Below are 72,089 nucleotides of genomic sequence, written 5' to 3'. Positions count from 1 at the left end.
GGGTGAGGGATGGGGGAAGGGGAGGAACAGTAGACCTAAGGAGAGAGTTAAAGGTCCGGAACAATTGGCGGGGGTGACGGGCATGGGTGTCAATGAGGGAGGAAAAGAAGTTTTGCCTGGCGGAGGAGAGGGCAGAGTTAAGGCAGGAAAGGATAAACTTTAAATGGATAAGGTCGGTTTGGTGCTTGGACCTTCGCCAGCAGCGCTCGGCAGCTCGAGTATAGGAGTGTAGGAGGTGGACAGAGGCAGTGACCCAGGGCTGTGGGTTAGTGGAGCGAGAGCGGTGGAGGAAGAGGGGGGCGAGAGAGTTGAGATGAGTAGAGAGGGTGGAGTTGAGAGCAGTGACCTGATCATCGAGAGTGGGAACAGAGGACAGGAGCAAGGTGGGGAGAGATGCTTTTGGAGAGATGGATGGGATCAAGAGAGTGGAGGTCTCTGCGCGAGAGTAGTATAGATTTGCAGGGGGAGGGAGTGTGAGAGATGAGGCAGGTGAGAAGGTTATTGTCAGAGAGAGGGATTTCAGAGTTGGTGAGGGAGGAGGTAGTGCAGCAGTAGGAGATGACGAGATTGAGGGTGTGACCGAGTCGGTGAGTGGGCTAGGTGTGGTGGAGCAGGAGCTTGGCAGAGTCGAGGAGCGATAGGAGGCGGGCAGCAGAGGAGTCACCGGGTATATACATGTGGATGTTGAAGTCTCCGAGGATCAGAGTGGGCAGAGAGAAGGAGAGAAGTAAGGTGAGAAAGGGGTCTAGGTGGTTGAAGAAGTCAGAGTTGGGACCGGGAGGGTGGTAGATTACAGCTACAAGTATCTGGAGGGCGTGGTAGAGGCGAATGATATGGGCTTCAAAGGAGGGGAAGGAGAGGGAAGCGGGAGGAGAGATAGAGAAGCAGCGTGGCTCAGTGGAAAGAGTACGGGCTTTGGAGTCAGAGGTCATGAGTTTGAATCCCGGCTCTGCCACTTGTCAGCTGTGTGACTGTGGGCAAGTCACTTAACTTCTCTGTGCCTCAGTTACCTCATCTGCAAAATGGGGATTAAGACTGTGAGCCCCACGTGGGACAACCTGATTCCCCTGTGTCTACCCCAGTGCTTAGAACAGTGCTTTGCTCATAGTTCGCGCTTAACAAATACCTACATTATTATTATTATTGTTAGTGCGGAAACAGCAGCGGAGTGAGAGAAGGAAGCCGACAGCGTCTCCTCCCTTTCCGGTGAGTCTTGGGGAGTGGGAGAAGGAGAGGCCTCCGCTGGAGAGAGCAGCGGCGGAGACTGTGTCTTCAGGAGAGAGCCAGGTTTGCGTAAGGGTGAAGAGGAGGAGAGAGCGGGAAAGGAAAAGGTCATGGATGAAAGGCAGTTTACCTGTAATAATAATGGTGGTATTTGTTAAGCACTTACTATGTTAAGCACTGTTCTAAGCGCTGGGGGGATACAAGGTGATAAGGTTGTCCCACATGGGGCTCACAGTTTTCATCCCTATTTTACAGATGAGGTAACTGAGGCACAGAGAAGTTGTGACTTGCCCAAATTCACACAGCTGACAAGTGGCAGAGCTGGGATTCGAACCCATGACCTCTTACTCCCAAGCCCAGGCTCTTTCCACTGAGCCACACTGCTTCTCTTCTGAAATGGAGTGGGGGGTTCCAGAGGCCACATTTGAAAGTAGCTGTGGGTGCAAGGGGAGTGGGGTGGGGGTGCGGGGGGAGGGGAGGGTTCAGTGATGGTCTACCGGGTATAAGGGGAAGGGAATTTCAGTCAATCAATCAATTGCATTTATTGAAGACTTACTGCGTGCAGACCATTGTACTAAGTGCTTGGGACAGTAGGGATAACAGTTGTTAGACACACTCCCTGCCCACAACAAGCTTACAGTGAAGAGGGGGAGACCGACATTAATATCAATAAATAAATTATGCATTTGTACACAAGTGTTGTGGGGCTGAAGGAGTGGTGAATAAAGGGTACAAATCCAAGCGTAAGGATGACACAGATGGGAATGGGAGAAGAGGAAATAAGGGCCTAGTCGGGGAAGGCCTCTTGGAGGAGATGAGCCTTCATTGAGTTTCTGAAGGTGGGGAGAGTGATAATCTGTCGAAAATGAAGAGGAAGGAAGTTCCAGGCCATAGGCAAGACATGGGCAAGAGGTTGGTGATGAGATAAAGGAGATTGAGATATAGTAAGTAGGTTGACATTAGAGGGGTGATGTGTGCAGACTTGGTTATAGTTGGAAATCAGTGAGGTTTACTAAACTAGGAGGGGGCAAGGTGATTGAGTTCTTTAAAGCTGATGGTAAGGAGTTTTGGTATGATGCAGATGGGGATGGGCAGCCATGGGAGGTTCTTGAGTAGTGGGGAAACATGGACTGAATATTTTTGTAGAAAAATGATCCAGGGAACAGAGTGAAGTATGAACTAGAGTAGGGGGAGGCAGGAGGCAGGAAGGTCATCAAGGAGGCTGATAGAGTAGCATGGCTCAGTGGAAAGAGCACGGGCTGGGGAGCCAGAGGTCATGGGTTCAAATCCCAACTCTTCCGCTTGTCAGCTGTGTGATTTTTGGGCAAATCACTTCACTTCTCTGTGCCCCAGTTACCTCATCTGTAAAATGGGGATGAAGACTGTGAGCCCCAAGTGGGACAACCTGATCACCTTGTATCTTCCCCAGCGCTTAGAACAATGTTTTGCACATAGTAAGCGCTTAACAAATATTATTATTATTATTATAGGTAGAATAGGATAAGTGCTTGGATTAACGTGGTGGCAGTTTGGATGGAGAGGAAAGGAGTTCCAGGCCAGAGGCAGGATGTGAGTGAAGCGTTGGTGGCAAGATGGCCAAGATCAAGGTACAGTGAGTAGGCTGGCATTTAAGGGATGAAGTATGTGGGCTGTGTCATACTAGGAAATCCATGAGGTAAGATAGGAAGGGGTAGGTGATTGAATACTTTCAAGCAACCAGTGGAGGTTCTCAAGGAGTGGGGAAATATGGACTGAACAGTTGTGTAGAAAAATGATCCAGGCAGCAGAGTGAAGTATGGACTGGAGTGGGGAGAGACAGGAGGCAGAGTTGATATTTTTTCCATCTCTCATCAAACTTGGTTGTGGGAGGCATGGGGTGGTCAGATGGAAACCATGATTTTCCATATTTATTTTATCAATTTTGAGTTGCAGCCTGGGATTCTTTTCTAAATTTAGCTTACCAGAGATTTTCCTTACAGGGATGCTGTTCTGCAGGGGAAATACCTGAGAAGAAATATTAAATTGGAAAGAAAATGTGGAAAGCAGCATACTGTTCAAGTTCATCATCACCTACAGAGAGAGTCCAGCCTACTGGTCTCAGGTGTTGATTTATTACCAGTCGTTCACTGCTCCTGGCTCTGGTCCTGGCCCTGGCCCTCATCTTGGTCTTGCTCCCAGAATCACTCAGGGCCTCTTCCCCTGGGTGCAACAGCCAAGCCCGCAATGCCTAGGCAGCTCAGTGTGTCTAGAGAAGCCAAATAAAATGGAAAATCGAAGTGGTTAACTAGAAAGGGTAGGTAAAAGAGATCTTGCTTTTGAGGATAAAATGGTTTTCTGCCTTTAATTCAAGAGCGGTTGTAGGTGTTGTTGAGCTGAGTTTCTCCTAGTTCATTCAATTATATTTATTGAGTGCTTAACTCTAATAATAACTCTAATAATAATGGTATTTAAATGCTTACTATGTGTCAAGCACTGTTCTAAGTGCTGGAGTAGATACAAGATAATCAGGTTGGACACAGTCCTGTCCAAACATAAGACTCACAGTCTTAATCTCCATTTTACAGATGAGGTAACTGAGGCACAGAGAAGTGAAGAGACTTGCCCGAGGTCACACACCAGACAATTGGTGGAGTCGGGATTAGAACCCAGGTCCTTCTGACTCCCAGGCCCGTGCTCTATCCACTAGGCCAAGCTGCTTACTCTGTGAAGATCACTGTATTAAGTGCTTGGGAGAGTACAGTATAACAATCAACAGACACATTCCCTGCTCACAACAAAGCTTACAGTCTAGAGGGGAAGACGGGCATTAATATAAATAAAAAAATCACAGATATGTACATAAATTTTGTGCTGTGCATAAGTTTATAAATCCTAGTGCAGTTCAGCAAATAGTGTCTTTTCTCTGGCACTTAATTTACCAGGAGGAAGAGTGAGTTTCAGCCCTTTTCACCACTCATTTCCTTAACGTGGTACTATTCATGGGTCAAAACTCACCATAACCCATAAACACTTGGTAGTCACTCCACCCTCAGCCACATAGCACTTAAATCCATATCCTTCTACTGTGGCAATGACCCTTATCTGTCTGTAATTGATTTATTCATTCAATAGTATTTATCGAGCGCTTACTATGTGCAGAGCACTGTACTAAGCTCTTGGAATGAACAAGTCGGCAACAGATAGAGACAGTAATTGATTTTAATGTCTGTCTCACACTCCAGTCTGTAATCTCCTTGGGACAGGGATAATGTCTCCCAACTCTATTGTGTTGAACTGTTCTGAGGACTTAGTACTAAGGTAAGTGCTCAGTAATTACCACTGAATGATTGGTTGATCGATCAGATTAGCAAATACCTGATGACCGAATCAGATCGCTCATATCCTGAGAGGTCGGGGACAGGGAAGGGAATGGAGGAGAAGTAGGGGTTACCACTTAGGTCTTGCTCTGGCTTGGCCTTTCTAATAATGTCACAAGAGGAAAGGAAAGCATTGGTAGATCAAGGGATCCACCTTCATATCTGTAATTTATTTATATTAATGTCCATCTCCCCCTCTAGACCATAAACTCATTGCAGATAGGGAGCGTGTCTACTATCGCTGTTATATTATACTCTACCAAGTGCTTACTACAGTGCTTTGCACACAATAAGCGCTCAATAAATAGGATTGATTGAAGGGAAGGAAGAGGAGGAGTCCCCCTCACACTCTCAACCCACAGGTAGTCATCTAGCCAACTCCGGGAGGTGGACTGAAGGAGCTATAACCTTTAGAGTGGGGGATAATCCTTTGGAAGCCCTACTCCCAGATACCTCCCCGTGCTAATCCAACCTTGAGAGGTGACCTATCTTTTCAAAATTTTACTTGACCTACTCTGTGGGAGTAGCCCTACCATGATCACTGTGCCTGGGAACTACAGTTCAGTGGAAAAAGTCAGAGAGCTCCAGGCCACATTAAAATCACTGGGATACTGCATACATGCCTACTTTATTGGGGTTCAGTGAACACTGCCCATGGCTAACAACTCTACAGGAGGTTAGGGAAGCCAGAGAAACTAAGGTTAAGATCTCTTCATTCCCTCCCCAAACTGACTGTGGTCCAGATCCCAAGGGGACGAGGCAATGGGCCCTTGTAGGGGGAAGGAAGAGAGTTGGAGTCTTCCTACAGGTTCTTTAAGGCTCACTCCCTGCTCCAGAGGGGAAAATTTGCCTGAATGAGCTAAAGCTGGAGCAGCCATCTTTTTTCATCTGAAAGCATGGAGCTGGATGTAGTCCAAGTAATTTAATGAGGTCAGAATTGCATTTAAAAGCTACTGGAAAGACAAGTGGACTCCCGAGAATAAACCTATGAGAACTATTGTGTGGGAAAGCATGGAAATGACCGACCTTGAGGAGACCTAAGCAGGAGGAATCACTGACAGTTTGGCGATGAGGCTTGATAGGGGAGCAGCATGGCCTAGTGGCAGGAGGCCAGGCGTGGGAGACAGAGGTCGTAGGTTCTAATCCCGCCTCTGCCACTTGTCTGCTCTGTGACTTTGCAGATCACTTCACTTCTCTATGCCTCAGTTACCTCATCTGTAAAATGGGGATTAAGACTGTGAGCCCCATTTAGGCCAGGGACTCCATCTAACCTGATTAGATTGTGTCTACCCCAGCACTTAAACCAGTGCTTGACACATAGAAAACACTTAATAATTGCCATCATTATCATCATATACATATATATTTATGTATATACCATAACAACGATAATGGAAGAACCATTAGAAACGTTTATGGCAGATTATGCCAGATTATGGCAGAGGATAGGATGTTCTGGAGAAAGTATATAAATGGGGTCAATATGAATTGATGGCACTTAATGGTAAATATACATATATATGTATCAGTGAGAGAGAGAGAGAGAGAATATATAGTCCTTTACCAGTGATGGTGAAATTCACCTAGGAATGCATGCATGGTTGAAAAGACCGGTATAGGATCCACAGCCCTGGAAATAACCATACACCATAATTACAGTAATGTCTGGAGAGTAAGTGCCATCCATTTGGAACAGATTGAACTCCTTATGGATGAACAGGAGGCAAGAAATGAAGTGGAACTGTGATACCAACATGGAAATCAAAAGGTCATGATGTGAACAGATATATCATTGAAGAGAAGCAGCATGACCTAATGGGTAGAGCATGGGCCTAGGAGTCAGCAGGACCTGGTTTCTGATCCCAGTTCTGCCATTTGTCTGCTGTGTGATCTGTAAATTGGGGAATAAGACTGTGAGCCCCATATGAGACATGGACTGTGTCCAAGCTGATTAGCTTGTATCTATTCCAGTACTTTAAAATACCATAAAAAAATTGTGTACTAACTCAGGGTCAGGAGTTGCCAAGTGACAGGACAAACACAGTGAAATAGTCTAATCTAAATATACAGTCAGCACAAGATTGTGGAAGATCATTACTTACCATCTAAACCCTCATTTCCTCTTCTTCCACTCCCTTCTATACCACCCTTGCACTTAGATTTGCTCCCTTAATTCAACCCTCCCTCATCTCCACCACACTCATGTACATATCTGTAATTTATTTGTCTGCCTCCCCCTCTGAACTGAATGCTCCTTGTGGGCAGGGAACATGTCTACCTCCTCTGTTATATTCTCATGTTGTACTCTCCCAAATGCTTAGAACAGTGCTGTGCACACAGTAAGCATTCACTGATTGATTGATGCATTGATTGATTGAGCATCACAGATAAGAGAATGGAGTGGGTAAAGTGGAATATCTGGGCATTTGGGATATTCAAAAATTTCAGAGGTCGAGGGGTTCTAATCCTGACTCTTCCACTTCTCTGCTGTGTGACTTTGGGCAAGTCACTTCACTTCTCTGTGCCTCAGTTCCCGCATCTGTATAACAGGGATTAAGACTGTGAGCCTCTCGTGGGGCAACCTGATTACCTTGTATCACCCCCAGTGCTTAGAATAGTGCTTGGCACATAGTAAGCACTTAACGAATACCATCATTATTATTATTAATGAATGAAAGCCATAATGACATTATCCTCTATTTCTCTAGGACTTTATCAAAGCAGCTGACTTTTGGAGCAGAGATGAACATAGACGCTTACACCTCAGGGCCACCCAAACTCAATGGTAGGCAGAGCAGACTCTTTGGAACTCTTCTTAGTCCCCAACCTGGGAAGAAAAACCTGAGTCCAAAACTGAACAGCCTCTTTCTTAGTCCCTTTCTGACTCTTGGGCTCATGCTTCTGTTAAACAGTCAATCAAACAATGGTATTTATTAAGCACTTATTCTGTGCTGAGCATTGGATAGTGAAATAGTGAATATAATCCCTGCCCTCTCTAAGTTTATAGTATAATGGGAAATGTTCACAAGACTGTGCTTCTTCCAATAATGGGAGACAATGCTACTTTCTCTTCCTGCCCTTGGGGCTAGGTCCAGGGTTTCTTGACAAGTACTGATCTAAGCACTTGAGAGAGTACAGTAGATTAGTAAACGCAATCTATCCCATTGAAGAGCTTACAATCTATCAGGGAACGGTCACTAAACCATGCTTCTTCCAATCCTGGGGGTTGGTGGTGGGGGCACGGGGAACAATACCACCTTTCTCTTCCTTCAGTTGAGTTTCTGGGTAAATAATCCGGATCTCAGAGACTGGAGGTGGTGGTCCTGAAGTTGTTTTCCGCTAGCTGCAGAATTTCAGCTGCTGGCCAGTCCTCTAGATTTCTGTTTCCAGTTGGTGGCCCAGATAGTGGGCTTTCAAAACCACAGCATAGAGGCAAATTTCTGGCACCACCCAGTGAAGCACAATCTCAGATTTTACGATATTGATGTTGGTAGATGGGGTGGTGATAACAGAAGTGTGTTTGACCTTAGCATGCAGCAGTGAGCCATGGGGTGGCCTCCTGTGGGCTAGATTGTGAGTGACAACAAACCCTAGATACAGAAAGTGCAAATAACAGCTGGAACAACACAGTAGAGCACACATCATAATATGTGCATGGTTTGGAAAGGATCTTTGGGAGCTTAGGTCTTTTTCTGTACTTGAAGAAAAAACACAAAAAACATGCATAATAATAATTATTATTACGGTATTTGTTACAGGAAAATAAATGAGGCTTAGTGGATAGAGCATGGGCCTGGGAGTCAGACGGATGTAGTTTCTAATCCTAGCTCCACCACATGTCAACTGTGTAACCTTAGGCAAATCACTTGGCTTCAGTGCCTCAGTTACCTCATCTATAAAATGGGGATAAGAGTGTGAGCCTCATGTAGGACAGGGACTGTGTCCAACCTGATTAACTTGTATTTATCCCAGGCTTAGAACACTGCTTGACACTTATTAAGCACTTCACAAGTATTATTATTATCTTTCTTCAATGCAAAGGACAACTAATAAAGTGTGAGGTGCAGATGTGTGGACAGAAACTGTAGGGGAAGAAGGGGACAGAAGGGGACAGTGACTGTGTTCAACCTGACTAACTTGCATTTACCTCAAGCTTAGAACAGTGCTTAGAACTTAGTAAGCACTTAGCAAGTACTATTATTATTATTATTAAGACTCTTCTTTAAATGCAAAAGACAACTAATAAAGTGTGAGGTGTAGATGCATGGAGAGAAATCACAGGGGAAGAAGGTGACAAAATGCAGGGTGGAAAACCACAAAATTGCCAGCTGGGCCTAGATGCCATGCTAACAACACACATCTATCTTCCTCCCAGAAACTGATTTCTTAGTTCCCAGTCATAAGCAGGGTAGTTGGGTGGGAGGCAGGGAGGGGAGATGAAACAGTAAAAGGAGAGTTCAGATTTCCATAGTTTTCTCTTCCTCTATTTCACAGTGAACAGAAACCAAGGACTTGAAGTAAGAGGCAAAGAAAGGAACAAAGAGTGTTGGTACTTAAGGACAAAATTCTCCTGGAAGCAAAGGAACAGGGATTCTGGCAGTCTCTCTTGTGGCTCCCTCTGTTTCTTTCTCTATGCCTGCCCAAGCTTGGGGTATGGAAGAGGAAAGAGATCAATCCATTTTTAGTAGTAGCTAATTTTTCCTGATTTTCACCCCCAGCCTCTAGGTCCTGGAGGATTTACCCGGCAATATCAGGCAGGGTCTCTTTCTATACCAGGCTTGTCTCCAGACATTTTGAAGGAGAGATTAGCTTCTGCTCTCCATTTTGGAAGAAGTAGGGTCTATTGGAAAGAGCAGGGGTGAGAAAGTCAGGACATGTGGAATCCAGTCTCCACTCTGTCACTGACCGGCTTTGTGACACTGGACGAGTCACACAAGTCACGATGCCCATAACCTTGGCTTTATCCTTGACTCCTCTCATTCAACCCACATATTCAATCCATCACTAAATTCTGTTGATTCCACCTTCACAACATCACTAAAATCTGCCCTTTTCTCTCCATCCAAACTGCCACCACATTAATCCAATCACCCTCTCCCACTTTGCTTACTGCATCAGCCTCCTTGCTGACCTCCCTGCCTCCTGTCTCTCCCATTCATTCAATAGTATTTATTGAGTGCTTACTATGTGCCAAGCACTGTACTAAGCACTTGGAATGTACAAATCGGTAACAGGTATAGACAGTCCCCACCCTTTAACGGGTTTACAATCTAATCGGGGGAGACAGACAGACAAAAACAATAGCAATTAAATAGAATCAAGGTGATGCACATCTCATTAACAAAATAAATAGGGTAATGAAAATATATACAGTTGAGCAGACGAGTACAGTGCTGAGGGGAGGGGAAGGGAGAGGGGGAGGAGCAGAGGGAAAGCGGGGAAAAGAGGGCTTAGCTGAGGAGAGGTGAAGGGGGGTGTAGAGGGGAAGCAGAGGGAGCAAAGGGAAAAGGGGGAGCTCTGTCTGGGAAGGCATCTTGGAGGAGGTGAGCTTTAAGTAGGGTTTTGAAGAGGGGAAGAGAATTAGTTTGGCAGAGGTGAGGAGGGAGGGCATTCCAGGACGCGGGAGGACGTGGCCCAGGGGTCGACGGCGGGATAGGTGAGAACAGGGGACGGTGAGGAGGTGGGCGGCAGAGGAATGGAGCGTGCGGGGTGGGTAGTAGAAAGAGAGAAGGGAGGAGAGGTAGGAGGGGGCAAGGTGATGGAGAGCCTTGAAGCCTAGACTGAGAAGTTTTTGTTTTGTGCGGAGTTTGATAGGCAACCACTGGAGGTTAAGAAGGAGAGTGACATGCCCAGAGCGCTTCTGCAGGAAGATGAGCTGGGCAGCAGAGTGAAGAATAGACTGGAGTGGGGAGAGACAAGAGGAAGGGAGATCAGTGAGAAGGCTGACACAATAATCCAGCCGGATATTATGAGATCCTGTACCAGTAAGATGGCCATTTGTATGGAGAGGAAATGGCGGATCTTGGTGATATTATAAAGGTGAGACTGGCAGGTCTTGGTGACGGATTGGATGTGTGGGGTGAACGAGAGAGCCGAGTCAAAGATGATACCAAGGTTGCAGGCCTGAGAGACAGGAAGGATCCATCCACAGTGATAGGGAAGTCAGGAAGAGGACAGGGCTTGGGAGGTAAGATGAGGAGCTCAGTTTTGGCCATGTTGAGTTTTAGGTGGCGGGCAGACATCCAGGTAGAGAAGTCTTGGAGGCAGGAGGAGATACGAGCCTGAAGGGACGGGGAGAGGACAGGGCAGAGATGTAGATTTGTGTGTCATCTGCATAGAGATGATAGTTGAAGTCGTGAGAGCGAATGAGTTCACCGAGAGAGTGAGTGTATATGGAGAACAGAAGAGGGCCAAGAGCTGACCCTTGAGGAACCCCGATAGTTAGAGGATGGAAGGAGGAGGAAGAGCCTGTGAAGGAGGCTCCCCACTCCAGTCCACACTTCATTCTGCTGTCTGGATCTTTTTACTACAAAAACCTACAGTCATTGTTTCCCCAATTCTCGAGGACCTCAAGTGGTTACCCATCTACCTCTGCATCAAACAGAAACTCCTCTTGTTGGCAGGGAAATCTGTCTCATATTGTTATAGCAGACTCTCACAAGTGCTTAGAACAGTGATCTGCACACAGTAAGTGCTCAATAAATATCACTGAATAACTGACTGATTGATTCACATTGCCCCCTCCTACATCACCTGGCTGTTCTCCTATTACAACCCAATCTGCACACTTCACTACTCTAATGCCAACCTTCTCACTGTACCTCCATCTTGTCTATCTTGCTGCTGACCTCTTGCCCACATCCTGCCTCTGGGCTGGAATTCCAACCCTCTTCTTATCTGACAATTGCTCTCCCCCCTCCTTCAAAGCTGCTCCAAAAGGTCTTTCCTGACTAAGTCCGCCTTACCTCTTCTCCCACTCCTTTCTGTGTCACCCTGACTTGTTCTCATCCCCCCTTCCAGCCCCACAGCACTTTAGTACATTTCTGTCATTTTTTAAATATATATTTACATCTCTCTCCCTCTATAGACTGTAAGAAATGTGTCTATTTATTGTTATATTGTACTCTTCTAAGCGCTTAGTACAGTAAGCACACAATAAGTGCTCAATAAATACAATTGAATGAATGAAGTGCTTACTATGAGTCACACACTGTTCTAAGCTTGGACATCAATTCAAGTTAATCAGGCTGGAATCAGTTCCTGTTCCACAGGGGGCTCACGGTCTAAGTGGGAGGGAGAACAGGCATTGAGTCTTTATTTTACAGCTGAGCGAACTGAGGCACAGAGAATCAATAAATCAATCTATGGTATTTATTGAACACTTACTATGTGCAGAGTGTTGTACTAAGAGCTTGAGAGAGTACCACATAGAGCTGGTAGACACGTTCCCTACCCCCAGCTAAGTGACTTGCCCAAGGTCATACAGCAGGCAATTGGTGCAGCTGGGATTAGAACCCAGATCCTCTGACTTCTAGGCCAGTGCTCTTTACACAAGACCATACTACTTCTTTCTACTTCTTCCTATATATTTTAAGCTTGTTGTGGGAAAGGAAGGTATCTGCTAATTCTACAGTATTGTACTCTCCCAAGCGCTTAGTACAATGCTCTACACATAGTGAGCACTCAGTAAATACCACTGATTGATTAAAATATCTCTCTGCATCTATATATCATGTAGAGGACAGAGGAGATAGATCAGCTTATGGCCACAGACAGAAAGTATTAGAAAAAATAGATACAAAAATGTAAAAAGGTCAACAGGATCGGAGAGTCCTGAAAGTATTTGAAGAGGGAGCTGTAAAACTCTTACAAGAGTGTATAAAATCTTCTTTTCCAAGCACCTACTGTACAACTAGTGGATTGCCAATGAATCACACATCTATAAAATATGTATCAGAGGTGATCCTGGAAATTACAGACTGGTGAATCTCATTTGTATACTAGACACAGCAGTACTTGAGTTTAGAATCAGTAAGTTCCTAGAAAAATACAACTTGGAATGAAAAGACAATATGCTTTCTAAATGAGAAATCTTGTCCGATTCCATGACGGGGTCAACAAGCATGCGGATGCAGAGAGTAAATAGAGGGCATAATCTATTTAGATTTTCAAGAGCAACTCTTAACAGGATTATACATCAAAGGATTTTTAAAAACGGAGAAACCAGGATATTGAAGGGATTGTTCTGACATGGATAAAAAATTGACTGAAATATGATAAACAAAATGTAGAGGTATAAATATCAGGGCCTATAGCAACAAATGTGTAAGAAGAATTTGGTTTGATATCTCCATAAATGATCTGGAAGAAGTTGTGTATGGTGAAATATCTGGGTTTTCAGGTGGTGAAATGTCATGAAGATGACAGTAAGTTCCAGAAAGATTTTTAAAAGTTGAATGAGTGGCCTGAAAGTTTAACAGCAATGGAAATAAGCACAATGTTATGCACCAAGGGGAAAATGATCCAGATTTGAAGTATATCATGATAGGTTTGGGCTACCAATCATGACTCAGGAAAACAATTTTTCATAATAGGTTTCTAGAAGTAAAGTTAAGGATGTATAGGAGAAAAGTTAGGGATTTTAGATAAGCCATTTTTTCAATGGTATTTGTTGAGCATTTATTGTGTGCCAGTGCTGGAGTAGATAAAAAATACTCGTGTTGGGCACAGTCCATATTCTATATGGGGCTCACAGTCTTAATCCCCATATTACAGATGAGGTAAGTGAGGCTAAAATAAATTAAGTGACTTGCCCAAGGTGAGACTAGAAAAAGGGGCGGAGTCAGGTTAGAACCCAGGTCCTCTAACTCCCAGGCACACTCTTTTCACTAGAACACGCTCTTTCCTGAACATTAAAATCAACATTAAGGAGGACAAACAAAATATATTTCCTCAAAACCTGCAGTTGCCACTGTTAGAAGCAGAATACTGGCTGAAGGATGGATAATTGTTAACTTGATAATAACTCTTCTACTTGAATCCCACTTAGACTGTGAGCCCAAACTGTGTCTGACCTTACTAGCTTTTATCTGCCCTATTGTTTAGTACAGTCCTTGGTAATTGTAATACTTAAGTGCTGATCATACACCAAACACTTTACTAATCACTGGAGTAGACAAGGTATTCAGGTCAGACCCAATCCCTGCTCTAACCAGGGTTCACATTCTAAATATGAGGGAGAACAGGTATTTTGAATCTCTATTTTTAAGATGAGGAAACTGGGACATAGAGAAATGATATGACTTTTCCTGGGTTACACAGGAGGTAAATGGAAGAACTGGGAATAAATCCCAGGCCTTCTGACTCCCTGTCCCGTGCTGTTTCCACTGGGCCATGCTGCTTACTACATAGTAAGTGCTTCACAAATATCACAAAATAAACACTATAATTAGACATCGATAACTTATGCTCTTTCAAGAAAAGAAAATGTGGACACCTTAATATGAAAGGAGATTGTGGATTGAAGAAAGATTTCTGGAAGTTGAAGAAATTAATATACTAGGAATTCTTGAGGAGGATGTGTACACTACCCCATTGAAGTATTTGAACATATTGTCTCTTTTAAATGTGAAAATTGAAACTATCTGATGATTTCAGATCTGTGTTTTTGCTGAGGAGAAATCAGGCCACCACATGTGATGAGAAACATTTAGTTTAACTGTTAGTTCACAAGTGATCTTATCTCAAGAACCAGTACATTGAAAAACATGTGTAAAACATGATTTTTTTTTTCTAACACTCCAGCCTGATTGGGGAGCTAAATAAAGCTGGCATATGAATTATTGCCAAAGAATGTTGATTCCTTGCACTGAGACTAAGACTCATTTTGAAAATTGAAAATGTGAGGATTTTTGGAGCTGCATTTGAGCAGGCATGAGAATTCCGTATCAGCAGGTGTCCAGTTGAGAAGCCCCTGACTTCTGCCTGAGAGATGACTGAGAACGACCCAGGAATCTGGACAATTTCTTCAACAAACACAGGTTCCTTGACAGATGGATCTGTTCAATGACGTCTGCTGTGTGACCCTGGGCAAATCATTTATCTTCTTTGGGCCTCAGTTACCTCATCTGTAAAATGGGGATTAAGACGGTGAGCTCCATGTGGGACAGGGACTGTATGGCCAGATTAATTTGTAGTCATAAAAATAATAGTGATATTTGTTAAGCGTTTACTACGCTTATCATGAGAAGCAGCATGGCTTAGTGGAAAGAGCACAGGCTTGGGAGTCAGAGGTTGTGGGTTCTAATCCTGACTGTGCCACTTGTCAGCTGTGTGACTTTGGGCAAGTCACTTAACTTCTCTGTGCCTCAGTTACCTCATCTGTAAAATGGGGATTAAGACTGTGAGCCCCACGTGGGACAACCTGATTACCTTGTGTCTACACCAGTGCTTAGAGCAGTGCTTGGCCCATAGTAAGCACTTAACAAATTCTATCATCATTATTATTATTATTACATGCTAAACACTGTATTAAGTAGCAGGGTAGGTACAAGATAATCAGGTCCCACAGTCTAAGTAGGAGGAAGAACCATTATTGAATCCCCATTTTGCAGATGAATGAACAAAGCAACAGATAAGTTAAGTGACTTGCCAAAGGTCACACAACAGACAAGGGGCAAAAACAAAATTAGAACTCAAGTCCTCTGTCTCCCAGGCCTGTGCTCCTTCCACTCCTTCATAATAATAATAATGTTGGTATTTGTTAAACGCTTACTATGTGCAGAGCACTGTTCTAAGCACTGGGGTAGGTACAGGGAAATCAGGTTGTCCCACGTGAGGCTCATAGTCTTCATCCTCATTTTACAGATGAGGTAACTGAGGCACAGAGAAGTTAAGTGACGTCCACAGTTACACAGCTGACGAGTGGCAGAGCTGGGATTCGAACCCATGACCTCTGACTCCCAAGCCTGGGCTGCTTGACACAGAGTAAGCATTTAACAAATGCCTTAATATGATGATATCTATCACTCTGAGGTTGCACATATGAATAATGTACTAGTCAGAGATTGGGCAGGATTGTCTCTATCTGTTGCCAAATTGTACATTCCATGTGCTTAGTACAGTGCTCTGCACCTAGTAAGAACTCAATGAATACTATTGAGTGAATGAATATCTCATTCATTTAAATCCTTGCTTGGAAGTTAAGTTTTTAAAAGAAGGATTATTGCGGAGGGAAGCAAGAAGTACCACACCAGAGAGCAGAGGTTAGACACTACAAGCTATGAATTCTAATCCTGGATCTTCTCTTTGTCTCTTGTGTGAGCTTGGACAAGTCACTTCACCTTTTTATGCCTCAGTTATCTCATCTGTAAAATGGGGATTGAGACTGTGAACATCATGTGAGACAAGGACTGTGTCCAATCCGATTAGCATGTAACCACCCAGCACTTAGTACAGTACCTGACACAAAGAAAGCGTTTAACAAATACCAAAATTAGTATTACAGCACAAACAGTTGAACAACAGAGTTCAAGACAGGCATACTTAGCTCAGGTGAATAGTTTATCTCCATTCATATTAAGTGTTAGCCTCCATGCTCCAGACTGTAAACCCTCTGTGATCAGGGAATGTGCTTGAGAAGCAGGCACATTCAACTCTGGAGAAGCTGCATGGCCTAGTGGATCAAGTATGGACCTGGCAGACAGAAGGTCATTGGTTCTAATCCCAGCTCCAAAACCTGTCTGCTGTAGGTAACCTTAGGTAAGTCACTTCACTTCTCTGTGCTTCAGGTACCTCATCTGTAAAGATGGGATTCAGACTATGAGTCCCATGTGGGATAGGGACTGTGGTAAACCCGATTTGCTTGTATGCATCCCAGTGCTTAGTATAGTGCTTGGCACATAGTAAGTGTTTAAAAAATACCAAAATTATTATTAGTAGTAGAATTGTAGACTCCCAAGTGTTTACTGCAGTGCTCTGCATTTATTAATATTTACTGAATGCTTACTGTGTACAGAGAACTGTGCTAAGCACTTAGTACAATTCAGCAATAAAGAGAGACATCCCTGCCCACAACAGGTTTACAGACTAGAACACAGTAAGCACTCAAATACAACTGATTCTTTTTTCAATGAAGGCTTTGCTTACAAGTGTGCTTCGAGGTAAAGTAGAAGCAGTGTGTCATAGTGGAGAGAACTTGGCCCTGCAAGTCAGAAAGTCCTAATCCCACCTCTGCCACTTGTCTGCTGTGTGACCTAGGACAATTTACTTAATTTCTCTGTGCCTCATTTATCTCATCTGTAAAATGGGGATTAAGATTATGAGCCCCCATGTGGGACAAGGACTGTATCTAATCTGATTATCTTATATCTACCCCAGCATTTAATACAGTGTGAGGCATATAATAATAATGATAATAATGGTATTTGTTAAGTGTTTATATGTGCAAAGCACTATTCTAAGTGCTGGGGGGATACAAACTGATCAAAATGACCCACGTGGGGCTCACAGTTTTAATCCCCATTTTACAGATGAGGTAACTGAGGCACAGAGAAGTTAAGTGACTTGCCCAAAGACACACAGCTGGCTAACAGTGGAGCCAGGATTAGAACCCATGACCTCTGACTCCCGGGCTCTTTCCACTGAGCCATGCCGCTTCTCTATATAGAGTAAGTGCTTAACAAATACTTTTAAAAATATAAACAAAAGAGTCATTACTTAACCAATTCAAGGAAATCCACTGAAACTTAGTCAGTGATAAACATACTGTTTTGTCTGTGTGTGTATTCTCTGTCCAGGTCCTAATATACTAATCCTGTCCTGCCTGGATTACTGCATCAGCCTCCTTGATGACCACCCAGCCTCCTGTCTCGCCCCACTCCAGTCCATACTTCACTCTGCTGCCCAGATCATTTTTCTATAAATACATTCAGGACATTTCACCCCATTCCTCAAAATCTTCACTGGTTGCCCATCCACCTCTGCATTAAACAAAAACTCCTCACCCCTGGCTTTAAAGCACTCAATCACCTTGACCCCTCCTACCTCACCTCACTCCTTTCCTTCTACAACCCAGCCCACACACTTCACTCCTCTAATGCTAACCTTCTCACTTTACCTTGGCCTCACCGTTGACCCCTGGCCCGTGTCCTGCCTCTGACCTGGAAAACCCTCCCTCCCCAAATCCAATGGACAATTAATCCCCCTTGCCCCTTCATAGCTTATTGAAGGCACATCTCCTCCAAGAGGCCTTACCAGAAGAGGCCTTCCCAAACTAGCCCCCCACCCTTTCCTCTTCTCCTTCTCCCTTCTGGGTCACTGTGACCTGCTCCCTTTATACTTCCCCACTCCCAGTCCCACAGCACTTATGTACATATCTGTAATCTATTTATTTGTACCAATGTCTGTATCTCCCCTCTAAACTGTAAACTCATTATGGGCAGTGAATGTGTCTGTTTATTGATGTATTATACTTTCCCAAGCACTTCAGTGTTTGGACAGTAAGCATTCTATAAATGTGACTGAATTAATGAATGAAGGAATTAATAATAATGTTGGTATTTGTTAAGCGCTTACTATGTGCAGAGCACTGTTCTAAGCGCTGGGGTAGACACAGAGGAATCAGGTTGTCCCACGTGGGGCTCACAGTCTTCATCCCCATTTTACAGATGAGGTAACTGAGGCACAGAGAAGTTAACTGACTTGCCCAAAGTCACGCAGCTGACAAGTGGCAGAGTGGGATTAGAACCCATGACCTCTCACTCCAAAGCCCGTGCTCTTTCCACTGAGCCACGCTGCTTCTCCTTTAATGAATGAAGGAAGGGAGGAAGGGTGAACAGAGGTTTTTTTTTGTGGTTGCTTGCTTGCTTTTTCCCCACTATCCACACAAGTGTGGAGGAAGGAGAATTAATCTTTCAGCTCTGAAAACAGTAGGAAAATCCCTGATGAAAAACATCATCAAATGACGTCAAGTTGTTTCCTATTTATAGCAATTTTATGGACTTTATCCATATAATTTTCTTGGTTAAAAATAAAGAAGTGGCTTACTATTTGCCTTACATGAAGTAAAAACTTAAGTCTTGGCCGTTGTCTTTGATTAACATTTTGATCACTTGATCATCTGTCTTTGACTCTTTTCCATGTTGCTGCTGCCCACAGCAGGTGAATCAACTTTACCTGATGCTTCAGCTTAGACCTTTCCACTATGGGTAACCCTGGTGAGAGAAAAATTTCTCAAAGTCATAGGTCTCAGCTTCATTGGTGTACACAAACTCTCGTACCACAGTAAGGCATTGATTCATAGGAGAACTAAGGGTAGAGAGAGTAAAGATAAACCCTTGTCAATCATTCAGTCAATCAAGCACTGGTATTTATTGAGTATACTGTGTGCTGCACACTGACTAAGCACTTAGCTGAGTACAACAGAGTTGGTAGACACATTCCCTGCCCACAATGAGTTTACAGTCTAGAGGGGGAGATAGACGTTACGGTACATAAACAATCTAAAGGAATGAGCATAAGTTTGAAGGTACTTAAAGTGCTTTAGGATACAGACTCAAGTTCACAGGTGATGCAGAAGGAAAAGGGAGTAGGGGAAATGAGGATTTAGGAACGGCCTCTTAGTGGTGATGTGATTTTAATAAGGCTTTGAAGGTGGGGAGAGTGGTGGTCTGATCCGGCAGGGTAAGGAAAGGAAACCATGTCCCTGCCTGGTTTGATGTTGGGGAATTCCCAAAAACTCCATGGATGGGATGTGGGGAAACTCCCACCCACACAGGATATGAGAAGTTGTCCCTTCCTCTGTGAGCAGTGTGGTAAGGAACGTCTCAGCTATCTGCTGCAATAGGATCTGAGACAATCTCTCACGTCATACTGTCCGTGGGGCTGAGGGGCAGCAATCTGAGAGATTCCCTCCCTGACCCCTCTCTAGGTACGGAATGGAAATTGCGTTGTAACATAACCCCAGAACTAGCACGGTTAATTTAAGGACCCAGGCCTTGCCTGTTAGCGGGACCCACCAAATAGCTGTCGAAAACAATTCTCCCTTAAATACTGCATTTGGCCTAAGAAACCCATATGCCCAAGACAAATTTACAGACAACCCCCTTCCCCCCCCTTTTCCTTCTCCTGCTCTTATCCTGCCACTTCTCCCAATTTCCCCCAGAGTTTTCCTAGAAACACAGATTGTAGTAGAATCAAATGGACCCAGAGTGACGATGGTTTAATTTAGGTCTTCGGTTTGATTTCTTTAAGCCTGCCTTAATTTCACTGTGGGGTGTGCCTGACTGATTTCAAAGCTGCTAAGGTTTTTTTTATGATTGTTTTTGTTGGAAAAACTACTCATACTGAGGTCTGCCCTACTAAATGTGCTTCTGTTACTTTCTGAAATGTTTTGTCATGTGGGTGGAGTAGGATTACTAAATTGCAATATTGCCGTTTCCTATCTCAGAGTTCAAGATTTGCTGACTATAAAATAAACTACACCCTTTTCATTGTGGACTTTGCGCTGTAGAAAATGTGCTTATTTTTCAGCTTAATTTCCTGCTCTTAGACTTTTCTACTGGTTGCCTTGCTGAAGACATCTTTTCCATTTCTCACATTTGTTGCTATCATTGGATTTTGTGCACTCAACTTTCACATGCCAGAGTGAGAGGAAAGTGCCTTATAAATGTAAGTATCCACATATGTCTGTATGTGCATTGTCTGCAAGACGAGTTAGTTTTTCTTTCTCTTCCAGTTTCCACTATCAGTAATATACAGTGTAAGAAAATCTCTGATAAATTCAAGTATCATGGGAGGATACCTCTAAAATATATGTTTTTACACTTGCTTTCAGAGAAGCAGCTTGGCTCCGTGGAAGGAGCACGGGCTTGGGAGTCAGAGGTCATGGGTTCTAATCCTGTCTCTGCCGCTTGTCAGCTGTGTGACTTTGGGCAAGGCACTTAACTTCTCTGTGCCTCAGTTACCTCATCTGTAAAATGGGGATTCAGACTATAAGCCCCACGTGTGACAACCTGATCACCTTGTACCCCCCACAGCACTTAGAATAGTGCTTCACATATAGTAAGAGCTTAACAAACACCATCATTATTATTATTATCATTTTTAGTTAACAATATGAAATAAATCAGGTGTTAAACCTTTTAGGATACACACCCTACTTTCTGTGTTCTCTTAAATTTTTTTTTAACTTCATAGTTAATGTGGATTTAATTTTAGTTATTGTTAGTTAAATGTTCCATTTCACTTTGTGTGACTAGATTTGTGTTTCTTTCCTGACTGCTTTATAAATATTTGTGGGGTTTTTTTTGTTTTATTTTGTTTTTTTGTTCATGAACCCATTAAACTCCTTTTTAAAAATTTGCAAAAAGCAACGAAGAGATAGGATGCGTTTATCAATCCAGACAAAGTTAAGTAGAAAGTTGAGGGAATTTAGACAAAATTGCCAGTGATTCAGTCGATTAAACAGAGATTAAGGAAAACTTCAGAGGTGTGGCTCTTTTTATTTTTCACATCAAATTGTCCAGCTAATTGCCTAGTCCTCCATCTATGGAATCACCACCTCGGGAGTGTTTGACTGGCAGCACAGACACCTCCCTTAGTTTACTTGGTCCCTGAATTTAAGGCAGGATCAGTTCAGGGGGGAAAACCAAGGGGCCTTGGCTAGAAGTAGTTTGGGCTAGTGGATAGAGCTGGAGAAGCAGCGTGGCTCAGTGGAAAGAGCCCGGGCTTGGAGGTCAGAGGTCAGGGGTTTGAATCCCAGCTCCGCCACTTGCCATTCATTCAATAGTATTTATTGAGTGCTTACTATGTGCAGAGCACTGTACTAAGCGCTTGGAATGTACAAATCGGTAACAGATAGAGACAGTCCCTGCCTTTTGACAGGCTTACAGTCTAATCGAGGGAGACAGACAGACAAGAACAATGGCAATAAATAGAATCAGGGGAAGAACATCTCATTAAAACAATAGCAAATAAATAGAATCAAGGTGATGTACATCTCATTAACAAAATAAATAGGGTGATGAAGATATATACAGTTGAGCGGACGAGTACTTGTCATCTGTGTGACTGTGGGCAAGTCACTTAACTTCTCTGAGCCTCAGTTCCCTCGTCTGTAAAATGGGGATTAAAACTGTGAGCCCCACTTCCTCACTCCCCACCAAACTACCAATGGTTGTCCAGTCCTTTTCACATCGGGTAGAAACTCCTGACTTTGGCTTTAAGATTTTCACTCAGCTATCTCCCTCCTACTTAGCCTTGCTCCTTTCTCACTTTAAACCTGCTCATAAGTTTTTTTTCCTCTCCAGCTTCCTTACTTTATCTCATTCTCATCTCTCTCACCACTAGTCTCTTGCCCAGGCCTTCCCTTCTGTGTAGGATCCCTTCTCACTCCCGCTCTGGTGGACTTCGCTCTAAATTCCAAGGCCTGAAATCCTCCACAAGGCCTTCTGTGATTAAAATTGATCAATCAATTGTATTTATTTAGCACTTACTGTGCAAAGAACACTGTACTGAGTGTTTGAGAGAGTTATATTCCCCCCGCCCCAACAGTCATTTCAGCATTACCTCCACATTTGTGTATTCATAACCTCCCAAATAACTTATGCACACAGCCTACCCTATTATTTAAGAATTAACTTATATGTACATACGACCTTGTTCTTGCAAACTCATTGTGGGCAGAGAGCGTGTCTACCAACTCCGTGGTGTTGTACTCTCTCAAGTGTTTAGTACAATGCACTGCACACAGTAAGTGCTCAATAAATGTCATTGATCAATTAATGCAATCGGAGAGATTCACATGGTCCTGCTTGCATTTTTGTATCTATACCAAACTTCGGAAAGCTTGGTTGTGGCTTGGAGAACTGGATACAAAGTTGCAGGAACTGCAGACGTGACTGCACATGATCTCTGGGATGGACCCTGGGGTGCTAGAGATCAGTTTAGAGACTTGTCTGCTTTGTGCCCTTTCCAAACCCACCTCTAGAAGGGGAATCATTGACCTGAGTTTCTGGAGAACTGGCCGACTTAGGGAGGAAACCTAATGAAGGCTAAAATCTGAAATTACTGTCCAGTTGGATTTAGACTTCTCATCTCTCTTGTGTTACCGGGGTAAAAGGATTTCCCAGGGTAGTGTGGGAAGTGTCAGGGAGGTTCTGTGACTTCTGTCCATGGAAACTTTTCTGAATAGAATTCTCACTCAGGCTGTGATCTGGCTGTAAAAATTCAAAAAGTTTCCTGATGAGTGGCAGGGAGCCATGTAAGGAGGAGATCAGAAAGTTTAAAGAGTGGGGACAAGAATATAATAATAATAATAATAATGTTGGTATTTGTTAAGCGCTTACTATGTGCGGAGCACTGTTCTAAGTGCTGGGGTAGATACAGAGTAATCAGGTTGTCCCACGTGAGGCTCACAGACTTAATCCCCATTTTACAGAGGAGGTAACTGAGGCACTGAGAAGTGAAGTGACTTGCCCATAGCCACACAGCTGACAAGTGGCAGAGCTGGGATTTGAACCCATGACCTCTGACTCCCAAACCCGGGTTCTCTCCACTGAGCCATGCTGCTTCTCTAATAGAGGGCCACCTGCTCTCCCCCAGCAGGAAGGCACCAGAGTCCTCCATTTTGGGAAAAACAAAAGGAGTCATGGTAGTAATACTGGCATACATTGAGTTGCTACTCACTACATTGTGCTGTACTGAACATTTGGGAATATATATCTGGATCAACAAAGCAAATTAAAAATTTTCAGATGCCCTTTGATGATCGTAGCCCATGAATCCTCTACAGATAGAAGCTAGGATAGCCTTTAAGTTGTCCGTTTGCTACGGAGGTGGTCAGCTTCACAAATTTCCCTGGGTTTGAAAGTCTATCAATCAATCAATAAGTCTATCTAAAATTTTATTTGTGAGCTAAATCGATTTTGCTAGGGAAAAAAAATCCATCAATCCTTTATGTCCCAGTATCCCTCCCTTAGAGATTAAAATAGGACAGATTTCCCAGAGATAATTTATTTTAGTCCCTCTTCATTTTAAACATCTTTTCACCAAAGCTGAAATGGGAGTTTCCCTTCAATCTGTAAGGCAGGGGTTGAGTAAATTCTCTGACAGATTTTTTAAAAATAGATTTGTCCTGTGTATTCTGCCTGAGCTTTTTTGTGGAGCTGCCATTTGCTTCCCAAGTTTCTCCACTTCTGAGAGACACCAACATGTTCAAGGGTAAGCAGTTGATAGGGAAAAGTAAGCCTTTGCCTGGTGAAATTGAACTGAGGGTAGACCTATCATTGTGGAGACCAGTTTACATTGCTCAAATTTTCCTGATAGTGACTTAACTTTACTCTTTGCTTTGGCTGTGTAGATCTAGGCTAATAATGAACTGAAAAAAATCAAATAAATCATTTACTGACTTCTTTACAAAAGAAGTAATCATATTGCTCAATAAGACAGTTCTCGTAATTTTTTTTCACAATTTCAAGTGTTACTGAATATTTTTAGAATTCAACATTTAATCATTTTTACACTCCCTGAATTTCTCTTAGAAGTTCAAAAATGATATTTCTGCTTTGTTTTCCTATATGTTTTTTTCTTGTTCTTTAGTTCTCACATAGTGCAGAGCTATGATGCTTCCTTGATTTAATACTAACATATTTCATGTTTTCTCTTTTTCCCAGGAAAATACTTTACTAACCAGGGGTCTCACAAAATCCAGGGTGGTGAACAGTTATTCTAAGTAACCAGCAGTCAAGCTTCACAAGCAGTAAAAAACAGTTCACTTGTTTACAAAATTTTATGCTCCAAAATGGTGAAGCTAAGACTATATTAAGTGCTTATAAGGTGTTATTTATCAATTCATCTTCCTTTAGAAATTAAAGTTTAAGTTACTTAATTATTAAGGCAATTAAACAACGGTAGACAGCAAAAACACTAATCTCCCCTTTCTCAAAGAGAAAAATCAGACAGGGAAAGTACATTAAAACTCTATCTAAAGTCCAATTATCCTTAAAACTCAGTTAACCACACCCTTCTTTAATGCATATGCTTGTGAATAGGTTTAGACGTATTGCCCTTCCTATAGAGAAAATGTGTAAAAGAGTATAGAGGCGTTAGATACTGTAAGGGGTAAGTGACAATCCAACGAATATAGTAATTTCAGGCAGGGTGGGATACTGTACTACAAGGTTCAGTAATTACACGATATTGACTCTGCAGATAGTTCTTCACTTCTAACTAGAGACATTAATACTGTTGGTATATCCTTAATTTTGAATATCATCTTATTTGCAGGACTTTTAGTAAATAACAATCAATCACTCAGTTGTATTTATTGAATACATACTGTATGCAGAACACTGTGCTAAGCTCTTGGGAGAGTAAAATCTTCTTAATAGAATCTCTACTCTGTTCAAGAGCTGAGAGCTCATCTCTTCCAGGAGGCCTTCCCAGACTGAGCTCTCTCTTTCCCTCTGTTCCTCCTCCCCTCCTCATTCCCCCAACTTCCTCCCTCTGATCTTCCCCCCTCCCCTCCCCACAGCACTTGTGCATATTTGTTATGTATCATTTATTACTCTATTTTGTTAATGATGTGTATATATCTATGATTCTATTTATCTTGATGATATTACACCAAGACTTCTTGTTTTGTTTTGTTGTCTGTCTCCCCCGTTTAGACTGTGAGCCCGTTGTTGGGCTGGGTTTGTCTCCATGTGTTGCCAAATTGTACATTCCAAGCACTTAGTACAGTGCTCGGCACATAGTAAGCACTCAATAAATACGATTGAATGAATGAAGTAGAAGTAGCCAAGCTTCAATAAAAGAAAATAATAATAATTAACAACAATAATATTCATAAATCACTTACTTTGTGTCAATCTCTGCTATAAGGACAGGGATAGGTAGTAATCATTCAGGTTAGACACAGTCTTTGTATCAAATGGGGGCTTACCATCTAAGTAGGAAGGAGGTATTTAAACCCTGGGTTTTAAATGCGGAAACTATGACAAAGAGAGGTTAGGTGACTTGCCCAAGGTCTCACAACAGGTTAGTGGCAGAGCTTGATTTATCACCCAGCTCCTCTGACTTTCAGGCCTATGCTCTTTTCACTAGGTCATGATGTTTCATTTAACATAATTAGTATATAATAATAAAAACAATTATGGTATTTGTTAGGCACTTACTACGTGCCAAGCACTGTTCTAAGTGCTGGGGTAGATACAAGGTTATCATGTTGTCCCACGTGGGGCTCACAGTCTTAATCCCCATTTTACAGATGGGGTACTCAGGCACAGAGAAGCTAAGTGACTTGCCCAAAGTTACACAGCTGACAAGTAGCAGACCTGGGATTAGAACTCATGACCTCTGACTCCCAAGCCCATGCTCTTTCCAATGAGCCATACTGCTTTGTCCAGTACCTGGTGGATCATTGAACTTTGACTGGATTCTACCCTATCTCTCATAAGAACTAGTATGGGGTGGAAAATCAGCCCTGATAATAGATTGTAGCTGTTTCCATTAGGTTTGAACTATTTTAAGAGAAATTCTGGTTTTTAAACCCCATTCAGTCAGGGCCTGAGGTCCTCAAACATTTTTATTCTTGAGACTCTCCTGGAAACTGACACAATTCACACCACCTTTACATGCTCACACACACAAAAAACACAAAATGATACTTCCTTTACCACCTTCTCTCTCAGAATAGCAGTTGAATTTAAGGGCTAGAAGTGAGGGAGTATAGGGGGAGGGTCAAGAAATGCAGGAAGTTAACTCCCTCCTCATATAACCCAGTTTGCCACTGCTACCACCAAACAGTTGTTCAGAGCTCTGCATCGCTCCTGTCCATCGACCTGTCAGCTGACTCCCATGGTGTCCCTGGCAGCTCTCAGCCCTACGTGGAGAAATACTGAACTAAGGTACTGTTGGAATAGGAGGGATAAATTTGTTGGGTGTGGTGTGGGGATTAGGCAGCAAGCAGTTAGGTAGGGAAAAGAGAGACTATTAGTATTATTTCTTTGAGTCTCCTCTGTTCCAGATCTTCTTCCTTCCTGATGTGGACAAGTTTTCAAATTCAAATTTAAAAATGAGGTTGTAGTTCTCCAGTCCTGGATGCTGAAGGATATGTGAATCTGGAGTAGTCTGCTTTCACAACCCTAAATGTACCTTGAGCTTATGTAATAGTTTCCCTATCCCACGGAAACCATTTATTTATTTGGCAATAGGAACTAGGAAGGCTATTTCTATTTGCAAAAGATGTGCAATGAAATAACAAATGACCGTCAGTTATACTTAGGAGGAAAAGAAAATCAAGCAGAGGGGAACAGAAAACTTTGACTTTTGGAGAAACTGAGACTAACATTTCAGTAATGTTGCAGAGTCTCCTCTCTACCCTGAGATAGCGGCTACATCTCCAACCACACTTGAAAATGGGCAACCTTTAGGATTTATGGAAACTTCAAAAAAAGTGTGCTTCAGCCTGATCTTTTGTCCACCTGTAGAGTTGGAGAGCTGCAGAATTAATTCCAAAATGCATGCAAAGCAGTAGAACTAGGACAACCAGGCATGTGGAATACTTGCAGGTACAGAAGCAAAGGGCTTCCTCGTCACATTAATTTAGTTTAGTTACTGTGTCCTCCACTTCACAGGCAGGGATCAGTCTTGTTTGAAGGCAAGAATCATGCTTAGTAATTCCCTCTTGCTCTCCCAAGCATTTACTACAGTGTAAGTGCTGAATACATACTGTTGATTAATTCTGCTGCATTAATTTATCAAAAGTATTAGGACTATGAAACAAAATGCTGTAAGTACCCAAAGACAGTGAAGTGGAAGTATGAAGCAAATAGTGGGTAATTCTGGCTAATATACATATTGAGGGTTAAATTTAGGGAGGGAGTCTGAATCTCTTTGCTTGGCTTATTATAGTGGCTAAACTCATGAATTAGTGTTCAGTTCTCCCCTTCCCTGTGCAATCCCAGTCTAAAGGGCTTTAAACTGTAGATATTTGAAATTTTCATTATTTTGAAAAGGAGGAGAAACAAGGGAACATGGATCACACAGAGATTCAGTTGAATCAATGTGGTACTACACCTCTCAATCAAGTAAATGATTCCGTATGGATTTATTTCTTGATCTAGATTTGCTATCTGTGAGAGTGGTGTTCTGTCATGTATGAAGGGGGAGGGAGTTCCAGGTCAGAGGGAAGAGGTGGGCAAGGGTCAGTAGTGAGAAAGACAAGACTAAGTACAGTGAGAGAAGTGAAGTGTGCAGGCCGGTTTTTAGAAGAAAATCAGTGAGGTAAGGTACCTGGGCGTGAGCTTTAAAGCCAGTGATAAAAAGTTTCTTGTTTGACATGGAGGTGAATGGGCAGCCACTGGAGGTTCTTGAGGAGTGGGGAGTTGTGGACTGAACATTATTTTAGGACATTGATTTGGGCAACAGAATAAAGTGTGGGCTGGAATGGGAAGAGGCAGGAGGCAAGAAGGTCAGTGAGGAGGCTGATGTACTTTTCAAGTGCTTAGTTCAGTGCTCTGCATACAGTAAGAGCTCAGTAAATACAAGTGAATACATAGTCAAGGCAGGATAGGATAAATGCTTGGATCAACATAATAGCAGTTTGGAAGGAGAGGGAAGAGTGCATTCTGGAGATGTTGTGAAGGTAGAATGGTAGGATTTGGTGACCGATTAATATAAGGTCTCAGGAATGGTTAGCTTGTCAAATCCTTAAACTATATTGCTGCTCCAGAGACAGAGTGATCTTCCAGATCTGTAGGAAGTGTCCAATTAAAATGGATTTGTTGCTGAACTGTACTTCCCAAGTGCTTAGTACAGTGCTCTGCACACAGTAAGTGCTCAATAAATATGATTGAATGAATGATTATAACAGAAATGCATGAGTTATCGAAGAGCAATTTATTTGAGTAAATTGCATCCTCTTGAATTTTCCAAACAAATAGCACTGGTAGACATTTGCTTTTGTTTTCCTAGGGGAAGACAGGGGGAGAATCCATGCAACTGAGGCAAAAAGTCCTAATTTTTGTCATTTTCCTAGATAGGTACTTTTTCAAGAGGCAAATGATTTCTAAAAATGGAATCCATGTATTGAATGAACTGTTTAACCCCTATCTCTGCATTGTTCTTGATTTTTCCAAGTCTGACCTGTGGACCACTAAAGGGACATTCCTTCTTACTTCAGATGCAAAACATTCCATGCAGTACAACTCATTCTATCCTAATTAGAACCAGCATAAGCATGCATCTAAATATTTAATTACAAATCCTCTTCTTTTAATGTCTTCATCAGTCACACTGCTAGGTAACTCTATCCACCTCAATTGATCTTGATTCCTTCATTCAATCATATTTATTGAGCACTTACTGTGTGCAGAGCACTGTACTAAGCGCTTGGGAAATTACAATACATCAGTGAAAAACAATCCCTGCCCACAAGGAGCTCACAGTCTAAAGGAGGGGAGACAGACATCAATACAAGTAAACAGATATCAATATAAATTAATCCCCTCCCCTTACAGGTGCTCTGATAACAAATGAGATAACTATGTCAACCATTTAGAGGGCTTCACTACTTCACTATTCAAATGCAAAGGTAATGTGACTGAGAGTCATTGAATTTTGATGTATGTTTATGTTTTGGTTCTTGAAAGGCTGCTCAGTAGTTATAGTTGTTTCTTACTGTCAGCATTATGCAATGTGTGTAGAAAAAAGAAAGAATTTTAACTAAATTATCGGAGGACGTTTCTGCTCTCCTTTAGTAGAACAAATGTGGTATTTGTTAAATTAATTATAATAATTGTGGTATTTGTTAAGCCCGTACAATGTGGTGCCAAGCACTGAACTAAGTGCTAGGTTTGATAGAAAGTAATCAAGTCAGTCACCGTTCCTGTACCACGCTGGGCTCTTCAACTAATAGAGAGGGAAAACAGCTATTTAATCTCCATTTTATAGGTAAGGAAACTGAGACTCAGAGAAGTTATGTGACTTGCCTGAGGTCACACAACAGGCAAATGGTGAAGCTGGATTTGAACTTGTCACTTACAGACCTGTACTCTTTCCACTAGGCCAATATTAGGCCAATATTAGGCCAATTAGGTAATATTTTCGTTACCCTATTTATTTTGTTAATGAATTGTACATCGCCTTGATTCTATTTAGTTGCCATTGTTTTTACGAGATTTTCTTCCTCTTGACGCTGTTTAGTGCCATTGTTCTCGTCTGTCCGTCTCCCCCGATTAGACTGTAAGCCCGTCAAACGGCAGGGACTGTCTCTATCTGTTGCCGACTTGCTCATCCCAAGCGCTTAGTACAGTGCTCTGCACATAGTAAGCGCTCAATAAATACTATTGAATGAACTAGGCCATGCTGCTTCTTAAGTCTCATGTGAATCTAGGACACTAATCAGAAGAACAATTAGCTAGGTACCAGGCCGTTTTAAGACTCTAATTCAGGCAATGAAAACCAGGGATTTCTGGAGGCAAAGTCCACACCCTTCCTCCTCATCCTTAACATTAGTATTTACTGAGCACTTGTGTGCAGAACACTCTACTAAATACTCAGTGAATCAATGTTAGAAATAAAAGATATGGCCCCTACCTTCTAATAGCTTACCATATAAAAAGAGTGGCAAACCAACAGAAGTTGTAATGCATACGTTAAGAACAAGAGCAAGGATTCAAATGATAAAAAACAAAGTAGTCAAATCAAAGGAATTGAAGTGATCATTCAATTATTTATTCAATTCTATTTATTGAGTGCTTATTGTGTGCAGAGCATTGAACTCAGTACTTGGAATAGTACAGCACAACAATAAACAGATACACTCCCTGCCATAATGACCTTACGGTCTAGAGAGGGGGAGACAGACAATAACATATGAGTAGCAAGGAAGAGCTGTAAAGAAGCAGATGACATGATGCAGCCAGGAAGTGACAAGGGGTAGAACCAGGAAGGAGTCCAGAAGGGTGGAGATGGCTAGTGTGGAGCTAAGAAATACTGTGGAGGAACGTCAGGCAGGATTCAGAGACTGACTGAATGTGGAAGCAGAGAAGTGAACTCCACCTTACCTCAGGAATAATAATAATAAAAACATGGTTTGTTAAGTGCTTACTATATGCCAGGCACTGTACTAAGCTCTGGGGGGGATATAAGTAAATCAGGTTGGACAGAGTCCCTGTCCCATTTGGGACTCACAGTCTTTATCTGTGAGAAGCAGTGCGGTTAATGGGTAGAGCACGGGCCTGGGAGTCAGAAGGTCTTGAGTTCTAATCCCAGCTCTGCCACATGTCTGCTTTGTGACCTTGGGCAAGTCACTTCACTTCTCTGAGCCTCAGTTACCTCATCTATAAAATAAGGATTAAGAATGTAAGCCCTATGTGGGACAGGGACTGTGTTCAATCTGACTAACTTGTATCTACCCCAGCACTTAGAACAGTGCTTGGCACATAGTAAGTGCTTAACAAGTACCATAATTATTATTATTAATTATTACTATTATTAATCCCCATTTACAGTTGAGGGAACTGAGGCATAAAGAAGTGAAGTGACTTGTCCAAGGTCATGTGGCAGACAAGAGGCAGAGCTGAGATTAGAACCCAGGGCCTTCTGCTTCCCAGGCCCCTGCTCTATCCATGAGGCCAGGCAGAGAGGTGGCACATGCCAAGACACTGAGGGGTTCTGAAGGATGGAAGCAGCACTGCCCTGTTCTACTCCAACATGGCCCTCACAGGCAGTTGAGTTTCCACAGGGTGGAGAGCAGAGGGAGCCAGGGGTGAGCCTGACAGTTGCTTACTGCCAGTTATGCTGCTGCTGCTGCTGCTGCTGCTGCTACTGCTGCTACTGCAATGGCTAAGGATGCACCTCCCCATCCTCAGCTTCCCTGTGCTATGAAGAAGCCAACATCATACTGGAAGGGCATCTTTCCCAGAGTTAGTCAAGCCTGCTGGAAATTGAACACAAAACTGGGAAAGGATAAACAGGGATTTCCTCTCTTTCCAGAGAAGCAGTGTGGCCAAGAGCTGGGGCCTGGGAGTCAGAAGGATGTGGGTTCTAATCCTCGCTCCACCATGTGTCTGCTGGGTGTCCTTGGGCAATTCACTTCACTTCTCTATGCCTCAGTTATCTCATCTATAATGAGATGGGGATGAAGACTGTGATCCCTATGTGGGACAGGGACTGTGTCCAACACCATTGTACTTTGTATCTATTTTAGCACTTAGTACACTGTTAGGACTTAACGAATACCACAACTATTATTATTATTATTATTATTATTATTATTATGAGAGGGTGTTCTGTCAGCTCTTTCCCAGCCAATCAATCAATTAATCATATTTATTGAGTGATCATATTCAGAGCATTTATTCTACTAAAAATAAAAATGCCTAGGAAATATCAACATCCAGGTTTGAATCTTGTTGGGAAATGAATAAGAACCAGGAAAAGGGAACAGAAATAAGCTATTTCAACAGGGTTGAGCCCAGACCCCAGGTCTCCTAAGCTCATTTTTCTCTCACCTAGTTGATGGTTCTCCTGTTATGACGATTTTCACGTATGGACTCCCTACCATGTTGTTTTCATCTCTTCATCCTATAGAAAGAAAGCCCTAGTTACAAGGGCATAGGTGGCTAAGGGCAAACTACTAAAGACGAGGTCCATTTGTTCATTCATTAGTATTTATTGAGCATCTACTACATGCAGAGCACGGTTTTTAAGGTTGGGGAGGAGTGAAGCAGTGTGGCTCATTGAAAAGAGCGTGGGCTTCAGAATCAGACGTCATGGGTTCGACTCCCGACTCTGCCACTTGTAAGCTGTGTGACTGTGGGCAAGTCATTTAACTTCTCTGTGCCTCAGTTACCTCATCTGTAAAATGGGGATTATCTGTGAGCCTCACGTGGGACAAACTGATTACCCTGTATCTGCCCCAGTGCTTAGAACAGTGCTCTGCACATAGTAAGCACTTAACAAATACCAACATTATTACAGTGAAAGGATAAATCATACATGGTTCCAGCCTACAAAGGCACTCACAATCTAAAATGAAGTGGAGAAAGTGAGGGAAAGAGACACCAGTCTAAATGCAAACTCTTGGTCAGCAGTTTTAAAATCATTATCCACAAATAAAATGTTTTTAGGCCTGAGGGAGGGAGGAAAGATTGAAGGTGAGATGAATGAGCCTCTGATTCCTCAGTGGAAGCAAGTCGGAAAAGAGCTGGCATCCTTGGGAAGATCTGATTCATTTGGTGATCTGTCATCTAGTGCTCGCCCCTACCTCCCCCCAGCACCTTTTTCTCTGTCTCTCTCTATCTCTCAGTTCCTTTTTACCTGACCCTGGCTCCAAAAATTTCAAGTTGGCTCCCACTCAATTTCATCATTCTCCTTCCCTTTCCTCTTGGGGCCCCTGAGGAGAACTGAAAATTGTGCTCAGAGCAAAGGGAAGTTTCATTGCTCTCTTGAGCTGCCAGTGAGAGTGCCTTTCCCAACCTTTTCAACTACTGCTGAATTTTTCCTCCCAGCACATTTAAACAAAAGTTTTGCCAGGCCAAACTAGTTTTACTTTGGAATATGGTTCATAAAAATAATGTTGGTAAATAAGTTCCTTGCCTCAGGGGTCATTATGGTTTATAATAATAATAATCATAATCATAGTATTCCTTAAGTGCTAATATGTACTAGGAACTGTATTCTTTCATTCATTCAATTGTATTTATTGAGCGCTTACTATGTGCAGAGCACTGTACTAAGCACTTGGAATAAAATTCGGCAACAGATAGAGGCAATCCCTGCCCAACAACGGGTTGTACTAAGCACTGGGGTGGACACAAAGCAAATCAGGTTGGACACAGTCCTTGTTCCACATGGGACTCATGATCCTAATCCCCATTTTTGAGATGAGGTAATTGAGGCTTAGAGAAGTGAAGTGACTTGCCCAAGGTCTCGCAGAAGACAAGTGACAGAGCTGGGATTAGAGCCCAGGTTCTTCTGACTCTCAAGCCCATACTCTATCCAGTATGTCGTGCTGCTTCCAATCAATCAATCAATAGTTTTTATTGCGCTTACTCTTTGCATAGCACTGTACTCAGCATTTGGGAGAATAAAACTGTATAATAGCCATTAAGTAGCTCAAATATTACCGGGGAAGATAAACACTAAAAATAAATTACAAGTCAGGGAAAGCAAATCCTGCTGATTCTATCTACATAATATAGCCATAATATGTCCCTTTCTCTCCATTCTAACTGCTATCATGCTGGTCCAACGGGTGCATGACAGGGATGTGAACTGCCTAAACTATTTCCAATTGGATCACAGCTATCCTGGGCACCGCATCTCATCTTCCTTCACTCGGTTGAAGGGATTAATTTGTTGCATGGCTATGAGCCGCCTCATTCGATTGGTTGATGCCAACATGAGACACAATTTTTATTGATTTCTGCTGACAGTATCTGAAACTTTATTAAGGCTTTATTAGAGACATAGACCAAAAGGACGTTTCTGAAAAATCATAATAAGTATTCTTCCCCATCTCCAGCTCCATTGTCCTTGTTTCAGGAGTGGTTTTGTCCTTGTTTCAATAGTGGTTCGAAGCTTGGATCTTCCTGCTGACAGGATCTGAAGCTTTATTAAAGCTTTATTAGAGACAGTGACATGTAAAGAATGCTACTTTTCCATGCTCATAGACACCCTGGGTCCTTGGGGCGCAGAGCCCTGGAAGGGAACGAGAGAGTGTAGGGGGGGCAGGAGGAAGGCAGGAAGAGTAGAACCCAGGTTTACCACATGGCTTAGTGGTTAGAGCACAGGCCTGGGAATAAGAAGGAACTAGGTTCTAATCCTGATCTGCTGTGTGACCCTGGTCAAGTCACATAACTTCCTGGGCCTCGGTTTCCTCACCCGAAAAGTGGAGATTAAGAGTGTGAGCCCCATGTGGGACAGGAATTGTGTCCAATCTGATCAACCTGTACCTACCCCAGTGTTGAGAACAATGCTTGGCACATAGTAAAGTGCTTAACAAGTACCATAATCATCATCATCATCACCAGTGCCAGGGTATTTTTCAAAAAAAAAAAAAAACATATGCCACCTCCCCCAGCCAGTCATATCTGCAGATTGGGGAAATTGAGTGCCAGGGCTTAGTGGAAAGAGCACAGGCTTGGGAGTCAGGGGTTGTGGGTTCTAATCACAGCTCTGCCACTTGTTTGCTGTGTGACCGTGGGTAAGTCACTTAACTTCTTTGTGCCTCAGTTACCACATCTGTAAAAATGGGGATTAAAAAATGAGACCCCCACGTGGGACAATCTGATTGTCCTGTATCTAACCCAGCACTTAGAACAGTGCTCTGCACATAGTAAGCACTTAACAAATACCATAATTATTATTATTATTATTTATTTTTTAATTAGGGCAGCAGTAATGGCAACTCTCTGTCTCCCTCCTCTCCTTTCTCTTAACCCCGGGAGTGGCTGTGATGGTGTAGAGGGTAGCTACAGTAGCGGCATCTCTCCGTGACTGGCAGGGAGACCCCAGGCTGCAGAGGCCCTGTCTGGAGTCCCCCCTCCAGTGGAGGGTCAGCTCAAGCTTCACCCACATATGTTTCAATTTTAGAGAAAATGCCAGGATCATCCTGGATTCCTTCCTCTCTCGCTTCACGGAAAGTCCTGCCTTCCTTTTCCATGACTCTGCCTCCTGTTTGCCAGATTGGGCGATCTAGTGAGTCAAACTGAAAGACAGATTTCCCCAATGATGTCTAAAAACATTTATCATCCTGAAGGATTTTTCCAGAATAACATGTCACAGTGAAAGATGTGCCACCCTGTAGTAGGACCCACTTTAAGCACTTGTTATAGCCCATCTATACTACTGAATCAACCTTCTCACTGACTCCCTGCCTCCAGCCTCTCCCCTCTTTAATACATTCATCACTCTGCTGATCACTATTTTTTTCTAAAACCTAAATCTCTACACATCTTCCCACTTCTCAAAACCCATCCATCTCTACATCAGTCAGAAATTACTCACCATCAGCCTCAGGGTAATCATCAGTTCTCTCCCCTCTACTACTTCCTGCTCCTTTTTTTATGGTATTTGTTAAGAGCTTAATATGTGTCAACCACTGTTCTAAGCACCTGGGTAGATACAAATGAATTAGGTTGTAAATAGTCCCTATCTTCACATTCATTCTCAAATATATGGTTACTCTCCTCATCTTAAAAATCCTACTAAAATCACAGTCCCTTCCAGGAAGCTTTCTTTGACTAATCTTTCATATGTGCATTTTCCCTCCCTTCTGCATCACCTACGGCCTGAAGTCCATATTCCCTAAGCATTCCCAGCTAACAATAGCACTTATGACACATTCTTTGACTCAGTTGCTTCCTCATCTGTCTCCAACAGTAGATTGTAGACTTCTAGAAGAAAGGGATGATGACTACTTATTCTGTTGTACTCTTCTAAGTACAGTGTTCTGCACAGAGTAAGTGCTCAATGAATATCACTGATCGATAAGTATAGAAAATCAAGATATATGCCTAAATTTCATAGGGGTAGGAGTAACCAAGTGCTTAGGTGACAAGGAATAATAATGATAATAATTGTACCAGGCAATGTACTAGGCACTGAGGGGATACAAATAAATTGAGTGGACAGAGTCCCTGTCCCACTTGGGGCTCACAGTCTTAATCCCCATTTTAAGATGAGGTAACTGAGGTGCAGATAAATTAAGTGCCTTGCCCAAGTTCACACAGCAGACAAGTGGAAGAGCTGAGATTAGAATCCAGTTCCTTCTAATTCCCAGGTCTGTGCTCCATCCTTTAGGCAACACTGCATCTTACTTCATTATACATAAGTTATGTATAATGTATATAACGTACAGAGAGGAGAAATTGATCAGGGAAAATCTCCTGGAGGAGCTGTGATTTCAGAAAAACTTGAGGATGGAGAGAGCATTGATTGGCAGAATATGTAGGGGGAGGATATACAGTGAATACGTTGGTTGGAGAGGAATCAAGTATGTGCTACAGTGAAGTGGGAGAAGAGCCAAGATAAACATGGGGAACTAGCTAAGGAGTGTCTTCAACCCAATTGTCAGGAGTTCCTGCTTGATGTGGGAAGCAGTGAACAACCACTGTAAATTTTTAAAGAGTGAGGAGATGCGTATACAAAATTGTTTTAGAAAAATGATCTGGGCTGAAGAGCAAAGTACAGATTGGAGAGAGGAGAGACAAGAGGCAAGGTGGTCAACAAGGAAGCTGACGCAATAATCAAGACAGGATCTGATAAGTGCTTGGATCACTGTGGTGGCAAAAAGTGTGATTTGCTTCTGGAGGTGTTGTGAAGAAAGACCCCTCATGATTTGGTGACTATTGTACTCTCCCAAGTGGTTAGTACAGTGCTTTACACACTGTAAGCACTCAATAAATATGTTTATTGATAGATTGATTCCCCCCTCCCTGCACCCAGGGGTGAAACACTCCAAGTACGTGTACATTTATTTGGATGGATTTTCACCATTCTGTATACGTGGCACATGATGTCAATTGTTCCCATGTATCCAGCATCCATGAAGAATGTCAGATGCCTCCCTCCTTTTGGTGCCACAAATGAAACTGCTCAAGACGCTTTGGTTCAAGTTTCATAGTGGTATGAAAGATTGGACACTACTTCAGCTTTGAGACCAGTACTTTAATATGAATTTTCTTAACCCAGTATAATTGTCACACGACAGAGATCTCCCCAAAGCCATGCTGACCCTCTTTATATGGCATTGCATTTTGCCTGCTTGTGATTCATCAGACACTATGCTCTCAGTAATGAAAGTCAATGATAGTATTCAGTTGTGTTACCGATAAAAATCTGTGGTTGCATGTGCAGTCTCTCTGATGCTGATGGACAGTATGCTTAAAGGAAGCAGAAATGATCAGTACAATCCAAAAGATTGTTCATGATAATACTGAAATTGATGAAGCAACATTATTTGGGGAGCTCCTAGGAAAAGTGATGAGATTTTAAAACAGAAGCATCCAAAATTAATCCTGAGCTAATTGTTCTGCTAACTAGCCAGTCAAAAAATACTTGAAATTTGTGAAGACAAATAGAACATAGGGGACATGTAAGATTTTAACATTTTTACTTATCTAATCCCTTTACCCTGAAATGGAATCAACATTTGCAACCAGGTTAACAGTTTCCACAAAGAATGCTTGTGTTCTCCTCACTTTGAGCTTGACTTGCACCAAGTTCCTGGAAATAAACAAAATCTTAGATTTGAAGAGCTGCCATCTTTTATGCTTGTATGGAAGAGGCTTTAATCAATCTATGATTGGTATTTATTGAGGGCTTTCTTTGTGCAGAGCCCCATACCACGTGCTTGGGAAAGTACAATACAGTAGAATTGATAGACAAAATTCCTCCCCACAGTGAATCTGCAGTTTATAGGTGGGGAAACTGAAACTAAAATAAATTACAGATAGAGGAAATAGTAGCTGGCCAAGAATATTGGTAGAAGGGACATGACCCTTTTTTATGCCATTAAAGCCATGGTACTTCATACACAGACAATTATAATAAGAATTAAGGATTATATTTCAAATTGGCAATAAGCCGTGATCATAATTGAGAATGAAATATCAGAACTAAACAAACAAGATCTGAATGCAGTCTCAGAAAGAACTCTATTTTATAAAGAGAGCATAATATGCATAATATGGACGCTGCAATCTGTGAAGTTTGAAATTCAAATTTATTATGTTGCTTTCTTCCCCTCTAGACTATACATTCTGTTGCCGACTTGTTCATCCCAAGCGCTTAGTACAGTGCTCTGCACATAGTAAGCGCTCAATAAATACTATTGAATGAATGAATGAATGAATACATTCATTGTGGGCAGGAAATGTTTCTGTCACTGTCATCTTGTGCTCTCCCAGGGGCTTAGTGCAGTGCTTTGTACACAGTAAGCACATAATAAATATGATTGATTGTTGGATTGATTGATTCATGTGGACTATTTCCAAGGAGACCTAGTTAAAAATGAAACCAGACTATCTAGGTAATAAGCAATAATAATTAGGCAATACATCAATAATTAGGCAGCAAAACCATCTGTCTTTTTTGCTCCACCTAAGGGTTGTATCTTATTTAAGGCAAGAAAAAGTCAGCAGAACTAGGCTGAAGGATCAGTATCAGAATTTATCAAGTACCTACCAAGTGCAGAACTCACTTCTAGGCACTTGGGGAACATGCAATAGAAGTAAGAGTCATGAATGCATCTTTGAAGAGATTATAGTCAGAAAGAATTTATTAATATAACACTTGGGACACGAAGGTAGCAAGGGAGAGCGCTATAATTTATAATCTTTTCTCATCTTCTCCTTCACCCATCCATCTCCCCTAAATAATAATTGTGATATTTATTAAGTGCATACTATGTACCAAGTACTATAATAAGTGCTGGGGTGGATACAAGCAAATCAGGTTGGATACAGTCTCTGTCCCACGTGGGGCTCACAGTCTAAATCTCCATTTTACAGATTAGGGAACTCAAACACAGAGAAGTGAAGTGACTTGCCTAAAGTCACAAAGCAGAGAAGTAGTGGATCAGGGATTAGAATCCAGGTTCTTCAGACTCCCAGGGCTGTTCTCTATCCACTAGGCCATGCTGCTTCTCTAAACATTGCTACTTCTCCTCCCTAACAAACCATTTTCCCCTTCAACATTGTCCTTATACTTACTGTTTATAGCAAACCTTCTGAAACCAACCCCATTGGATTCCAGTCACTTCCAGTAACCTCTTCTGTGTGGAATCTAGGTGTAACCTAGAGGAGGTTGGACAGTACTTTAGGTTTATAGACTTCTAGGTAACAGAATTCTATGACAACGCCTAGCTCTGGGTTGCCACTTGTTTTCATAGTAGCAGCAGCAATAGCAGCAACAGCAGCACCAGCATTTATTGAGCATCCACTTGGTGCACGGCACTATACTAGGTGTTTGTGAAGTAAAAAACAAAATGACATCTTCCCTGACCTCAAGGAGCTCATATTTAAACAAGGGAGATGAACATAGAAATATTTACAACCATAGTAGTCAAAATAAATAATTTGAGCTGATATATGAGCATGATAATTAAGGAGAGGGTAAATAAGGTCATAAAAGCTAGAATTTTATATTGATTTTTGGTTGTGTGTATGGATTTCTTGATGCAGGAGGATACAGTATCCCAGTTTTACTTGTCCTATTTGTTAGCCCTTATCACCTGACTGATTCCACAAGCAGTTTACAATAAATGGCATGACCTTTGGGATTGTTTATCTTCAGGGTGCTGTCATCTCCATACGACAATTCACAGCTCCCTCCAGTTGTCGCCCCATTTACCTCCTATCATTCCTCTCCAAACTCCTAGAGTGAGTTGCCTATACCCACTGTCTTAAATTCCTTTCCTCCAATTCCCTCCTTGACCCCCTCCAATCTGGCTTCCATCCCCTTCACTCCACAAAAATTGCCTTCTCAATGGTCACCAGTGATCTTCTTCTTGCCAAATCCAACAAATCTAAATCTATCCTAATCCCCCTCAACCTCTCAGTTGCCTTCAACACTGTGGACCACTCCCTTCTCCTGGAAACTTTATCGAACCTTGGCTTCACTGACTCTGTCCTCTCTTCGTTCTCCTCTTATCTCTCTGGCCGTTCATTCTCAGTCTCCTTTGTGAGCTCCTCCTCTACCTCCCACCTCCTAACTGTGGGGGTCCCTCAAGGATCAGTTCTGGGTCCCTTCTATTCTCCATCTACACCCACTACCTTGGAGAAATCATTCACTCCCATGGCTTCAACTACCATCTCTATGCAGATGATACCCAAATCTACATCTCCAGCCTGATCTCTCTCCCTTACTGCAGTCTTGCATTTCCTCTTGCCTTCAAGACATGTCTACTTGGACGACTTCTCATCACTTCAAGCTTAACATGTCTCAAACTGAACTTCTTATCTTCCCAGCCCAACCCCATCCTCCCCATGACTTTCCCATCACTGTAGATGGCACCACCATCCTTCCTGTTTCACAAGGTCATAATCTTGGCTTGACTCCTTGACTCCTCTCTCTCATTCAAACCACATAGTCAATCCATCACTAAATCCTGTGGGTTCCACCTTCACAACATTGCTAAAATTCCCTCTTTCCTCTCCATTCAACCTGCTACCACATTAGTAGCATCACTAGTCCTATCCTGCCTGGATTACTGCATCAGCCTCCTTGCTGACCTCCCAGCCTCCTATTTCTGCCCACTCCACTCCATACTTCACTCTGCTCCCTGGATTATTTTTCTACAAAAGCATTCAGAACATGTCATCCCACTCCTCAAAAAACTCCAGTAGTTGCCCATCCACCTTTACATCACACAAAAACTCTACATCATTGGCTTTATAGAACTTCACCACCTTGACCACTCCTTCCTCACCTCACTACTCTCCTTCTACAACCCAGGCTGTGCACTTTACTCCTCTAGTGCTAACTTTCTCACTGTGCCTCCGTCTCACCTGTCTTGCTGCTGACTCCTGGCCCACATCCTGCCCGCCTCTGGCCTGGAATGCTCTTTCTTCAAATCTGACAAATATTCTCCCTCCATTTCAAAGCCTTATTGAAGACACATCTCCTCCAAGAGACCTTCCCAGACTAGGACCCCCCTTTCCTCTTTTCCCACTCCCTTCTGTGTCACCCTGACTTGCTTCCTTTGTTTTTCCTCCTTTCCAGTCCCACAACACTTACGTACATATCTGTAATTTATTTATTTGTATTTATGCCTGTCTCCTCCTTCTAGACTGTTAGCTCATTGTGGGCAGGGAATATGTCAGTTTATTGCTGTATTGTACTTTTCCAAGCACTTAGTAAAATGCTCTACACACAGTAATCGCTCAGTAAATACGATTGATTGAATGAATGAATAACTGTCTCTGTAGTAGTTCAGAGTGTGTGCTTGGCTCTTATCTTTTGGAAGATAGGAGTTTCAGAAGAAATTCTTCTAAAGGAGTTGTCTAGAAGTGCAGAAGTGCATTTCCAAACTTGCATCTAGTCTCTTATTGCAGCTTCCAACATGGCAACAAATACAAAATAAATAGATCAGGGCCACTAGTCATCCCTGCTTTACTCCATTTGCAATTTGGAATGGATAGCAATAATAGTAATAATAATAATAATAATGGTGTTTATTAAGCACTTACTATGTGCCAGGTACTGTGCTAAGCTCTGGACTGTATACAAGCAAATTGGGTTGGACACAGTCCCTGTGCCATGTGGGCTTCACAGTTTCAATTCCCATTTTATAGATGAAGTAACTGAGGCCCAGAGAAGTTAAATGACTTACCCAAGGTTACACAACAAACAAGAGGCAGAGCCAGGATTAGAACCCATGACCTCTGACTCCCAGGCCCATACTCTATCCACTACACCACGCTGCTTCTCTAATGGATGGGATAGGCACCCTGATGCTGACCGAGCCAGCCATGCCATCATGAAATAGTCACAGAATCTTAATATACTTTTCAGAGGAGCCTAATTTGCTAAATTCATTCATCATTGACTCATTCAATCGTATTTATTGAGCACTTACTGTGTGCAGAGCATTATACTAAGTGCTTGGGAGAGTAAAATATAACAATAAACAGACACATTCTCTGTCCACAAAGAGCTTACAGATCAGTAATTCATTAATTACAGTCTAAGTAATTTCCACTGTATACTGATGGTACCAAATATTTTCCTTAGGCCTTTGAAAGCAATGAGAAGTTAAGGTATTGTTCCTTGCCCATTTCCTATATGTAGCAGGCTGCAAGGATCACATCCTTGCAGAGAAGCAGCGTGGCTCAGTGGAAAGAGCCCGGGCTTGGGAATCAGAGGTCATTAGTTTGAATCCCGCCTCTGCCATTTGTCAGCTGTGTGACTGTGGGCAAGTCACTTAAGTTCTCTGTGCCTCAGTTCCCTCATCTGTAAAATGGGGATTAACTGTGAGCCTCACGTGGGACAACCTGATTACCCTGTATCTACCCCAGCACTTAGAACAGTGCTCTGCACATAGTAAGCGCTTAACAAATACCAACATTATTATTATTATTATTATTATCCTCTGGGTCACGCCACATTTGACTACTTGTGCAGTTCCATCAGCGTAATTTATGATCTATACTCACTATGAAATGACAGGAGGTGACCACAGTGAGTGAAGTCTTAAAATGAAATCACTCTCCTGTGCTAAATTAAACAGAGCTATGGCACGTAAGGAGAATGGATGTCAACAGGATATACAAATAGCAGCTGTCAGGTGAGCTGAAATTGGGAAACCGAAAGCCAGGACAGAGTAAACATCTTAAGATAAAACAAAGCCTCAGACAATGTTGAATCCCAGACAAAACTAGGAGTCAATGGCTATTGATGGACTGGAATGGTGCACTGAAATAAGATGGTTTCTGAGCTTACATAATGCATTTTCAGAAATAAGGAACTTGAAACCAAATGGCCCACTGGCATGGATGCTGCTTTTGTGACCTTTAATTCAGGAAATGTGCTTGCAAATTATTTACAATCCTATTGCCCCTAGAATACGAAACATAGGCTGTCTGAGTACAAATGGGTAAAACATCAGGCATTTGAGTCATCCCACTTACTCCTAATTAAACACTGAACATGCCCTTCAGAAACTAAAGGAAAAGGAAATGGAGGACATGAAGGAAAACAATCTCAATGTAATTATCTCTAAAACTCAAACCACTAATATTTAGCAACAATCTCTACAGTAAAGAGAACTCTGTTAATAGGCAATGAACAGTAATAATGATTTTATTTTTCCTTTCTACCCATTAAAATTTGAAGGATCAATATTAATGGGGGGGGATAAAAAGAGTCCACTTTATTTCAAGTGTGGCAATGTGGGCTATGAAGATTTATAATATAATTAGCAGAATGATGCATTCTTTGCCTTGGCTAGGAAATATTCTTCATTTTTTTCTGCTCTTGCTGTAATATTTAATAATAATAATGTATTTATTCATCAATTACTAAATGCCAAAAGCTGAACTAAGACTGGGATGGGTACAAGATAATAAGATCAGACACAATCCCTTTCTTATAATTTAAGAGGGAGAACTGGTATACAGAAAGGTGAAGTGACTTACCCAAGGCCAGACAGTAGATCAGTGGGTAAAAGTGGGAGTAGAATCTGAGTCTTCTGACTCCAAATCCTACAATCCTCACCAAATCCCAAGATCTTTCCCTCAGGTGATCCTACCTCCCTATCACTTGTAGGATTTTTACATGCTTCTAAGTGCATTTTCCTTATTCTTGTTTTGAATCAATTAATTAATCAATCAATCATATTTACTGAGAGTTTAGTATGTGCAGAGTACTGTGATAAGTGCTTGGGAAAGTGCTAATACAACAATGTAACAGACACATTCCCTACTCACGAGTTTACAGCCTAGAAGACAATCTTAATCTCTTCGCTTTTCCCACAACCAGTACCTCTCTTTTTCACTGTTTTACTACCTTTTTTCTATTTGTCTGAATCACACTTTGAAAGATTCCATCCCTCTCCTCTGTGTCACATTCCTCATAGGCTTTCAGATTTATATGTTCATAGACAGCCACCTGCATGCTAAGGCACCTAGTCATGCTCTTCTCTCTAGACTGTAAACTCATTGTGGGAAGGAAATGTGTCTGTTATATGGTTATATTGTACTCTCCCAAGTGCTGAGTACAGTGCTCTGCACACAGTAAGCACTCAGTAAATAAGAGTGACTGACTGACTCTATTTCTATTTCTCTTTCTCTCTCTCTCTCTCTCTCTCACACACACACACACACACACACACAAACACAGAAAAGCACACACTGCAATATCCAGGGTGAAGGACCTTCTCTTGGCTTCTCCCTCTGATTGTGGGCAGAGAAAATGGAGGAGAGGCTGAGGCACCTGAGCTTACCCAAGAGCTGAACCTCAGTGGTGGGTGATGCCCTGGGTCCCCCGAACACCTTCCTGCCAATATGTAGTCTTCCAAGTGCTTAGATCTCCTCACCGGCTGGGTGGAGCCAGCAAATAAGGGGAACCCCCAAGGGAACCACATACTAATAGGTTATGAGTCGGTTCCAAAGATCAAGGTTCTGGGAAGAACCAGTTTGTGTCCTTCATCTTTAGCTTTCATATGGTCAGAAGAGTCAGGCCTTCAGCCCAGTTCAGGTGATCTTGCTTTCAGAGTCAACAGCTCTGGGTTTATTGGTTTGGGCTTCCAAGAAAGTTCCTTGCCCTGTCCCTGCTGATGAATTTGTCATGCTCAGAGGTTTATAATATTGGCATCATAACACAGAAATACAAGTCAAGCTGGTTCAAATTATTGAACTCCTCTGAAATCCTGTTCTTGCCCATTAACTGAGAGGGTAGTATACTTTTTCTCTAAATGAGGATGTTTAAAGTAATAATTTAAGGTCAGAGGAGGAAATGGGTAAGTTAAAGGGAGATGTTGAAAAGTCACAATTTTACTTCCTCACAGATTTGAAAATGGATTGAAGATGTGGAATCGAAAGTTTTTAACCATGAAAATGTTGCAATTGTATTTGTTTTGCATATTAATTTCTCCAAATATATTTCCTCAAAGCCTTAATAGATCACTGACTATAGCACTTAATTCAAGGATAAGAACATGATGCATATACACTTAGACAACTAGAATTTTTCTGGGTAACATGGGCAGAAAATAGGCTAGTTTACAACTTAGCTAAATTCTGTGTAAGAGCAGGCTAGGCTAAGTCTGTGGAAGAATGTCTCCAATCAGACAATCAATCAAAGGTATTTATTGAGTAATAATAATGTTGGTATTTGTTAAGCGCTTACTATGTGCAGAGCACTGTTCTAAGCTCTGGGGTAGACACAGGGCAATCACGTTGTCCCACGTGAGGCTCACAGTCTTCATCCCCATTTTCCAGATGAGGTAACTGAGGCCCAGAGAAGTTAAGTGACTTGCCCAAAGTCACACAGCTGACAAGCGGCAGAGCCGGGATTCGAACCCATGACCTCTGACTCCCAAGCCCGTGCTCTTTCCACTGAGCCACGCTGCTTCCCTGTGCTTACTGTATGCAGAGCACTGCACTAAACATTTCAGAGGGTACAGTGCAGTAGAGTTGGTGGACATGATTGCTGCCCACAAGGAAAATCAGTGTGGCCTAGTGGCTAGAGCACTGGCCTGGGAGTCAGAAGGACCTAGATTCTAATCCCGGCTCTGCCACTTGTCTGCTTTGTGACCTTGGGCAAATCAGTTCACTTCTTGGTGCCTCAGTTACTTCATCTTTAAGATGAGGATTAAGACCATGGTGGGACAGAGATCATTCATTCATTCAATAGTATTTATTGAGGGCTTACAATGTGCAGAGCACTGTACTAAGCGCTTGGAATGAACAAGTCAGCAACAGATAGAGACAGTCCCTGCCAGTTGACGGGCTTACAGTCTAATCGGGGGAGACGGACAGACAAGAACAATGGCAATAAATAGAGTCAAGGGGAAGAACATCTCGTAAAAACAATGGCAACTAAATGGAATCGAGGTGATGCACATTTCATTAACAAAATAAATAGGGTAATGAAAATATATACAGTTGAGCGGACGAGTACAGTACTGAGGGGATGGGAAGGGAGAGGGGGAGGAGCAGAGGGAAATGGGGGGAAAAGAGGGTTAAGCTGCGGAGAGGTGAAGTGGGGTGGTAGAAGGAGTAGAGGGAGAAGAGGAGCCCAACCTGATTACCGTGTATCTACCCCAGAGCTTAGTAGAGTGTCTGACACAAGTAACTGCTTTTACTATGTAAAATATATAAAGTATTTTACAGTTTACAGGGGAACTTGGCTAACTTAAACAAGCAGAAGTGCTTTGGACTCCCTATCTCTGAACCTTGAATATGGATACTATGCAGAGCTAGTTGTCAGAGTTTGCCCACCAGACCACCAAAAGCTGAGAGGACATGCCTCTCTAAAGTTAAAATAAGGGGTAGGGACAGAAGAAAAGAGATATTTTTGTTCCCCACATCATTTAATGTGATTTCAATTTAATCGCCCACTCTCCCACTATACTGAAAACTCCTCAAGGGCAGTGATGACTACTAACTCTACTGTATTTATGCTCTTCCGAGTGTTTAGCATAGTATTTTGTGCTCAAAAACTATCACTGATTGAATGATTGATTAATTGATTTAGATAGGCATGTATCATAGCACAAATTCATATGAATAATGAGTAACTTAGATCTATGTGCACAATGTCTATGTGCATAACTCAGAGCCTTCAGCTACCTGAATGATGTGGAAGTGGAGGGTTTGGGAGTCAGGAGATAGCAGGTTCTGGATCCAGGTCTGTCTCTAGCCTATTGTTTGAGTTTGGGCATTTCACTTAACCTCTCTGTTCCTCAGTTACCCACTCTGTAACAATGGGATTAAACACCCGCTCTCCCTAACTCAGAAATTGTCTGATCTGATTATCTTGTACCTACCCTAACACATGCTAAACTCTTAATAAATGACATTAATCAATCAGTGTTCATTTATGAGCACTTACTTTGTCAAGAACACTGCAGCAAATGCTTAAAAGAGTAAAACAGTTAATAAATCTCCTCACCCTCAAGGACTTACTTACAATAATAGATTGTTGTAATATGACATTGTTATTCTTTTTTATAAATGATAATCATTCTTCTAATCCATCCACCCTCCCTTCAGATAATACATATGAACACAATGAATTTTGAGGCCTTCTAACATTGACCCACTTCTTTTTTTAAAGATCTTCATGAAGCAGCTTGGTCTAACAGAAAGAGCAAAGGACTGGGAGGCAGAAGACGTGTGTTCTAATTCCAACTCTACCACTTACATGCTCTGTGTCCTTGGGCAAGTAACTTATCTCCTGTGTGTTTCCTCATCTGTAAAATATGGATTCATCAGTAAATGTTCTCTCTCCCACCTAAACTCTGAACCCCATATGGATCTGGGCTGTGACCCACCTGATTATCTTAATAATAATAATTTTGGTATTTGTTAAGCACTTATTATATGTCAGGTACTATACGAAGCACTAAGCCTCTCAGAAACTCACCTTGAGAGTTTCCAGTACTCTACTAGTCTCGACTATGGGAGGGAAAGTCATGCAGATGCATGCCCATTCCATTCCTAGCTTGGCCAGTGGCTAGCGAGTGGAAGGCAATCTGCTACAAGTCAAAACTGTGCTGAGCAGCAGCAGCATGGGAGAGAGTCGAGGGCAGAGACTCAGGTTTACTATGTGGAAAGAGGCAATGGTAAACCACTTCCCATATTTTTACCAAGAAAACTCTATGGGTACACTACCAGAATGATGGCAGGTGGAGGTGGAGCGTTCTGGGAGAGATGTGTCCAAGGTGTCACTGTGGGTCGGAGATGACTTGACAGCATAAGACAAGGCATACTAAGCACTGGGGTGGTTACAAGCAAATCGGGTTAGACACAGTCCCTGTCCCACATGGAGCTCACAGTCTTAATCCCTATTTTACAGATGAGGTAACTGAGGCACAGAGAAGTGAGTGGTCCAAGGCCACACAGCAGACAAGTGGCAGAGCTGGGATTAAGAACCCATGACCGTCTGACTCCCAGGCCCATGCTCTACCATTACACCATGTTGCTTTTCGTATCTGTAAGAGTGCTTAGTGCAGAGCTTGGCACAAAGTAAGCGCTTAACAAATATCATTGAAAGAAAAAAAGTCTGACAAATTTTACCACAATTTATAATCATGTACAGCAGTGCAACTGTTTCTCTATTTGTAAATGTTATTTAAATGTCCTACGATATTGAATTGCTATTCTTTATATTAATTTGGACAAGCCAAGGGTTATAAGTGGAAACATTAGGAAAACCATTCCTGGTGATTTAATACTAGGAATGAATCCTGAGCTCATTAAATTTAAAAGATCATGCTACTCTTCAGGTCAGGTTTAATTGTGTGAATGTGAGCTTTTTGATTAAGATATGAGATCAATTAAAATGTAAATTAAACTTTGGTTAGCAGCAATTTTTCATTTCCATGACATTTCAAAAGGAAAGCATACACTGTTTCAATGTTCCAATCCCAGTCAAATGTTCACTTCATATTTTCCAAATAGATTATGCCTAGATAGTTTCCAGAAGGAAATAACTGCTTTTAGCCATTTAGGGACTCATTTGACCTGTATACTAATGGAAGATAATAGGCTATCTCTACAGAATTTTTTTTTCTACTTCCCGTCATTATTCCATTTGCTTATCATGCTCTCTAATGCTGTAAAAGGTAAGTCCTGCTATCAGAAATTAGGCAACAGACCCTTCTTAAACCTCATTCTGTGATTGTCTGATCTCTTTATAAAAACTTCCAGTGGTTGCTCTCCTCATTAAAGAGAAACTTCTGACCACCAGCTTAAAGGCACTCAATCAGATGTCTCCCTCCCACTTACCCTCACTCATCTCTCACTAAACCCTAGTTCACACACTTTGTTCTTCTCCAAATTCCATTTCACTGTGGCTTGTTATCTTCTCTCTTGGCACCGCAGTCATGCCCTTCCTCCTGCCTAGACTGGGGTTGTGTCTACCAACTCATTTAAATTGTACTCTCCCAAGTAATTAGTGCCGTGCTTTGTACCCAGTTAATTGCTCAATAAATGCCATTGATTGATTGATTATAACTCCCTTCACCTATACATCTGGCAGACTACTGCTCTCCCCATCTTCAAAGCCCCCTAGGAAGTCTTCCATGATTAATCTCTCAAACCCCACCACACACACATTTCCCCAGCTGTCACTTCTGTACCACCTAAACACTTCGGTACTCATACCCATTCACTAGCACTTCTGTATAGAATAAAAAAAACAAAACCCAAAATAGACCAAAACTGAGCTCCTCATCTTCCCTCCCAAGCCCGGTCCTCTCCCAGACTTCCCTATCACCGTGGATGGTATGACCATCCTTCCCGTCTCTCAAGCCTGCAACCTCGGTGTCATCTTTGACTTGGCTCTCTCATTCACCCCACACATCCAATCTGTTACCAAAACCTGCTGGCTTCACCTTTATAATATCGCCAAGATCCACCCTTTCCTCTCCACCCAAACGGCTACCTTACTGCTACAGGCTCTCGTAATATGCCGGCTAGATTACTGTGTCAGCCTTCTCTCTGATCTCCCTTCCTCCTCTCTCACCCCGCTTCAGTCTATTCTTCACTCCGCTGCCCAGCTCATCTTCCTGCAGAAACACTCTGGGCATGTCACTCCCCTTCTTAAAAACCTCCAGTGGTTGCCTATCAACCTCCACACAAAACAAAAACTTCTCACTCTAGGCTTCAAGGCTCTCCATCACCTTGTCCCTTCCTACCTCTCCCCACCTCTCTTTTTCTACTGCCCACCCCGCACGCTCCGCTCTTCTGCTGCCCACCTTCTCATCGTCCCCCGTTCTCGCCTATCCTGGGAGTCCTATGTGGGACATGGATGTGTCCAACCTAATTAATCATTCATTCAGTCATATTTATTGAATGTTAGTGTGTGCAGAGCATTGTACTAAGTGCTTGGGAAGTACAATTCAGCAACAAATAGAGAATCCATTCCCACAATGGGCTCACAGTCTAAAAGAGGGGAGACAGACATCAAAGCAAGTAAACCCGCATCAGTAGCATCATTATAAATAGTATAATTATATATATATATATATATAATCATTAATAAAAATAAATAGATTTATAATTATAAATATTACTTTGTATCTACCCCAGATCTTCAAATAGTTCCTGGCACATAGTAAGCCCTTAACAGAAAGAGAGATGAGATAATGTTAACTGGAAGGGTTTTTTTGGTTTGTTTTTTTAGGATAGGGAATAGTTGAACAAGTTTGAAAGCATTAGGGGAGAAGTCCTAGGAAAGTGACCAGTTAAAAATGGCAGATAAGTAAAGCAGGGAGGGGGCAAGCATTTTGATAAAGTGTGAAAGTATGGGGTCTATGCACAGGTGGAAGGGGTAGATTTTGAGAGAAGGCAAGATATCTTCTCTTGAGAAACTGCTGGGAAAATTGGGAGAGTTGAAGAGGGCACAAGAGAGGAAGGAGGGATTGAAAAGGATCAGGAGAGAATTTAGGGACCTCACACAATCTTGCCAGTTTCATCAAGCTCACTGTGGGCAGGGACTCTGTCTGTTTTATTGTTATACTGTACTCTCCCAATCACTTAGTTCAGTGCTGAATACTCAGTAAGTGCTCATTAAATAAGACTGACTGATGAACTGACTGACTGGGAAAGAGGTGGGGAAGGACCAGGAAGTTTGAGAAAAGAGTTAAATTTCTGAATTAGCTGGCCTAGGAAATGGGTAAAGGAAGAAGCAGCATGTAATAGTGGATAGAGCACAGGCCTGGGAATGAGAAGGTTGTGAGTTCTAATTCCGGCTCCACCCCTTTCATTCAATCCTATTTATTGAGCACTTACTGTGTGCAGAGCACTGTATTAAGCGCTTGACAAGCGCTCTGCACTTGTCCGCTATGTGACCTTGGATAAGTCACGTCATTTCTCTAGGCCTCAGTTTCCTCATCTGTAAAATGTAAAATCTGTAAAATGGGATTGAGACTGTGAGCCCCAAGTGGAATAGGGGCTGAGTTCAACACTATTTGCTTGTATTCACCACAGCACTTAGTACAGTAACTGGCACACAGTAAGCACTTAACAAATACCAGAATTATTATTATTATTATGGGAGTCAATAGGATGGATAAGTATTTTTGCTAGGCACATGAGAGAGCTGATTTAAAACAGGTTTTGGTGTAAGTCCCTTCCCCCATCGCCCCTTTCTCTTGCTGTTATATCTAGACTCCGAATTGGGGACAAGCTAAAATTAACTGATTTCCTGCTATGAGTTAAGAAGTGCTGAATTGATGTGGTCTCCCTGGGGCTTATTTATGTCTGTGGACCTCAAGCTGGGATGATACTAGTCTCAAGGATCTCCTACTCTCACTTATGCTTTCCATAGAGACATCATGACTGCCCAATGCCCATTGTGTCTGGATCATCTAAAGATTTACAGTCAACATATTTGCAGATAGGCATATCAAAACACCTCACAACACTCATTAATGAAAATAATTGCATTTTTGGTTAGACACTTACTATGAGTATTGTGCTAAGTGGTATGGTAGATATGAGATCATCAGGTATGTAAGACTCACAGTCTGAGTAGGAGGGAGAACAAGTATCGAATCCCAATTTTATAGGTGAGGGAACTGAGGCGTAGAGAGGTTAAGTAGCTTGCCTCATTGATGAGATTCAGGTGGGATATTAGTTTGGATGACTAAAATGGCTTATTTACATAAAAACAGCACATCGAGTATTAGCAGTGGGGCTACCCGTCAAATTCATGACTCCCTGTTCAAGGTCTAACATACTAGGACCCAGATAATAATGACAATGGTACTTGTTAAGCAGTTACTATGTGCCAAGCACTGTTCTAAGCACTGGAGTAGATACAAGTTAATCTGATTGGACATAGTCCCTGTCTCATATGGGGCTCACAGTCTTAACCCACATTTTACAGATGGGACAACTGAGTCACAGAGAAGTTAAGTGATTTACCCAAGGTCACACAGCAGACAAGTGGCAGAACCGAGATTAGTACCCAGTTCCTTCTGACTCCCAAGGCTGAGCTCTATCCACTAGACCACACTGCTTCTCACAGAACCTCAGTCCACACTCAGTGCAATATTCATATCATTTGTTCAGATGACCATACAATCGGGAGGGGTGTTAACAATTAAAAAAAAGAGGTCAACATGATCTTGGTGATTAAGAAAAATCAGCTGAATAAAATGTAATGACATTTACTACTGATGAACGAAGGAAAATAGATTTAGGGTTAAAAACTTGACAATGCAAATGGAGGATGTGGCAAGAATGACTAGATTCAAATAGCAGAAAAAGAAATAAAGAACAGAGTTTACCACAAGTTGTGTCAGTCAGCACTGTTGTGCTGTCATTAAAAAGTCAACATGGTCTTGGAATGTGGTAACAGGATTATGACATGCAGAATTAGGAAATAAGATTCCCATTACACTAAGCCTTAAACTGGACTTTATTAGAAGATCATGGCCAATTTGGTTATCAGTTTAGTCATCCAAGTTTTTAAATGATGGGATAAAACTGAAGAGAACACAGACAAGAAATACTAAAAGGATTAAAGGGAGGGAAAAACATTGACCTAACAGGACAGAGTAAAGTTTCTAGTAGTAGAGAGGTAGTGTGGTCTGGTGTAAAGAGTATCGACTTCAGAGCCAGAAGACGTGGGTCCTAATCCCGTTTAGCCACTTGCCTTCTGGAAGACCTTGGGCTAATCACTTAACTTCTCTGTGTCTCTGTTGCCTCATCTGTAAAATGGGGATTAAATGTCTGTCCTCCTTCCTACTTAAACTGTGAGCCCCATGTGGGACAGGTGCTGTGTCCAACCTGATTAACCAGTATCTACCCCAGTTCTTAGTACAGTGCATGGCAAATAGTAAGTGCTTATTCATTCATTCAATCATATTTATTGAGCCCTTACTGTGTGCCGAGCACTGTACTAAGCACTTGGAAAGTACAATTCAGCAACAAGTAGAGACAGTCCCTGCCCATAATGGGCTCACAGTCTAGAAAGGGGAGACAGGCATCAAAACAAGTACACAGGAATCAATAGCATCAATATAAATAGAATTATAAATATATGCATGCATTACTATAAATAGAATTATAAATATGTACATATATACACAAGTCCTGTTTGGGGAGGAGGGGTTAGAGCAAAGAGAGTGAGTAGAGGTGATGGGGAGGGAGGAGGAGCAGAGGAAAAGGGAACTTAGTCTGGGAAGGCCTCCTGGAGGAGGTGAGCCTGCTTACTTAACACCACAATGATTAATAATAGTAGCAGTTATCCAAATCCCACCTGGTGTAGTGCACTAATGTTGGTATTTGTTAAGCGCTTACTATGTGCCGAGCACTGTTCTAAGCGCTGGGGTAGACACAGGGGAATCAGGTTGTCCCACGTGGGGCTCACAGTCTTAATCCCCATTTTACAGATGAGGGAACTGAGGCACCGAGAAGTTAAGTGACTTGCCCAAAGTCACACAGCTGGCAAGTGGCAGAGCCGGGGTTTGAACCCATGACCTCTGACTCCAAAGCCCGTGCTCTTTCCAGTGAGCCACGCTGGATGTTCCAGTGTAGTGCCCCACTACAACTGGGGCTTGGGAAATCTAAAATAAAGAAGTGAAATGTTCACTCACACTCAAGCCCAGAGTGACCTTACCCTTTAACAGGGGAGGCAAATGAAAAAAAAAATGTGCAACCACAATGATTTATTAATAAATGATTGATTAAAATATGTACATGAGTTTTGAGGATGGGTATCAATAAATTCATAAGTGCAAGAGTTGGCTGTTGCATTTATGTGGCTAATGTGCTGGGAAATTAGTCAGAGTAGGCTTGCTGGAGACGGTGAGGTTTCAGGAGAAATTTGTCTGTGGGGGAGAGCTTTTCTGTAGCCTGGAGAAGCAAAAGCTGAATTAACAAGGACTGGGGTGGGAGAAGCTAGTAATTGTCTTTTGTCTCTTTGGCCATACATGGCTGATCAAGAGTTGTGGCTTAAACAAGACATATAGAGGAACTTCTTGAATGTAAGCGTGAAACCTTGCAATAAGCCACAGAGGGCTTTTGTGGAACCTCCATATCTAGAGACCTCTATTGAAGCACTGATATAGAAGCAACATGGATTGTTTGGTCAGTCATTTGTATTTATTTAGAGCTTACTGTGTGCAGAGCTCTGAACTGAGAGCTTGGGAGAGTACAATTTAACCATATAACAGGCATGGTCCCTGCCCACAACAAGCTTACAGTGTAGAGGATGAGCTGGGTAGAACACAGGCCTGGGAGTCAGAAGGACCTGGGGTCTAATCCTGGCTCCGCCACTTGTCTTCTGTGTGATCTTGGACAAGTCATTTCTCTGTGCCTCAGTTACCTCATCTGTCAAATGGAGATTAAGACTGTAAGCCTCATGGAGGACAGGGACTGTGTCCAACCTGATTTTCTTGTATGAATCCCAGCGCTTAGTACAGTTACTGGAACATAATAAGCACTTAACAAATACCACAAATACAAATACCATTTTTGCTAGCCATCTCCGTCCTGGATCGGGGCAAAGCTATGGACCAGCTGACTTCTTGGAATCCCTCCCAAAACATTTTCTGTGATCTACATTCCTTGGAAATAATTTGAACGTACAAAACTACAAACCAATCCGAAAAGAAATGAATCGCAAATTATCCAGAATAGAAGTCAGCGTCAATCAGTCCATCACGTATTCATTGGGCGCTTACTATGTGCAGAGCAATGTACTGAGCGCTTGGGAGTGTCAACAGAATTGGTCGGCAGGGAATCTAGAGAGGGAAACAGGTCTCCGTATAAATAAATAAATCCTTTTGACTACTATTGTATACATAGTACGATAGGGAGATCATGGTGCCAGATGATACAACAGCAGTACAAGTTGAACCCTTTTGCTGTTTTTGTGGGGCGGAGATAGCCAAGAGCTGACAAGTGGGTAGAAGAGGAGACTCATGCAGGGATATTCTGAGAGCATGTCTACCAACTGTGTTGTATTGTGTTCTCCCAATTGCTTAGTACAGTGCTCTGCACAATAAATACCATTGATTGATTGAATGACCAATTCGAACCTGGAACCTTTAAATCACCACCTCTGGATTCTGTGGAAAGAAAAGAGTGGTCAGTTAGGGGGACCAGCCCACCGTCCCAATTGGGTTGTTATGGCATGTTCTAGCAAGAATGTTGATAATGTTGGTTTTTGTTTAGCGCTTGCTATGTGCAGAGCACTGTTCTAAGCACTGGGGTAGATACAGGGTAATCAGGTTGTCCGACGTGAGGCTCACAGTTAATCCCCATTTTACAGATGAGGGAACTGAGGCACAGAGAAGTTAAGTGATTTGCCCACAGTCACACAGCTGACAAGTGGCAGAGCCGGGATTCAAACCTATGAACTCTGACTCCCAAGCCCGGACTCTTTCCACTGAGCCATGCTGCTTCTCCAAGAATGTTAGACATGACTAACCAATGGAAAGCCCTCCTTTCCTCTTCTCCTACTCCCTTCTGTGTCTCCCTTCCTTGCTCCCTTTATTCTTCCCCACTCCCAGTCCCACAGCACTTATGTCTTCTTCAAATGCCTTCGAGTCATTTCTGACCCATAGAAACTCCATCCACGGACACACCCTCTTTAGAATGTCCCATCTTCTGTCATCAAGTCGTTCTGGTGTGTGTATCAAAAGAGTTTTCTGAGTAAAGATATGGAAGTGGTTTACCATTGCTTTCTTCCACCAGCACTTATATCCCTATCTATAATTTATTTATTTATATCAATGTCTGTCTCCCCAGCTAGACCGCAAGCTGATTGTGGGCAGGGAATATGTCTGCTTAATGTTATATTGTATTCTCCCAAGTGCTCAGTTCAGTGCTCTGCACATAGTAAGTGCTCAATAAATATGATAAGATGAATGAATGAATGAATGAATGAATGAATGAATGAATGAGTCCAACTCTCTCCTCTAAATAGATGACTTCCAGAATGTACCAAAGGAGTTTCTGGGACCAAAAGTCTAATGCCTTGGCCCTCACGAGAGTCGGGGCAGAGTTTACAGCAAGGAGGAAGAGTGCAATCCTATCTGAAAGCAAAGATGGAAAATTGTGGGACCTTTACTCATAGGTACAGGCAGAATTTGATTAATAGGGCCCTCTCCTTTTAGTCTCTCTAATCCCCTAATCTCTGTTTTGTGTTTCCTCACGCTCTCTTTTTCCTTACCGTGTTGTTGTTGCTACTGTGGCTGCTGCTGCTGCTGCTTCCTCCCTCCCTCCATCAGATTGCTCCCTGGCCTCCTGGAGGCAGGAGAGATGAAAGGGAACAGGAACTGGCAGGGAAGGTTAAAATGCAAAAAGGCTCCTGAAGGAAATGTAGGATGTCTATTATATTCTGAGTGCTCTGATGTATCCGTTTCCGAAGACTGGTTGGCTCTTGATTTGATCAGATTTTGAGCTCTATTTATATTTGCATTTTAGTCTTTTAGGGGCACATGTCTAGCCTAGCATTTGCTGGATTATGAGCTCCCTCAGAACAGGCCTGAATCTTCAGAGAATCTTAGAGTTAGTAGAGCAGGTTACAAGCCTCAGAAACCATACCAGAAAGATAGTAATCACCACTTTTCTTATAAAGCTATCTTCAAGAGGGGAGATTTTCCAGCTTCCCTCATTAAGGTAGTCCCATATGTCAAAGTTTCAATGCAACACCTAGTTCCAAACTAGAGAGTTTTCAATAAATAGTGATCGATTGTCTAAAAAACTGCAATGCCCTCCTCCCCATAAAGAAAAAAAAAGGCTAAAACTTTAATCAAGGCCAGAAAAGACACTTTTCTAGTTAACATGAAACAGAAGCGAGCTCAGCGAATGGTGGGATTGAAACAGTATTGTGATTCATTGTTCAGGATAGAGGGCACCAGAGAAACAGCAGGAGTGGAAGATTTCATTGCCCAGTTGTCAATGTTGAGGACAAGGGAAGAGGAGGTTGGATGTATTGCACAGACTCTCGGGGAACTGATCATACTAGGCAAGAAAAAACGAAGACGTTAGTGAGGAGTTTTGAGGCAACAGCAGTTGGAACAGAGACCAGCAGGTAATTACTCTATTAGAGATTTGCTCTTCCTTCTTTTCTGACTTTTACTGGTGAGAACTGACACTCCATTGTAAACAGGCTCCTTTCTCAGACTCTCTGTAGGAGAGTAAAGATGGGTGAGATTAGAGGAAGCTCGTTGGTGAGGTTTCCGTTACAATTAAAATAAATAGCAATCATTTCCTGCCCTTAGACGATTGCTGTATTGATTCATTTTGAATTCTACTACGATTTGCTCTTGCTCCTTTTGTCATCTGTATTTCATTAGTTTCTTGGATTCCTTTTGAATCCTGGATATATCATTTTCCTGTGGATGAAAAATAAAAATGTGTCATAATGGTTCATGTGCAACAAACATATGGGGCAGGGTTGTTGAATTGCATTGCATATATCAAACTTTCACGCTCTAGCATATAGAGTTAAGTGGACATCCTGACTGTCAGTGGTTTGTGCTGTATCTGAAGGGCTCTTGAGTGAATTCTTGTCAAAGCTCATTGTGGGGAAGAGACACATCTACCACCTCTGTTATATTGTGCTCTCCCAAGCGCTTAGTACAGTGCTCTGCACATAAATCAATCAAATAATCATATTTATTAAGTGCATACTGTGTGCAGGACCTTGTACTAAATGCTTGTACTATAATAACATTGGTACACACATTCCCTGCCCACAACAAATTTACAGTCTAGAGGGATAAGTCGATACGATTGATCATCAGACACCAGACTTTTCTTCCCTCGTAGTATTTTCACCACCATCAAGATTTTTCATGTTTAGAATGATTTTTTTTCTTCTGATTCTTTGCTTCTGATTCACATTTATCTGCAAACAGCACGAGCTGTGAGTCACAGGTTGCTTTGGAGTGTGGTTTCTTCCTAGCAGAGGCAACAAAGAGCAGTGTGGGCTGCCATCCCATCCCTTGAGGGCTTACATGGTCAACTAATCAGGCAGATAGGATCCAAACAAAGGGAAGAAATGAAGCATTCCTTCACACAAGGCAAAGCGGCTACCAGTAGTAAGGTACCCTTTGAGATGGGCAGTCCATCCCATGTACCTTTCTGGATGTTAGCTCAGATTTGTGTCTCTTCCTCACATCAATCAATCAATCAGTGGTATTTATTGAGTGCTACTATGTGCTGAGCGCTGGTCTAAGCCCTTGGGAGAGTATAATAAAAGGGAATAAGCAGACACATTCCTTGCCCATAATGACCTTACAGTCTAGAGAGGGAGATAGATATTAATAAGAATAATAATAAGAAGAAGAACAATAATTATGGTATTTTAAGCTTTTAGTAAGTGTCAAGCACTGTGCTAAGCACTTGAGAAGATACAAGTTAATCATGTCAGACACATTCCCTGTCCCACACAGGACTCACAGTCTAAGTAGGAGGGAGAACAGGCACTGAATCCCCATTTTACAGATGACACAACTGAAGTTTATTCATTCATTCAATAGTATTTATTGAGCGCTTACTATGTGCAGAGCACTGTACTAAGCGCTTGGGATGAACAAGTCGGCAACAGATAGAGACAGTCCCTGCCGTTTGACGGGCTTACAGTCTAATCGGGGGAGACGGACAGACAAGAACAATGGCACTAAACAGCGTCAAGTGGAAGAACATCTCATAAAAACAATGGCAACTAAATAGAATCGAGGCGATGTACAATTCATTAACAAAATAAATAGGGTAACGAAAATATATACAGTTGAGCGGACGGGTACAGTGCTGTGGGGATGGGAAGGGAGAGGTGGAGGAGCAGAGGGAAAAGGGGAAAATGAGGCTTTAGCTGCGGAGAGGTAAAGGGGGGATGGCAGAGGGAGTAGAGGGGGAAGAGGAGCTCAGTCTGGGAAGGCCTCTTGGAGGAGGTGATTTTTAAGTAAGGTTTTGAAGAGGGAAAGAGAATCAGTTTGGCGGAGGTGAGGAGGGAGGGCGTTCCAGGTCCGCGGGAGGACGTGACCCAGGGGTCGACGGCGGGATAGGCGAGACCGAGGGACGGCGAGGAGGTGGGCGGCAGAGGAGCAGAGCGTGTGGGGTGGGCGGTAGAAAGACAGAAGGGAGGAGAGGTAGGAAGGGGCAAGGTGATGGAGAGCCTTGAAGCCTAGAGTGAGGAGTTTTTGTTTGGAGCGGAGGTCGATAGGCAACCACTGGAGTTGTTTAAGAAGGGGAGTGACATGCCCAGATCGTTTCTGCAGGAAGATGAGCCGGGCAGCGGAGTGAAGAATAGACCGGAGCGGGGCGAGAGAGGAGGAAGGGAGGTCAGAGAGAAGGCTGACACAGTAGTCTAGCCGGGATATAACGAGAGCCCGTAATAGTAAGGTAGCCGTTTGGGTGGAGAGGAAAGGGCGGATCTTGGCGATATTGTAGAGGTGAAACCGGCAGGTCTTGGTAACGGATAGGATGTGTGGGGTGAACGAGAGGGACGAGTCAAGGATGACACCGAGATTGCGGGCCTGCGGGACGGGAAGGATGGTCGTGCCATCCACGGTGATGGAGAAGTCTGGGAGCGGACCGGGCTTGGGAGGGAAGATGAGGAGCTCAGTCTTGCTCATGTTGAGTTTTAGGTGGCGGGCCGACATCCAGGTGGAGACGTCCCGGAGGCAGGAGGAGATGCGAGCCTGAAGGGAGGGGGAGAGGACAGGGGCGGAGATGTAGATCTGCGTGTCATCTGCGTAGAGATGGTAGTCAAAGCCGTGAGAGCGGATGAGTTCACCGAGGGAGTGAGTGTAAATGGAGAACAGAAGAGGGCCAAGAACTGACCCTTGAGGAACTCCAACAGTTAAAGGATGGGAGGGGGAGGAGGCTCCAGCGTAGGAGACCGAGAATGATCGGCCAGAGAGGTAAGAGGAGAACCAGGAGAGGACAGAGTCCGTGAAGCCAAGGTGAGATAAGGTATGGAGGAGGAGGGGATGGTCGACAGTGTCAAAGGCAGCAGAGAGGTCAAGGAGGATCAGAATGGAGTAGGAGCCATTGGATTTGGCAAGAAGGAGGTCATGGGTGACCTTAGAGAGAGCAGTCTCGGTAGAGTGGACGGGACGGAAGCCAGATTGGAGGGGGTCTAGGAGAGAATGGGAGTTAAGGAATTTTTAAATAAGAAGTTTAGATAAGTTAATTTGCCCAAGGTCACACAGCAGGTCCTGGTGGAGCTGGGATTAGCACCCAGGTTCTCCAACTCCCAGTCACATGCTTTTTCTATTAGGCCACACTGTGCCTCCTCACTTGTTATAGAGAAGTCCCGTTACAGAGTTTCAGGAGAATTTCTGGATGATTATTCACATACCTTTAGAGTTTCAAAACTAGGAATTCCAATTCCTTATTGTTCTAATTACATGATATCTCTGTGTATGAAGAAAGATGCATGTTCTCTCACCCATTAACAGAAGAGGAAATTGAGGAAGAAAAGAGCCTGGCTGGAGTCCCCCTGAAAATCAGTTTTGGGTTTGAGATTTTAACTTGAAGCTTTTGGGTCAAATGCTGTTATTTGTCCCTGTGAACTGTCCCATCTCCCTTACAAGCCTCTCTGGAGACATTTTGGTATCCAGTATGGCTTGTCTGGAGAGGAAGTCCCATAACCAGAAGGACCTGGGTTCTAATTGTGACTTCCCCACTTGTCTGCTGTGTGGCCTTAGGCAAGACACTTCACTTCTCTGTGCCTCAGTAACCCCATCTGTTAAATGAGGATTAAGACTGTGAGCCCCATGGGAGACGGGACTATGTCCAACCTGATTACCTTGGATCTACCAAGCCCTTAGTACAGTGCCTGGCACATACTAAGCATTTAATAAATACCATATTAAAAAAATGACCAGAGGGCAGTGGTATCTGGTTGAGGCTTATTGCCACTGTTAACTGACATCTTGTTATTGCTGAAGGTATGGGGAATGGAGAAGACCCACCCTCTTTTCCTCACTGTCCTCCATTCGTGACCATTGCGCTTGCTTGCATTGTGAGCATCCTTATGTGAGCTTGAGTACTTTCAAAATCATAGGCCTCGGAGTCAGCAAGTCAAGGGTTCTTCTCCTGGCTCCCCCACTAGTCTGCTGGGTGACCTTGGGAAAGCCACTTCACTTCTCTGGGCCTCAGTTACCTTATCTAATAATAATGATAATATTCATTAAGTGCTTACTATGTGCCAAGCACTGTTCTAAGTGCTGGGGTAGAATCAAGGTAATCAGGTTGTCCCATATGGGGCTCACAGTTTTAATCCACATTTTACAGATAAGGGAATTGAGGCATAGAGAAGTTAAGTGACTTGCTCAAGGTCACACATCAGACAAGTGGTAGAGCCAGATTTAGAACCCATGGCCTCTGACTCCCAAGCCCAGGCTCTTTCTGTTAAGCCACACTGCTTCTGGGATTGAGACTGTGAACCCCCATGTGGAACAGGGACTGTGTTCAAACCCACTTTACTTGTGTCCCCTCCAGTGCTTAATATAGTGTGGCTCAGTGGAAAGAGCTTGGGCTTGGGAGTCAGAGGTCATGGGTTTGAATTCCATATCTGCCACTTGTCAGCTGTGTGACTAGGGGTAAGTCACTTAACTTCTCTGTGCCTCAGTTACCTCATCTGTAAAGTGGGAGTTAAGACTGTGAGCCTTAAGTGGAGCAACCTGATTACCCTGTATGTACCCCAGCACTTAGAACAGTGCTCTGCACATAGTAAGCACTTAACTAATATCATTATTATTATTATTGTTATTATTATTATTATATAGAGCCTGGAACATAGCATGGCTCAGTGGAAAGACCATGGGCTTGGAAGTCAGAGGTCATGGGTTCTAATCCTGGCTCTGCCACTTATCAGCTGTGTGACTTTGGGCAAGTCACAACTTCTCTGTGCCTCAGTTACCTCATCTGGAAAATGGGGATTTAGACTGTGAGCCCCACGTAGGACAACCTAATTACCTTGTATCTACCCAGCGCTTAAAACAGTGCTTGGCACATAGTAAGCACTTAGCAAAATACCAAAATTATTATTTTTATGGGAAGCAGCATGGCTCAGTGGATATACAGGCTTGGGAGTCAGAGCTCATGGGTTTGAATCCCTGCTCTGCCACTTGTCAGCTCTGTGACTGAGGGCAAGTCACTTCACTTCTCTGTGCCTCAGTTCCCTCATCTATAAAATGGGGATTAAGACTGTGAGCCTCACAGGAGACAACCTGATGACCCTGTATCTACCCCAGCGCTTAGAACAGTGTTCTGCACGTAGTAAGCGCTTAACAAATACCAACATTATTATTATTATTACATAGTAAGTGCTTAACAAATACTACAGTTATTATTATTATTCAAGAGGTGTCAGATTGAAAATAAGACCATCTAAACATTGACTATCTGTAGAACCAACCAAACAATGACCATCTCTAGCCTTAGGGTTTGGGCAGGGGAGGGGAGTGCAGGAAAAGGGCAGCAATCCCACCCTGGGGAGGAGGGGAGGGTGAACTGTTGCTGGGCGGTACAAATAGGCATTTTAGTACCTTTGATATACTGGTATTGTCTTGGTCATGTGCCAAGGGAGAAATGAGAAACATGGGTGCAGTATGATGACACCTTGATAGAGTAAATCTGAAAATAATTTCATCTAATTTAACCTAGTTTCAGTTTGTTTCTTAATGATCATTTTCCTGCTCCTCACGGAACTTTGGTTTTCCACAGCAAAGTCCTGGGTGATGAATTCCACAGTGAACTGCAGCTTTGCAGCTCCCAGTATCACTTCAGAAATTATTTACATAAGCCTCCTTTTGATTTTTGGCATCCTATTGAATGCTGTCGCCCTGTGGGTCTTCTGCTACAAAATGAAACGTTGGACAGAAACAGGCGTCTACATGGCCAACTTGGCCATGGCTGATCTCTGTCTTCTATTTGCATTGCCTTTTGTGATCTGGACTCTGAAGATGAAAGATTCTCAAGACACCCTTCTCTGCAGGATCTCTCAGAGCATTTATCTCATGAACAGACATATGAGCATTTACACCGTCACCCTGATTGCCCTTGATCGCTACATTTCAGTCAAATATCCGCTGAAATCAAGGATTCTTAGATCTCCCAAGAAAGCAGCTTTGGCTTGTGCACTTCTCTGGATCTTTGTCATCAGTCTTGTATCTATTCTGTACACTGTACCTTTCCAAGAGGGAAACTTCTGTTTTGGATCCAAGGCCAGAAACCCAAACATCATCGTATTTTCTCTGCTTGGATTTTTCATCTCACTAGTCATTTTGACCTTTTGCTCAAGCCAAGTCATCATGAGCCTAATCAAGAAAAAGAAGACAGATCCCTATGAAGAACAGTTGATCAAGAAAGCAGTCTACATGGTTTCGGCAAATCTGATTGTCTTTGTAATCTGCTTTCTACCTCTGCACATTGCACTGTTGATTAGATATGTGATTGAACTAAAAAGTTGTTCTGCCCTGGAAAGAATTTTAATGTTTATCCTGATATCCTCACGTTTATCCAATGCCAACTGCTGCTTGGATGCTATTTGCTACTACTTTGTGGCCAAGGAATTTCAGCAAGCTTCAGATTTATCCATGCCCACAGTTACAAAGTCCAAATCAAACAGAAGTCAAAACTCCCAAGGTGAAATTTTATCTTAATAGAAGCAGAAACAGCTTCTACCTTGAAAACTTCCCCAGTTCTGGGTTTCAGGAATGGCCTTAGACAAACACCATGTGCTCAGAAGAGCCCGCTTCTACTCTGCCATCTAATAATGGGTTGGGTTTTTGGAAATTGAATAGATATGGTCAGCGGAGAACTAAAGAGGTAGATTTTGTGCCTTTGGTGTCTCAATATTGCCCACTCCTGAAAGACCAACTGGATAGTGATTTGGAAAGCCCAACATGGATTGGGTCTCATTCAGTCATATTTATTGAGTGCTTGCTGTGTGCAGAGCACTCAGCATGGCGTAGTGGATAGAACACTGGCGTAGGAGTCAGAAGGTCATGGGTTCTAATCCTGGCTCCAATATTTGTCTTCTCTATGGCCTTGGGCAAGGCACTTCACTTCTCTGAGCCTCAGTTCCCTCATCTGTAAAATGGGGATTGAGACTATGAACCCCACCTGGAACAGGGACTGTGTCCAACTCAATTTATTTGTATTCACCCCAGTACTTAGTACAGTGCCTGGCACATAATAAGTGCTTAACAAATACCACATTAATTATTATTAAAATATAACAATAGACACATTCCCTGCCCACAACGAGCTTATTGTCTCCAGGATGAGGGACCTATTTCCCTATTTCTGGTCTTTGTGCTGGTGATGGTGGTAGTGTTTGGGACAGGGGAATCTCTGATAACAGCAAGCTCAGAAATTCCTATGTGTCCCTTAGAAATGTGAGATTCAGAAGTCTGGGCCTGGAAATCAGAAAGCCCTGGGTTCTAATCCTGACTCTGTCACCTGTCTGCTGTGTGACTTTGGGCAAATCACTTAACTTCTCTGTGCCTCACTTACCTCGTGTGTAAAACAGAGATTAAGACCATAAGCTCCCATGTGGGACAGGGATTATATCCAACCCAATTACCTTGAATCTACCCCATTCCTTAGTTCAGTACCTGCCACATAGTAAGTGCTTAACAAATACCACAGTCATTATTGTTCTTATTATTTTCATGGGTTTCAGCATCTACACATGCTTAAGAACTTCTTCCTAGGTGGCCAGGTGAATCAGTTGGTCAGTGGTATTTATTGAGCATTTACTGTGCGCAGAGCACTGTACTGAGCATTTTGGAAAAGTGCAATAGTAGAGTTGGCAGACATGATCCCTCCCCACAACAGGATCACAGTCTATAAGAGGAGCTCTTTGGATCTAACTGGGTTAGAGGCTGGCTAGGGCTCACTCTCTGGCTGCTCCCCACAGAGCTTAAATAAAGTGTAACCAAGTAGGAGAGATAGTAAATTATAGTATGATTAGCATATGGATTTTCCAGATTTAAAACTCTCAACAATTTGAGGATTCGATTTAAAAAAAAATCTGGTTAAAATCAGGTTTAAGTTCCCAAGGATTCAAAAATTTGGGTTTTGTTTTACTTTAAAATTTCATTATGCACGTGAAAGAACATCTGCATGGCTAGTGTTTCTCATGAAATATTGGCCCTTGCTGGTGTTTCAGACATAGTAAATGCCACAGTATGGCTTAATGATCAAGCCGTGAAACACGGCTGATCTGTCATACACCACTTACACTGGTTCAGCCAAGAAGAGGATCTAGGAAAAGGGAAAGAAAGATGAAAAGGCAAGTCTGCCTGTCTGCCTACCTGTACTGAGGGGAAGAGGTGGAAGAAAACAGGGGTGAGGAGTGGTGAATGGCCAGCAAGCATTATAAATGATCAAATCCCACAGTTGGAAATTTTAGGGTTTAAATCCATTTTTTTTCCAAGATAAAGAGGGGTAAAATTGGGAAAATCTGAAATATCCATCCATAGTATAGCATAATGTAATTTGGCAATATAGCATAAAATAGTTTGGAATAGTATAGTATTGTACAAGTACAGTGTGGCTTAGTATAGTGTAGGATAATATAGCATAGTATAATAGTTTGGTAGAATATAGTCTAGTCTAGTACAGAATAGTATAGAATAGAATAGCATAGACTAGAATTGAATAGATTTGAATAGCATGATAACACTGCTCCATGTCAAGTTTGGGCAGGAGTCTTGTAGAATGACCTTATTTTGTTCTCTCTTTTCTCTTCCTTTCCAAAATCTTCCTACCTCACAGGGTTGTTGTGAAGGTGAAAATTCAAATATTGTAAAATACTCGAGTTCCTGGAAAGGTTATAAAAAACAAACCAAAAAAACCCCCAAAAAACAATGAACAACATCTGGCATTAAATGATAATGGAAACTTGAATTTTAAAGAATTTTCTTCATTGAAATAATTTGGCTGGTGAGGTCAAAGGTGAAAATGTTTGGGTGAGAGAATATACCGTCCTTTTTTTCCTGTGAAAAATATGAATAAAAGTGTAAGATTGTGAAACGAAAGGAAAATGTCAGCAGGTTGTTATTATATAGTGTGAGAGGTCATTTCTCTCTGTGAGTAAAGCAGTCATAGCTTATGCAACTGTGTAAATAAATGGCTTAGAAATGCTTAATTAAAATGTATTGTAAATTCAAACTTTTCTGATTTGTGTCCTTTCATTTTATTTTGGCTGCCTGAAAGAACTAGGTTATAATCAACTCATCCCCTCCTATCTTACCTCACTAACTTCCTCCTGCAACCCAGCCCACACACTTCACTTCTGCAATACCAGTTTACTCACTGTACCTATATCTTGTTCATCTCACAAGATGTCCCCTTGCCCACACCCTCCCTCTGATTCCTAATCCCCATCTCCTTCTATATAATAATAATAATTACTATGGTATTTGTTAAGTGCTTACTGTGTGCCACACACTGTCCTAAGCACAGGGGTGGATACAAATTGGGTGGGACACAGTCCCTGTCCCACGTGGAACTCACAGTCTCACTTCCCATTTTACAGTTGAGGTAACAGGCACAGAAGTGTTAAGTAACTTGCCCAAGGTCACAGAGCAAACAAGAGGCGGAGCCAGAATTAGAACCCATGACCTTCTGACTCCCAGGCCCCTACTCTAGCCAGTATGACAGGCTGCTCACTACATGACAGATTACCACTCTCTCCACCTTCAACACCGTAGTAAAATCACATTTCCCCCAAGAGATCTTCCCCCATTTAAGTCCTCTATTCACCTACTCTCTCTCCCTTCTGTGGCACTTGGATTTGAAATCCTTTAGTACGTGATAGTCCTTCCACCCTCAGCAGCTTCACAGCACAGCCCCCATAATTACTTTTTATATTTATTTATATTAATGTCTGTCTCCTCCTGTAGACTGCCAGTTTATTATGGGCACAGAACGTGCCCACCAGTTCTATTGCACTGTACTCTCTGAAGAGCACAATAAACACTCAATAAACACCATTGATCAATTGATTGATTGAATCAAGCATAGGAGCTTGGATGCAGTGGGAGAAGAGAGTGGATAAGTAGAATGGGGAGAGCTGATTGAGTGCCTTCAAATCAGTATCCAGGAGTTTCTGTTTCATGCGGAGTGGAATGGACAGCCATTGGAGACTTTTGAGGAGTAGAGAGAGCATAGACTGGACTGTGGTAATTCTGGAGGCAGGGAAGTCAGAGAGGAAGCTGATGAAGTGTTTGAACTCAGAATATGTGTCATTGTTCTGCTTGTGGCCAGCTGGAAGCAGCATAATATAATCAATAGATCACTGGCCTGGGAGTCAGAAGGTCATGGGTTCTAATCCCAGCTCTGCCATTTGTCTGCTCTGTGCCCTTGGGCAAGTCACTTTACTTCTCCATGCCTGAGTTACCTCATCCATAAAACAGGAATTGAGACTGTGAGCCCCATGTGGGACAGTGACTATGTCCAACCTGAGCTGATTGTAGCTACACAGTGCTTAGTGTAGTGCTTGGCACACATAGTAACCACATAACAAATGCTATTATTATTATCATCTGGATGGAGAGAAAAAATTGGAGCATGAAAATGTGGAGGGGACCCCAATAGAATTTGGTGACAGACTGAATATGGAGGTTGAAAGGGACGGAGAAATCAAGTATATTGCTAAGATTACAGGGATGATGATGGTGGTGTTGTTAACTGTTTTCAGAAAGTTAGTTGGAAGAGAGGATTCAGGAGGGATGCAAGAAGTTCAGTTTTGCATATGTTGAGCCTGAGGTGCTAACTGGAAATCCATGTAGAGATGTCCTGGAGGTAGGAGGAAATATAAGATTACAGTGAAGGAAAGAGGTTAAGGCAGATGAGGTAGTTTTAGGAAGTATCCATTTGGAAGAGATAATTGATGCCATGGGAGCTGATGAGCCCTCCAGGGGAATGAATTTAGATTGAGAAGAAAAGGGGATCCAGAACTGGGTTATCCACAGTTAGAAAGTGAAGGCAGAGTAGGAGCTGTCTGAAGAGATTGAAAAGGAGTGGCCAGAGAAGTAGGTAGGGAAATGTGTCAGAAAAAGCAAGGTAAGTGTGAGAATCCATGTGGGTTTCTCCTGAATTGGATCGCACTGTGGCTGTGTTGCTGTTTAAATATAAACCAGAATCAATAATAGCCATCTCTAGTAGTTAAGGACACCAAAGAAGTGAGCCAATCTAAATTCAGATTGGTTAGGGGGACAAGATGATTGAGTGGTTTAAAGCTGATGTTAAGAAGTTTCTGTTTGGTGCAGAGGTGGATTGGCAACCAATGGAGGTTCTTGAGTGCTGGGAAAGCATGGACTGAATGTTTTTGTGGAAAAATGATCCAGGCAGCATGGACTGAAGTGGGGATGGACAGGAAGCAGGGGGGTCAGCAAGGAAGAAAATGCAGTAATCAAGACAGGATAGGGTAAATTATTTGATTAATGTGGTAGCAGTTTGGATGGAAACATTTTTGTAATGTTATGAAGGTTGAACTGAAAGGATTTAATGATGTATTGAATATGTGGGTTGAATGAGGGAGATGAGTCAAGTATTACATCAAGGTAATGCTTTGGAGAAAGGAAAGGTGGTGGTGCTGTCTAAAGTTATGGGAAAGTCAGAGAGAGGAAAGGGTTTGGGTGGAAAAATAAGGAGTTCTGTTTTGGACATGTTAAATTTGAGGTGATGGCTGTACATTCAAGTAGAGATGTCTTGAAGGCAGGAGGAAATGGCAGTCTGCAGAAAGGGAGAGATATCAGGGCTAGAGGGGTAGATTTGGAAATCATCAGCACAGAGGTTGTAGTCAAAACCATGGGACACAATGAGTTCTCCAAGGGAGTGGGTGTAGATGGAGATTAGAAGAGGACCCAGAACTGACCCTTGAATAACACCCACAGTTAGGAGTGGAAGGCACAGGAAAAGCCCACAAAAGAAACTGAGAATGAGAGGACAGAGACATTGGCAGAATTGACATTGCCAGAGGACAGTGTCAGTGAAGCTGAAGTTGGACAATATTTCCAGGAGAAGGGAATGGTCGACAGTGTTGAAGACAGCTGAGAGGTCAAAGAGGACTAGAATGGAGTAGAGGACATTTGATTTGGCAAGAAGGAGATAATAATAATAATGATGGTATTTGCTAAACACTTGCTATGTGCCAAGCACTGTTCTAAGCACTGGAGTAGATACAAGGTAATCAGGTTGTCCCACATAGGGCTCACAGTCTTAATCCCCATTTTGCAGATGAGGTAACTGAGGCACAGAGAAGTTAAGTGGCTTGTCCAAGGTTTACAGAGCAGACAAGTGGTGTAGCCGGGATTAGAACCCATGTCCTCTGACTCCCAAGCCTCTGGTCTTTCCACTAAGCCACGCTGCTTCCTTCTGAATCACCCTGATTTGATCCCTTTATTCACCACCTGCCTCCCAGCCCCACAGCATTTAAGTACATGTCATAATTTATTTATTTATATTAATGACTATCTCCCCATCTAGACTCTGAGCTCATTGTGCACAGGGAATGTGTCTGTCTTACTGTTGTGCTGTACTCTCCCAAGCACTTAGTACTGTGCTCTGCACACAGTTAGCTGTCAACAAATACGACCAATTGCTTGAATGAGGTTGCTAGGCAGATGGGGTCTCCACAAGAGAAAGGATAAAGCAAAAAGTGGAAAACCTTCTTATCTGGAACTGTGTAAGCAGGTTAAGGAAGTAGAGAGACTCTTTCAAGTCCTTGTCTTGGTGGAAATAAATGAGAACCGGAAGAACCGAGAATCAGCATGGCCTAGTATATAGAGCAAGTGCCTGGATTCTACTTCCCACTCCACCACCTGGTTGCTGTGTGACCTTGGGCAAATCAGTTAACTTATCTGTGCCTTAATTACCTCATCTGCAAAATGGGGATTAAGATTGTGATCCCCATGTGGAACATGGACTGTGTTCAACCTCATTAGCTTGTATCTACCGCAGCACTCAACAAATACCATACGTTACTCTTGTGACGACACCCACTCCCACAATCTCTTCCAGCCTGCCTCAAGCCAGGTATGTCCACCCTCATTCAGCAGGTGAAGCCAGCTGCAATGGCCACTGATCTGGATCACTTGGAAAAATCTGGCAAGTTCCCAGAGAGGATGTATGCTGGGGCAGACCCACGAACAGACCTTCTGGGTTGGAGCAGGATAAACTTTTAGACATCAATCTGTAGTACGTATTGAGCACCAGCTCCAAGCAGAGCACTGTACTAAACTCTTGGGACTCAGAATCCCAGCCCTCAAAGAGTTTACAGTCCAGCAGGAAAGTCAGATAACAGAATTGATTGTATTTACACTCCCTTTTGTTGAAATGCTATCTAAAGGCTGTCTCTGGTAAAACCCCATTGTTGTGGTGAAGGTCAAGGTAGCCAAGCTGCAGGATTTCAGTGGGCGGTTGGGAAATAATCATAATATCGGCAACCTCATCTCCCCTCACCTCACATGGGATAGGAGTGAGTTTACAGGGGCCTGCACGGGGGGAGGGGGATGAGGGTTGGTGCTGGGAGAGGAGGACATGGATGGAACTCGAAGGAAGGATGGGAAGTAGTTGGATGGGAGCAAGTTGACAGGAGCCTGCTCAGGGGGAGGGGGACGAGAGGTGGCACTGGGGCAGGATGATAGGGATGGGGCAGAGGTGAGGGGAGATGAGGTTGCCGATATTATGATTATTTCCCAAGCACTGTTGTGCACTGTTCCACCTCCCACATCCTTTTCTTTCCCTTCATTATAAACCCATATAATCCACCTCCATCACCCTCTGCAGATTCTAGTAACTGTTACCACCCCCCAGGTTCCACCTCCAACTTCTTTAATCATTTTGATCTCTTTCTCACATTCCTTCTTTCTTTCTTCATACCTGCACTGATCTTTGGGGACTTCAGTATCCACATAGATGTTCCTGATGACCCTTTTGCGGCCAGCCTTCTATCACTCTTCAATTCCACTGACCTCCTGCTCCACCCTACCTCACCCACTCACCAAATTGGGCACACACTCCATCTAATCATCTTTAACTACTACCAAATCTCTACCCTCACCAACTCTGGAATCCCACTGTCTGACCGCAAACCCCTCACTTGGTTCCTTTCCCACACACCGCCTCCATGTAAATTCAGTCGTATTTATTGAGTACTTACTGTGTGTGTGTAGAGCACTGTATTCTGTACTATTCCCCACAGAGACCTCTGTCTTTGGACCCCAGCCAATTTTCCCAATTTGTCATTCCCCACTTAGCCTCCATATCCAAACTACCCTCCTTTGATGACCAAATAGACACTCTCAACACCACCCTCTTTACTGAACTCAACTCACTCACTCCCCTATCCTTTAATCGATCTTGTACCATTAACCCTCAGCCCTGGATCAGCTGCACAAATGTGCATCCTTCGCTCTTTTGATCAAGCCACAGAGCACTGCTGGTGGAAATTTAAATATCAGGCTGACTTTGTCCACTTCAGGTTCAGCCTTGAATGCTTTAACTCTACCCTCTCCTCTGCCTGGCAAAACTATTTCTCCACCTTGAATGACATCAAAGTCCATTGCCCTCCCCAGTTGTTCCAGATATTTAACTCCCTCTTTAGGCCCCATGTCCCCCTGCCTCCCACACCCTTTACTCCCAATGACCTGGCCACCTAATTCATTACGAATATTGTAACCATCAAGAGAGCTCCCTGAAATCGCTCCTGGCCCTCCTCAGTCCTCCCCCTTCCAGCCCCCTCTTCAACTCTCCCATCCTTCAAAGCAGTATCTCTAAAGGAAATCTCCTGCTGTCTCTCAGAAGACACCCCCGCAACCTGCACATCCAAGCCCATTCC

The 72,089-nt window shown here is 42.7% G+C and overlaps 1 protein-coding gene and 1 non-coding gene across 3 annotated transcripts; both read left to right on the top strand.

The window, feature by feature from the left end:
- The first annotated feature begins 26,401 nt into the window (after positions 1 to 26,401).
- Positions 26,402 to 64,225, top strand: LOC100080746 (G-protein coupled receptor 35). 2 transcript variants are annotated; one of them, XM_039912792.1, is made up of 2 exons: positions 26,402 to 26,488; positions 62,960 to 64,225. In XM_039912792.1, exon 2 carries the CDS (start codon positions 62,974 to 62,976, stop codon positions 63,895 to 63,897), a length of 924 nt encoding a protein of 307 aa, XP_039768726.1. In that variant the 5' UTR covers positions 26,402 to 26,488; positions 62,960 to 62,973; the 3' UTR covers positions 63,898 to 64,225. The 2 variants fall into 2 exon arrangements, with proteins under 2 accessions (XP_039768726.1, XP_039768727.1); XM_039912793.1 differs by lacking the exon at positions 26,402 to 26,488 and adding an exon at positions 56,190 to 57,311.
- On the top strand, positions 47,664 to 47,801 carry LOC114817050. The gene has a single exon (XR_003764889.1). It is a non-coding gene; the product is annotated as a small nucleolar RNA SNORA7 (small nucleolar RNA).
- Positions 64,226 to 72,089: the final 7,864 nt, after the last annotated feature.

This window comes from Ornithorhynchus anatinus, chromosome 1 (assembly GCF_004115215.2).
Source record: "Ornithorhynchus anatinus isolate Pmale09 chromosome 1, mOrnAna1.pri.v4, whole genome shotgun sequence".
NCBI classification, from domain to species: Eukaryota; Metazoa; Chordata; class Mammalia; order Monotremata; family Ornithorhynchidae; genus Ornithorhynchus; species Ornithorhynchus anatinus.
The sequence above is the reverse complement of the archived record's forward strand: the minus strand, read 5'-3'. Positions and strand labels throughout refer to the sequence as shown.

Excerpts from the sequence above, each read along its gene's own strand:
- LOC100080746 (XM_039912792.1), top strand. The coding sequence starts at position 62,974 with ATGAATTCCACAGTGAACTGCAGCTTTGCAGCTCCCAGTATCACTTCA.